The 70,499-nt window shown below is 52.7% G+C and overlaps 1 protein-coding gene and 1 long non-coding RNA gene across 4 annotated transcripts; one reads left to right on the top strand and one right to left on the bottom strand.

Annotated features, from left to right (window-relative positions):
- Positions 1 to 16,293: 16,293 nt before the first annotated feature.
- On the bottom strand, positions 16,294 to 51,882 carry CXXC5 (CXXC finger protein 5). 3 transcript variants are annotated; one of them, XM_053566437.1, is made up of 3 exons: positions 51,324 to 51,882; positions 18,819 to 19,884; positions 16,294 to 17,338 (listed from the first exon to the last, which is right to left on the bottom strand). In XM_053566437.1, exons 2-3 carry the CDS (start codon positions 19,725 to 19,727, stop codon positions 17,294 to 17,296), a joined length of 954 nt encoding a protein of 317 aa, XP_053422412.1. In that variant the 5' UTR covers positions 19,728 to 19,884; positions 51,324 to 51,882; the 3' UTR covers positions 16,294 to 17,293. The 3 variants fall into 3 exon arrangements, with proteins under 3 accessions (XP_053422412.1, XP_053422413.1, XP_053422414.1); XM_053566438.1 differs by lacking the exon at positions 51,324 to 51,882 and adding an exon at positions 51,162 to 51,271; XM_053566439.1 differs by lacking the exon at positions 51,324 to 51,882 and having other exon boundaries at positions 18,819 to 19,886.
- A 97-nt stretch (positions 51,883 to 51,979) lies between these two features.
- Positions 51,980 to 56,576, top strand: LOC128568687 (uncharacterized). Its single transcript, XR_008375194.1, has 3 exons — positions 51,980 to 52,118; positions 54,068 to 54,397; positions 55,528 to 56,576. It is a non-coding gene; the product is annotated as an uncharacterized LOC128568687 (long non-coding RNA).
- Positions 56,577 to 70,499: the final 13,923 nt, after the last annotated feature.

Raw genomic sequence — 70,499 nt, 5'->3', positions numbered from 1 at the left:
CCAAGCAGCAGGCATCAGCTTCATTTTTAATTATCTAATTTACATTTAATTTTCCCCAACAACGTGATGCAGTTTATTAATGTTTTACCTAAGAGCATCCATTCATGGGCAGAAAACATGTTTACAAAACTAATGGGCATTGCTTCTTTTTTTGGAGGTCCCTAGTTCAGAGTAGGGAACCCCAGCTGGGGTCCCAGACCCAGAGACCCATAGTTCTCTGCCTGGAATAATTAATGAACAAACATCGTAGAATTTGTTCAGTGCATGCCCCTTTTCTGTCAGCCTCCAGAAATAATTACTCTGCCAGATACTTTATGGAAAATCTCACTTAATCCTTGTACAAACCCTTATAAACAGGTACTATTAAATACCAGTTTTACAGGTAGAAAAACTGAGACCCCAAAAAATGAAGTGTCTTACCCAAGGTTACATAGCAACCAAAGGGAAGAGCTGGCAGGGCAGGGTGGCTCTTGCCTGTAATCCTAGCACTCTGGTAGGCGCAGATGGGTAGATTGCCTGAGTTTAGGAGTTCAAGACCAGCCTGAGTAAGAACCACACCCAGTCTTTAAAACTAGCCAGGTGTTGTGGCAAGTGCCTATTGTCCTAGCTACTTGGGAGGCTGAGGCAAGAGAATCAATTGAGCCCAAGAGTTTGAGGTTGCTGTGAGCTATGATGCCATAGAACTCTACTCAGGGCGACAGAGTGAGTCTTAGTCTCAAAAAAAAGGCCGGCGCCTGTGGTTCAGTGGGTAGGGCACTGGCCCCATATACCAAGGGTGGCAGGTTCAAACCCAAAGCCCCGGCCAAACTGCAACAAAAAAATAGCCAGGTGTTGTGGCGGGCACCTGTAGTCCCAGCTACTTGGGAGGCTGAGGCAAGAGAATCGCCTAAGCCCAAGAGCTGGAGGTGGCTGTGAACTGTGTGACACCACGGCACTCTATGGAGGGTGATAAAGTGAGACTCTTGTCTCTACAAAAAAAAAGGGGGGGTGGCACCCAGGGCTCAAAGGGGTAGGGCACTGGCCCCATATGCAGGAGGTGGCGGGTTCAAACCCAGCCCGGCCAAAAACTGAAAAAAAAAAAAAAAAAAGGTGGGGGAAGAGTTGACATTGCAAATTTGTGTGACATGAAACCTCCAGTCTGTGCAGGATTGGAAGGCCTTTAGAAAATTCAGACCTTGCAGCTCAATTTACCATTGCCAAAATGTGGAAACAGCCTAAATGCCCACCAACCCAGGAATGGATTAACAAGCTGTGGTATATGTATACCATGGAATACTATTCAGCCATTAAAAAAAATGGAGACTTTACATCTTTCGTATTAACCTGGATGGACGTGGAAGACATTATTCTTAGTAAAGCATCACAAAAATGGAGAAGCATGAATCCTATGTACTCAATCTTGATATGAGGACAATTAATGACAATTAAGGTTATGGGGGGAAAGCAGAAAGAGGGATGGAGGGAGGAGGGTGGGGCCTTAGTGTGTGTCACACTTTATGGGGGCAAGACATGATTGCAAGAGGGACTTTACCTAACAATTGCAATCAGTGTAACTGGCTTATTGTACCCTCAATGAATCCCCAACAATAAAAAAAAAAAAAAAGAAAAAGAAAATTCAGACCTGCCTGGTCCTGAATATACCAACTCCAAACTTTGAGACATTGGGTCTGTGGAAATGTGCCTTGTGGATCTTAAGATGACAGGGGATTGGGCGGCGCCTGTGGCTCAGTCGGTAAGGTGCCGGCCCCATATACCGAGGGTGGCGGGTTCAAACCCGGCCTCGGCTGAACTGCAACCAAAAAATAGCTGGGTGCTGTGGCGGGCGCCTGTAGTCCCAGCTACTCGGGAGGCTGAGGCAAGAGAATCGCTTAAGCCCAGGAGTTGGAGGTTGCTGTGAGCTGTGTGAGGCCACGGCACTCTACCAAGGGCCATAAAGTGAGACTCTGTCTCTACAAAAAAAAAAAAAAAAAGATGACATGGGATTTAGCAAGAGGCCTAGTAGGGAGAAGTGTGGGAACTAAGTGACTCAGGTCCTACAGCAGTGTACCCCCACTAGGCATCCTTAAGGCTGGGGTCTGGTTTTCTAGGCTTCTCAATGACCAGTGGCTCTGACTTCCATGATGAATATTTCTTAGCACCTGCATATGGTCCCAGAAATAGCAGGGGCCTTCCATCTTTCTCCCATCGGCCCCCAGATTAAACTGGGCCTCCTTTGCTGAGCAAAGATGATTCTGGTTTCCAGGAGGGAATAGGGAATAAACCCAAATTGAAATCCTAAGCCCAGGGCTGGTGGAAACTACATTTAGGATGGCCAGACGCAGTGTTCACCCCTGTAATCCTAGCACTCTGGGAGGCTGAGGCAGGAGGATTGATTGAGCTCAGGAGTTTGAGACCAGCCTGAGCAAGAGGGAGGCCCTGTCTTTACTAAAAGTAGAAAAATTAGCTGGCAATGGTGGCACATGTCTGTAGTCCCAGCTACTGGGGAGGCTAAGGGAGAAGGATTGTTTGAGCGCAGGAGTTTGAAGTTGCTGTCTGCTAGGCTGAGGCCATGGCACAGTAGCGCAAGTAACAGGGAAAGATTTCATCTCAAAAAAAAAAAAAATAGACTTGGGGCTAGGGCAGTGTGGATACTCACTTTGACCTTAGCTTCTGGGGAGCAGTGTAAACCCTCAATGCAGCTTCAGCCAGGACTGGGCAGACAAGCACTCAGGGCACTCACTCCAGCCTTGATCAGGCCCAGGTAAATGAGCAATATTGACATTCATTCCATGCCTTAGCTAAGCCTTAGCCAAATGGACATTGTAGACACTCACCTGAGCTTCAACCACTGCCTAGTTGAGAAACCCTCACCCTGGCCTTAGCCAGGCCTCTAAGCAGGCAGGCAGTGTGAAGACTTAACTTCAAGCCTCTGCCAGACCCCATGTAGAGGGCAGTATGGACTCCCCACTGCATTCTCAGTCACATTCACAGAACTGGGAAGTTCTTTGAGATATGATGCCACTAGTTCCCTGTTCCACTGGGGGAAAGGCAATAGATCTATTTTTCTACAAATGCCTGGAGGTCCCAGAAGCTAAATTGGCCATTACAGGGCAAGAGTGGGCCACCCTGGAACCCAAAGATTTGGATTAGCATCCCCTGGGTCACCTGCTCCAGCCTCTATGTACTTATCTAGAGAAAGAAGATGATACTGTATACACTTCAGGGGGTTGTCAGGACTTCTGCAGTAATTAAATGAGATGGGGTGTCCAAGACCTTGAACTACGGGCGCCCGCTACAACACCTGGTTATTTTTTTGTTGTTGTTGCCATTCTTTTTTTTTTTTTTTTTGTAGAGACAGAGTCTCACTTTACGGCCCTAGGTATCTTGTTTTAGCTAGCCGGGGCCGGGTTCAAACCTGCCAACCTCGGTGTATGTGGCCAGCACCCTACCCACTGAGCTACAGGCGCCACCTCCATGTAACTTCTTGACTATGAAAAAAAGGGGAAACCAAGGCCCAGAGAAGCCAAAGGACTACCCCAAGATCGCATGGCAAATTGGGGTTAAAGTGGAAGTGGAGGGCGGCGCCTGTAGCTCAGTGAGTAGGGCGCCGGCCCCATATGCCGAGGGTGGCAGGTTCAAACCCAGCCCCGGCCAAACTGCAACAACAAAAAAAATAGCTGAGCATTGTGGCGGGCGCCTGTAGTCCCAGCTGCTCGTGAGGCTGAGGCAAGAGAATCGCATAAGCCAAGAGTTAGAGGTTGCTGTGAGCTGTGTGACGCCACGGCACTCTACCCGAGGGCAGTACAGTGGGACTCTGTCTCTACAAAAAAAAATAAATAAATAAAGTGGAAGTGGAACCCAGATCTGGATCTCACGGAGGGCTGGGATTTCAGGAACCTCCACCGACCATAACACTGTATGTTTAATTGACACCTTGGTATATGGTCCTGGCTGGGCCTAGGATGTGTGTGTGTTATGTATGTGTTGCCAGGAGTGGGTGGGGGGGAGCAATGGACAGGGTGTTAGAGGAGCTGCTGCTGCTGCGTCCCTGGTATTTTTAGCTTCAAGAATGAGCTGAGCTCAGGGCTCTGAGCTCCCATCAGCAGGGAGGGAAATAGGAAGGCCCCCACCACCCCTCCCTACTACCAGCAGCCTGGAACAGGGTTGAGTGGGGGTGGGTCTGGAAAGCAGCAGGGACCCCAGGGACTGGGGACAGTTCGGTCCTGACCTCCAGCACTGCAGCCTACCCCATGTCCAGGTCATCCTTCCAATGCCCTCTTATAAGTTGGCAGGGACAGGTGCCCCCATCTGCCCCCAGCTTCCTTCAGCTTCCCCTGCTAGGAGCTCCAGGCAAGCTCTTGCCTGCACCAGGTCAGATCTGCAAGGTTCCCATGACAACCGATGACAGCAGCAGAGGCTGCTGGCCACAGGGTCAGGGGTGAGGGGAGTATGAGTAGAGGAGCAAGAGAAGGGAAGGGGCCCATCACAGGGTGGGAGATGGACTAGGTCCCCAAAATTGCAGCTCCCTGCTGAGCTTTAAACCCTGAGGAAAGGCCTGGAACCATGGCTGACTGATGCTGGAAGGTACTCCATTGCACTGATTAGGAAAGCTAGGCTCAGGAAAGGCTGGCTCTGTGGTCATGTGATCACAAAGCCAGCTTGGAGTAGGGCCTGGATAGAAATCCTATCCCCCTACCTCGGAGCTGAGGACTCTGCTGCTTCCAAGCTAGAATCTTAGAGGATAAGGGGTAGAACTGATGCTCCCTTATCCCTACCTTCAGGAAGTGATTGGGTCCTGAAGTCCTCTAACCAGCCTGGCCCTTCTGTGACTTAGATACAGCAATGAGTGGTCAAGGCCCCTAAACTGGCAGGTTACTTCCTGTCAAGCCTAGCTCTCCCCCATATGTTTTGGTTCCCTTGGAAGGAGACTCCCTACCTCAGCCCTAGGGGACTAGAATGGAGTTGGGAAGTTGCCCCACATAAAGAGGTTAACTCAAGGTTTCCTTACAGATTTTAGTCCCTCCAAAGGCTGCCCAGGTTCCAGAACCATCATTGGCTCTCACTTTCCCCAAGACAAAATATACTCATTTATCTTGGATCTTGAGATTGACCCTACAGTCCCTCCACCGTGGTCTTCTCACCACCCTAGTGGTCTCCAAGCCTCTTAGGTAAGCAGCATGGTCCTTCAAGGCTCAGCTTCATTCACACCTCCTCCAAGAAGCCTCCTTGGCACTTCCCATCTAATTTCTTGCTTACCAATGAGCACAAGGCTAGAGAGTTCTCAAAGGCCTTTCACACAGGATTTCTCATCTCGGTCTCACAGTGAATCTGAGAAGTGATGTTACTTGCTGATGAATAAACAAGGCCCACAGGGGAAAGACTCTTGTGGGTCATACAGCCTGTGAATGTCAACTTGGTGCCTGGCTCCAAGTCCCATTTTCTCTTGGCAGCCACCAGCCTGTGGCCCTGTACTTGGGACCCTTAAGCTCAGCCCTAAGAATTATTTTCCCATCCCCTCATGTATAACCCATGTCCTCATTCAACTCATCCACTTATTCAATCTTGTTGAGTGCCTGACATTTGCAGGGCAGACCAGCCCTTCCCTCCCAGAGCTCTCCTAGCAAGTTAGCAGGTGAGTTCATCCACTGTGATGCCACCAGGGCTATGATGGGGTCCCCTGGGGCAGGGGTATGTACAGAATAGAGTCCTCTCCAACCCACACTAACAGAGTGACCACAACTCAGACTCCTATAAGTTCCATCTACCTGGGGATAGAATGCCTGGCGTCACAGCTCACAGCAACCTCAAACTCTTGGGCTTAAGCAATTCTCCTGCCTCAGCCTCCCAAGTAGCTGGGACTACAGGTGCCCTCCACAACGCCCAGCTATTTTTTGTTGCAGTTGCCACTGCTATCTTTAGCTGGCTGGGGCCAGGTTTGAATTCATCACCCTCGGTATATGGGGCCAGTGCCCTACCCACTGAGCTACGGGCGCCGCCATGGGGAACTTTATACCCATGTCCAACATCAAATTCCACTTGCTGCAACTCCTCAAAGATTTTCTAAATGGGTAATTGGCTGAGAAAGTCCAGTGCTTAGGTCCCTGACCCCAGTACCTTACCAACCAGCAGCCTCACTCTCCATCTGTCCAGGACCTCTTCTCTCCAACCATCTCCTCAGGCCCGTGGGATATAGAGGGGGATCAGAACCACCCGATCCATCACACTCCTCTCTGAGCCCCCATATAAAGACTGCAGGCCCAGGGACTTCCTGCAGCAGGAAGCTTCTTTTCAGGAGCTTCTGAAAAGAGAACTTTTTGCTCCTCCCTGCTTCAAAAATGCCACACTCTTTGCTTCTACCGTGGGCCACTGTGGGCAGTGGCAGGTGGCGTGGCACTGCATGGAGCCAGCAAGCTGACCTCCAACTCAGCTCCCTGCTCAGGGACAGTGGACAGGTTGCCTACTGGGACACTCCAGGTTGTCAGGTCCTTGGGGAGGAGTTAGGGAAGGGGCAGCATTTCCTTCTCTCTGGTTTGGGGTGAGGGCTTTCTCTTCTCAGTACCTGCTGTCTTTCTACTTTTTAATTTAAATTAAAAAAGCTTTGGGGGGGGCGGCGCCTGTGGCTCAGTGAGTAGGGCGCCGGCCCCATATGCCGAGGGTGGCGGGTTCAAACCCAGCCCCGGCCAAACTGCAACAAAAAATAGCCGGGCGTTGTGGCGGGCGCCTGTAGTCCCAGCTGCTCGGGAGGCTGAGGCAGGAGAATCACGTAAGCCCAGGAGTTAGAGGTTGCTGTGAGCCGTGTGACGCCACAGCACTCTACCGAGGGCGGTACAGTGAGACTCTGTCTCTACAAAAAAAAAAAAAAAAGCTTTGGGGTCCTGGCAGGCCAGTGGAGCCATGGGAGGTAGTGGGGCCAGCAGAAACAGCAAGAGGTAGGTAGGCAGGCTAGGGTCAGAATCTCTCCACCCAGGATTGCTGAGCCAGACCAAGAACTGGGGAGAAGAGAACACAGAATTGCTGCTTGGCCCTCAGGGTACTCAAGAGAAAAGGAAGAGAAAATGAGAAAGGAACTCATTTTCAGCTCCCAAATTCTCCCATGAGTTGGGACTGGGGGCCATGAGGCTGCGGGAGGCAGGGTAGGCTCCTAACACGGACCCAACACCCCTACTAGGGGTTGGGGTGCTGTAGTGCTAGGCGCCCTCATGATGAGGTGGGCCGCGGGGCGATTAATCTTGTGAGGCCTACAACAGCCCCCCCCCCCCGACCATGGCCAACCCTGCCCATGCTGCCCTGGGAGTTAATCTTCGCTCTGGGGGACTTCTCAGCTGCTGTCACTGCTGCATTAATTCTGAGACAGAGGGAGGCAGGAAGGAGGGAACATAGTTGTGGAGTGGTGGATAGCCTCCTTGGGAGGGTTTTATGATCAGCAGCTGGTGAAGAGGGGTCCCAAAGGATGAGGCCTGGGTCCCCTTAAGGCCCCAGCCCTGGATGAAGGGTAGGGGCATCCCTACCATCCCCATCAGACCATCAGAGACCTTGCACCCCCAGTCTCTATAGCCCTCGTTGTTAACCAGAGAAGCCCCAAATGCAGTTTGCAGTTTTGACAGCAGATGTCTCTGCTATTATGATTTATCAAAATGCTTAAGGTAAATAATGCACACATATTTTAGGAAAGGAGGGATGACAGAAGGGAAGGGACTCAATGGGTGAGGAGGCATTGGGCCCTAAGGACTCAGAGTACCCTGCCTCTGTCCTCAGCCCTCAGTACTCAGGTCCAATGGTTGACCCCAGCCTGGCCCTGGGGAAGTGCAGCTGGGGTGACATCAAGCCTGCCCAGCTGCCAGCCCAGACCTGGCCCCCAGGAGGGCTGGGAGTGAGGCAGCCAGTGACTAGACCTGTCTTGCTGGGCCCCTGCCAGGCCTGGGAGGTGGCCACCTGGGGGAAGTGGCTGAGCCAGCCTCCCCCTCTGCCATGTTTCCATGGCTTCACTGCATCCCATCTCCTGAGGGCTCCATTGCCTTATCCACAGCAGCAGGCACTGCCTTTGCCCTCACCTCACAGCCACTCCTCTCTGCAGATACTACCCCCAGACCCCACTGCTGCAGAGTCAAAAGAAAGCCACAGAGCTGCCCCTTCCTAGGCAGGCCTCAGAGCTGGGAGCGGGACTGGGGACATGGAGGGAGGATGGGAGCCTTTGCAGATTTAGGCTGCACCCACCTTTGGTCCTCAAATACCCTGTCTATTCCAGGGGAGGAGACAGTGATTGTTGGCTACCCTCTTCCTCCCATCCTCACTCCCCACTGTGGTCTTTGTTTCCAGATCTTTCTGGGCTTAAAAATGTTTAGTTAAATAACTTTATTAGGTATTCGGATTTGAACAGCAATGTATGTTCACTGAAAAAAAAAAGTAAGGGCTGGGTGTGGTGGCTCATGCCTGTATTCCTAGCACTCTGGGAGGCTGAGGCAGGTGGATCACCTGAGCTCACCAGTTTGAGACCAGCCTAAAGACCCCGTCTCAAACAGAGCCTGGTGTTGTGATGGGCTCCTATAGTTCCAGCTACTCAGCTACTCAGGAGGCTGAGGCAAGAGAATTGCTTGAGCTCCATAGCTTTATGTTTCTGTGAGCTATGACGCTTGGGTACTCTACTGGAGACAAGAAAGTGAGACTCTGTCTCAAAAAAAAAGAAAGAAAAAAAAAGGCTTGGTGCCCGTAGCTCAGTGCTTAGGGTGCTGGCCACATACACCAGGCCTGACAGGTTCGAATCCCGCCTGGGCCTGCTAAACAACAATGACAACAACAACAACAACAACAAAAATAGCCAGGTACTGTGGCTGGCACCTGTGGTCCCAGCTACTTGGGAGGCTGAAGCAAGAGAATCACTTAAGCCCAAGAGTTGGAGGTTGCTGTGAGTTATGACGCCAGGGAACTCTATCTTTGAGACTCTGTCTCAAAAGAAAAAAAAAGGTGGCACCTGTGGCTCAGTGAGTAGGACGCCAACCCCATATACCAAGGGCGGCGGGTTCAAACCTGGCCCTGGCTGAACTGCAACAACAACAACAACAACGACAACAACAACAAAAAATAGCCGGGTGTTGTGGTGGGCGTCAGTAGTCCCAGCCACTCAGGAGGCTGATGCAAGAGAATCACCTAAGCCCAGGAGTTGGAGGTTGCTGTGAGCTGTGACACCAGAGCACTCTACCAAGGGTGATAACGTGAGACTCTGCCTCTACAAAAAAAAAGAAAGTGCGGATAGGTTTAAGGAAGTTAAGTAATACTCAACCCTAATCCCCACATCTGGGCATCATCACAGGCAGGGTATGGGGTGGGACAGGGGGGGTTTCCTTCCAGCCATAGCCTGAAGCATAGCCAGGTATTTTAGCTTCTGAAAGCAGAAGAACCTGGCTGTGTGACCTTGCATATGTTCCTCTACCTCTTTGAGCCTCAATTTTCTCATCTATCAAATGGGGATAACTGAACAAAGCCCTTTGCACAGGGTTGTTGTAAGCAATGGACTATCCCAATTCCTGGCACACGGGCCACCAGCTCTATGGCTCTAAACACAGGGTATGGAGCTTCCAGGGGGTGGGGAAAGGAAGCTCTTTATAATAAGTCTCCCTCAATGTGGACAGCACCCTAAGTAGGGTTGGAAATTCATGAGAAAAAAATGCCCAGAAAGAGGAGATAATGTATTTATTCAGCCCACAGATGTTTTCTACACCTTCCATGTGCTGGGTACTAATGCTGCCCTTACTGAGCTACAGCCCACAGCTCTGAAGTCAAACAGTGTCACCAAGAGTGATTAGTGCTATGACGCAGGGGCACAGGAGCACTTGACCCAGCCTGCAAGGAACAAGAAGGCTCCTGAGGGGATGCTATTTGAAGGGAGAGGAAGGTATCCATCAGGAAGGAGATAGCAACAGGAAACAGACCTGCATCTGATGGGGCATTGGGAGGCTGGTGTAGCTGCCACCTTAGGGCCCAGACCAGGCCCCATCAGCCCAACTGTTTTGCACCTACGCCTAGAGCCCTGGACGACCCAGCTTATCTCCCCTGGGCCAGCCCCATATTTACGCCCTGTTGCCTGGAATCTGAGGCAGCCCTTTTTCTCTGGCAGGAGTGGAATTTAATGCTGCTGAGAGATGGCAGGTTGACAGGCGGAGAGAGATGAAATTGTCCACACTGGCAGCCTGGCCAGCAGCCTCGGGGAACCCTCCTGCACCCCTACTATCCTGCTCAGCTATTGCCCACTTCATGTGGCAGGAAAAGCCCTCAAGTGGCATGTGGGCCTGTGGTGACAGGACTCCCTGTAGGGCTGTGTAACCCTAGGGGACAGCTGGGCCTCTCTGTGCCATTCTTGCAGGGTTTTGGACCAAGGTCTGTGTTATTACTATGCTGGTGGCTTCCTGTCCCTCCTTCAACCCTGGCTGTCATCAGCAGTGGCCTGTCAGCCCAGGGCTGTGGGTGGGCAGAGAGGGACTGGGTAGGCTATACAGTGGCTTCCATCCATCCATCTCCGGTACCTGGGTAGGGGTGGGAGCCACTGCTTAGTTAGGTCAGACCCAAATGGTCTTGCCTACAGCCAAGCTGTGTGGTCATCACTACTACCTTCTTTGTGGCAGCACAAAGACAGGCTGAACTTGAAAATGGAAGCTGGGGTCCCAAACCAGAATCTGCCTGCATACAAACAACCTCATGTCCCTGTTGGAGATGCTGTGGGTCTGTGAGGTGACCTTGTCACATTGCAAAGCACCCTGTCAAGTGCCCCACCCCACAATCCCTGGCTTCTTTCTTGGAACACAGACAGGCAAGGCATTTGGCCAAGGTCATCCAGCAAGGACACACACACACAACACACGAATACATACACAAATTTGGCTTTGACATTTGACATGGTGACCAAAAAATGAGCAAGCACCCATGTGTCCAGACTCCCAGGCTCTCTCTCCATTCTTTTGGAGGCAGCTGGTCCTTCTCCCAAGGCAACTAGGAGCCTGGGTTATAATCAGGGCCCTGCTGCCATTTTGCTCTTGGGCAAGTCACATATTCTCTGTCAGCTTCCATGCCTCATCTATAAAATGAGCAATAAGTCTTGTCCTGATGACTTTCTAGAGCTAAAGAAGTAAACTTATTGGACAAATTGAAACTGTCCTAGACTGATGACTAAGCATCCTTCTAGCCTTGGGCCAAAGTACTCATACAGAGAGCACAGCTCCTGGTCCACAATCACCCAGTACAGCCACAGGAGCTATCCTGATTCCTTCTTCCTGCACAGAAAGCTCACAGCAGAGCACCAACAGCCCTGTCTGAAGTCCTAAGTCAGGTCCAGGGTATAGGACAGGGGCCTCAGTCTGGGTGGAGTGTGTGTGTGTGGGGTAAGGGCAGCTAGAGACTAGGTCAGGCTAAGCCTGGCTGCTGTGGGGTTAGGGGGTACCTGCCAGGCATGGGGCAGGCAGGGATGGGGTGGGGGTGGGGGCTTTGGCGGCCTCTGAGAACAAAGAGGCTGGGGTTGCCAGGATATTCTGTGGAGCTGAAGCTGGTGGTGCTGGGGCTGGGAGAGGAGCCACAGTGGCTGTGGGAACTGTGCCTGCTGCCCCCACACCAGCTCCCTCATCTACACTGGGCCTCAGGGCCAGGAAAGGGCACAGGCTGGGGGTAAGAGGGGCTGCCAGAGCCCCTAGTCTCTCTCCAGACTTGCACAGCTGTCAGGCAGAGACCCAGGAAATGCTGTAGGCAAAGATGTATGTGGCAATGGTGTTAGCATCAGAGGCTCACAGGTGCACACTGACACAATGTCACGACCACACATCCAGGGTTAGCCAGGCCTTATAGGGTCACACAGATACATCACACACTCAGTACACAATCCCTGATGTCAGTCTCAGGGCCACATCCATGATGGTCACACAAATACAAGGACACACACATATAAAATCACTTAATTTTGCCACAGGGTTGCACAATGCCATACATCAGTATTGTATATACAATGTTACACTTTCGGTTGTACAACCTAGTATCACACTGGTTCTATTTTTTGTTTGTTTCTTTGTTTTGTTTTTTTTTTTCAAAGACTCTGTTTTTGAGACAGAGTCTCAAGCTGTGGCCTTGAATAGAGTGCCCTGGCATCATAGCTGACAACAACATCCAACTCTTGGGCTCAAGTGATCCTCTTGCCTCAGTTTTTCTATTTTTTGTAGAGACAGGGTCTCTCTTTTGCTCAGGCTGGTCTCAAACTCATGAGCTCAAGCTATCCACCTGCCTTGGCCTCCCAGAGCACTAGGATTACAGGCGTGAGCCACTGCGCCCGCCACACTGGTTCTATTATAGGATGGTACAATGTCTGTTATAGGATCACACAAGCAATGTCACAGAACATCATGCACTAAGCTGTGGCCACATAAGGTTTCAAATCACAATCTCCCACACACTGTCACAAACCCATTTTCATAATGTCACACCTGATGTCACGCATAGCCACATTGATGCACAAGGCCTCATGTGCTTGTCAGGGCGTTGAAGTATCTCTCTCTGACACAAATGTGCACGTGCACATACACACAAACTCATATTCAGGGGTCTGTGCAGGGGCTACATGGAGGCTAGACATGGGTTATAGCCCACTGTGTGCACCTAGCCTCTTGAACCCCCACCTTCCCACCCTCAGAGCTCTCCCTGAATGCCAGTTCACCCAGATGGGGAGACCAGGTGCCTGGGGTGAAGGTTCCCAACTGCTGCAGAGGAGTTGAAGGAGGGAACCTGGGCACACAACTGGGAGCCTGCCTCTATGACTTCTCTGTCAGATGGGAAAGCAGCAGGGATGAGCCCGCAACAGAAAGATATAGAGGTGCAAAATACAGGGAGATACAGAGAGATATGTAGAAACCCAGAGACGCAAAAAGAGGCTCAGGGATCCAGAAAGATGAAGAAACAAAAGACACACAGAGTCAGGGACCAGCAGAGACCATCAGGATAGAAATGCAGAAGCCAGGCACAGTGGCTCAGGCCTGTAATCCCAGCACTCTGGGAGGCCGAGGTAGGTGGACTGCCTGAGCTCGAGAGTTTGAGACCAGCCTGAGGTACAGTGAGACCCTATCGCTAAAATTAGCTGGGTGTTGTGGCAGGAACCTATAGTTTCAGCTACTTGGAAGGCTGAGGCAAGAGAATCGCTTGAGCCCAGGAATTTGAGGTTATGTGAGCCATGACACCATGGCATTTTACCCAGCATGACAGTGAGACTCTACCTCAAAAAATAAAAAATAAAAAGAGGCTCAGCGCCTGTAGCTCAGTGGCTAGGGCGCCAGCCATATACACGGGAGCTGGAGGGTTCGAATCTAGTCTGGGCCTGCCAAACAACAATGACAACTACAACCAAAAAATAGCCAGGCATTGTGGCGGGAGCCTGTAGTCCCAGCTACTCGGGAGGCTGAGGCAAGAGAATTGCTTAAGCCCAAGAGTTGGAGGTTGCTGTGAACTGTGATGTCACAGCACTCTACCGAGGGTGACATAGTGAGACTCTGTTTAAAAAAAAAAAAAAGCACAGGCTGATGCAGGGTGGGGCCAGGTGGGGGGAAAGGCTGGTGGCTGGGCCACTCTGTGGAGGTTGGGGGTTGAGGGTGGCTAGGGCTTCGTAGAGGATATATAGCTCAGGGAGAAAGTGGGGGGCATCTTGGTGAGATTTAGGTGAATAATAGTTTTATTTATTTATTTATTTATTTTTGACACAGAGCCTTAAGCTGCCGCTCTGGGTAGAGTGACTTGGCATCACAGCTCACAGCAACCTCCAACTCCTGGGCTCAAGTGATTCTCTTGCTTCCGCCTCCCAAGTAGCTGGAACTATAGGCACCCGCCACAACACCCGGCTATTTTTTGGTTGCAGCCATCATTGTTGTTTGGTAGGCCCAGGCTGGATGCGAACCCACCAGCTCAGGTGTATGTGGCTGGCTCCTTAGCCACTTGAGCCACAGGTGCTTGAGCCTGAATAATAGTTTTTTTGTTTGTTTTTTTTTTTTTTGTGGAGACAGAGTCTCACTGTACTGCCCTCAGGTAGAGTGCCGTGGCGTCACATGGCTCACAGCAACCTCTAACTCTTGGGCTTACGCGATTCTCTTGCCTCAGCCTCCTGAGTAGCTGGGACTACAGGCGCCCGCCACAACACCCAGCTATTTTTTTTTTTTTTTGTTGTTGCAGTTTGGCCGGGGCTGGGTTTGAACCCGCCACCTTCGGCATATGGGGCCGGCGCCCTACTCACTGAGCCACAGGCGCCGCCCCCTGAATAATAGTTTTAAAATAGCAACACCAGCTGCCATTGACTGAGTGCTTACTATGAGCCAGGCCCTTCCCTAGTGTGATCTCATTTCATCCTCAGGCAACTTTATGGGGGAGAGAATTACTATCCCCTTTCCCAGATGAGGTAACTGAGTCCTTGGGGGTGTTTTCAGCCTCACAGCTATCCCCAGCCTGGCTTCCTCCAAACACAGAGGGCTGGCCTACCATTTCCACAAAGCTGAGCATGAAGCTGGAAGAGGTAAAGGGCTTTGAGCTTTGGGTATCTTTGTTGTGGGGGTAGGCCCAAGAGACATGGCTGTGCTGTGGGTTGGCACATTAAAAAGTACAGGCTGGCTGAGTCACAGCACCCCCCCCCCTTGGGGCTGGCCCCAGAGCTGTCCACCCCACACCTGTAGGTGTGCCAATGAGGGCCGGCTGAGGCCATCTGCAGCCTGTGTGCTGCCAGCAGCAGGCGGGCGGGTGGGTGGGGGCAGGCAGGGGCCTCTTGCCCGGTGTTCCCTTCTGGCCAGGCTCCCCCCCAACACCCCCAGGGAGTACTCTTCCCCCTTGAGGTTGGGGAGGCTGCAGTCTCTGCCTTGTGTTGGGAGTGAGGGTACCCCCCAGCTGCAGCACCTCCCCCAACTCCCTGCTGGACGCCCCCCTTCGGCAGAGCCGCCTGGAGAGATCACAGGCAGCCACATGAAAGGGAATTTTTCCCAGGCAGAGATGAAGTTGAAAGCTGCCTTCCACCACCCCCAACCGCCCCCGCTGGGCCAGGCCAAGCTGCTGAGGCCCTGGTTCTGGAAGGGAGATTGTGACACCCGGGAAGGGGTTGGGGGGCACTGCCTCCCACCCCTACCCCCACTGCTTTCTCCTCCCAGGAACAATGGCAGAGATAGCCCATCTCTCCTACCTCATAGCTCACTTGGCTTCAGAAGTTGCTCCTTCCCTCACCTATCTGAAGCCAGGCCCTAACATTATCAGGAAGTCCTTCCTCAAGTCTACCCTTGGGCTTAGCCAGGCTCGAATTAGCTGGGTGAAAAGAAATGATCCCCCAGCGGACAGACAGGCCTCTTCCTTCAGACTGCCGCTGTGATGTATGGGGAGGAGAGGCAACTGCTACCCCAGCCCAGACCACATAGCTATGTGGTGGCTTCCCTAGACATCTGGCCCACGAGGTCACAAAAAACCTTGTACCAAAAATCCTCTGTGATCAGGGTAGTCAAAGGCAGGGATGCCCCCAGAACTCAGTCTAGCCGCCCTCAGACCTAAAGTGTGTCTGTGTATGTGTATATGTCTGTGTGTGCTGGGAATAGCCAGGCCCCCATAAACCTAGGCTAAAACTACTCCCTGGGGATCATCAGTGGTTAGAGGAGTACTAGATCCCTGCCAGGCAAGAATAAATAAATAAGGGCGGTGCCTGTGGCTCGGGGAGTAGGGTGATGGCACCATATACTGAGGGTGGTGGGTTCAAACCCAGCCTCAGCCAAACTGCAACAAAAGAAAAATAGCTGGGCGTTGTGGCGGGCGCCTGTAGTCCCAGCTACTCGGGGGGCTGAGGCAGGAGAATCGCCTAAGCCCAGGAGTTGGAGGTTGCTGTAAGCTATGATGTCACCACACTCTACTGAGGGTGACAAAGTGAGACTCTGTCTCTAAAAAAAAAAAAAAAAAAAGACCCTGAATAGGCAACCGACCCTCCACCCCATGTCCCCTACTGCTAGCAGCTTGGCACTGGTCAGGCCCTGATGAATTTAGGTAAATAGAGAAGGTAGCCTGAAGGTCCAGATTCTGAGGCATGGGATACAGCCATGCAGGTGAGGTGCTCCAGTACCAGCCACTTCCAGATTAAGAGCATTTCTTCATCTTGCCTGCAGGCTCACTGCTCCTACTCTCCCCCATTCTGGATCCAGAAGGCCTCTCTTCCCAAGAAATCTTCACTCTAAATGTCCCTGGGCCATCCTTCTTCCCTCAAGGTGATCCCAGACATCCCCTGCCCAGTAACAGCCCCCAAAGCCAGCTGCCCCAAACCAGAAAGCAAGAAGCCAGTGGTGCTTCGTGACACAAACATGCATTCCTTTTATTCACAAAACAGCCTGGTTTCCTAAAACAATACAAACAGCATGTTCATCAGCAGGAAGCTGGCCAAGGACAGGGGGGCCCAGGCCGCAGGGAGCCCTGTGGGCACCCACCCCCACTGGCAGGGAACCTTGCAAAAAGCCCTTTCTTCTGTCACCATCAGCCAGGCCAGAAAAAAAAAGGACTTATTTTCTCTAAGGGAAGTAGCCAGGATTGGAAATATCGACAGAGGGGCTCCCCAGATCTCAACGGATAAACAAACAGAACTTTCATTTTTCCAAAATCATTACTGTTGGGGTGGGGAAATCCCAGCCTGGGGGCTGTGGGTGCGGCATGGCTGGCCTGGGCCTGGGCCTGGGGGTGGGCACTCCCTCCCCCTCTGTGAGCTCCTCGCTGGCAGCTCTGCACGCGTGGATGGATACAGAGGGGCTTCTACACAGCGCCATCAACATTCTCTATAAATGTGAGTGGATTCTCCAGGCAAACTATGCACTATTTCATGGTCGGAAAGAATCAAAGGAAGTTTAAATGAGGGTGGAGTTAAACTGTGCTAAATTACAGTAGTGCTTATTAGTAACTAGATTCAAAAGGTTACAGAAAATTTACATTCTCTACACAAAAACTGCATCTCCTGCACAGACAACATCAACATCGACACAGGAAGGAAACTGATTGTCCATTCTTTGCCCAGGAAGTCTTGGTACTTTATAGATTCATCTTTACCTCCGTTTTTGTTGTTGTTCTTCCGAAAAAGCAGTTAAAATTTTTTCTTTTCTTTTTCTTTTTATACTAGGGACGTGGAGATGTTAAAACGACAACAAAAAATATATATATATAAAAACAGGAATGAAATCTGTGAGAGAATATTTTTGGTTCTAAAGACGGGTGCATCCGTTTGTCTTCGCCCAAATCCCTTGCTGGAGACCACACGAGCAGTGACATTGCACGGAGAGGGCAGCTTTGGATTCCGCCGCCGTCACTGAAACCACCGGAAGGCGGCTCCTGTCGGAAGCATCACCTTCTGGCGGGGGCAGGAGACAAAAACAAGGAGAGAGTTCAGTCAGGGTCCGGATGGGCCTGGTGCAAAGACGTCCCTGTAGATAGCCTCATGGTGGAGGGACAGGCACGGAGTAAAAGCAGCCACCGCGAGGCGCTCCTGCTGTCCCAGCCAGGCCAGAGAGGGAACCTGACCCGTTGGGTTGTTGCAGGGCCCAGAGTACCCTGAGGCCTCCTGAGCTGCTGTGCCCAGGAACCCTCCTTCCAGATAGGAAGACCCCTTCCTTGGCCCAAAGGCAACAAGAGCCAGGAGGCTGTGGTGCATCTGGGGGCTGTGTGCATGCTTCTGGCAAAGGAGCACATAAGCATGTGCACTGGATGTGAGTATGAGTGTGTGCCTCACGCTCTGCTAGACTGTAGTGTGCATGGAGCTGTGGTGGCTGGTATTTGGTGTGTTTATCAAGTGGCTGTGTCTGTAAATGTGTGTACTGGGTAGAGGTGTATGTGTCTACACTGGACCAAAGAGGGAGCCTATGTGTGCACACAGCAAAGCAGAAATATGAGGTTTGGGGCTGGAAAGGAGAAAGGCGGCCAGGAGGCCATGGCTAGGACACCACTGTTGTTTTTCAACCATTCTGGACATTCACATCAAGCCCACTTGTAGAAGGGGCAGGGACAGGGACAGAGACAACAGGTTGAAAAAATGCCTTTTTTACCCAGGCCTAGTATTCCAGCTGCATCTGAGGGCACAGGGATAGCCCTGCCACAATGCGGGAGAGAAAGCAGCATTGGGGGGGTGGCGCCTGTGGCTCAGCGGGTAGGGCGCCGGTCCCATATGCCAGAGGTGGCGGGTTCAAACCCAGCCCCGGCCAAATTAAAAAAAAAAAAAAAAAAGAAAGCAGCATTGGGAACTCCTCTGCCTTCTCTAAGCCAGTCATATAGTGGACAGCCCCTTGCCTATACTCCAGGGTCATGGCCACCCTGACTGTAGACTAAAAGAATCTGTCACCTAGGATTCTTCCAGGAGTCAGCTCCATTCTTGGATGGCCTTGGGGGAAAAACTGGGCTCTGGAGGGGCAAATGAAGAGCCTACCCTCAAGGCCACAGCGTCCATGGGACAGAACCCTTCAAATGGGATAGGGGAAAGCCCTGGAATCTTAGGTCATGGACTGGATGCTTTCATGTCAGAACATCAGAAACTTAGGACATGTATGGGAATCTCAATATCTGACCCAGAACCCAGGGCCAGGCTAGGAATGCTAGGCCCCTGCCTGGAATTTTACGCTTGCCTTGCAAATTATAGCTTCATGGGATCTCAGGATCTGGCTCTGACTTTTCAGGGCAGTGAAGTGGTGTCTCGAACAGAGTCCCCAGACCTCAGGGACTGGCTGGGCGTCCACTCAGACATTTGCCCAGGTAGGAAAGTTGGGGTTAGGGTTTAGGGGTGGGTTTGGACAGCCAGACAGATGCAAGAGCCCACACACCTCCCTCTATGGCGCCGTTACCTCCAGAGCAGCGGAAGGCTTCTTTTTGAGTTCCTCACATTTTCTGAATTTGCAAATCTGATGGCCAGTCTTTCGGTTCCTACAACTGCTGCACTGCTCGCAGTTGATGCGCCGCCGGCAGGGCGCACACATGCCACAGCGTTTCCGCTTCTTCTTGCCCGAGCTGATGGCGGAGGCCAGCTCTCCCTGCATGGGGTACTCGGCCAAACCGGCCATGTGCAGCGCACTCTCGGCCAGGAACACGCCTGCCGGGGTCATGATGAAGAGACCTGGGTTGATGGGGAAAGCGCCCAGATAGGGGAAGTCGGACTGGCCATTGAGGGCTTCAGCACCAGCCACGGCCTCCATGTCAGGCAGACCAGCGGCTGCTTCACTCATCAGCGGCAGGTGTTCCTGCACCACACGCTTCAGCATTTCTGTGGACTGCGCAAACTGCTGCAGCGTCAGCTGTCCCTCGGCTGCCAGCTCCGTGGCCCGCTCTGCCTTGCTCAGCAGGCTGGCCACAGCACCACTTTTGTGCTTTGAGGTAGGGTTGCTTTTGTCCACCACCATGGCTGCTGCCAGGTCATGCCCATTGGCCAACAGTGAGGCAGCGGCTGTAGCCGCAGCAGCCTTGTCAGCAGACTCCCCGCCCATCATGCTACCACCGCCACTGCCACCACTGCCACCAAAGGACGAGTAGTGGGAAAGTGGGCGGGAACGGCGCAGGCTCTTGTTGAGGGGTTCACTGATGATACCGCTCTTGTTTCGACGCTCAGGGGGTGGCGCATCATCGGCCACTGAAGCTGAGGCAGCCACCACTGCACTCTTGTCTGCTGTTCCTGCCTTTTGGCCACTGCCACCACTGCCATTGTTATTGCTGCTGCTGCCGCCACTGGTGTCCTGGGAGCCACCGCTGAGGCTCGACATGGTGGGGCCAAGGCCCGGATCCTGCTGCTGGGGGAGCTTGCCCACTGCTGGAGGTCCACAGACGAACACCTGGCTCTGCCACCTACAACAGAGACGCCTGGTGGGCCTCGCTGCTCAGGGCAGGCACATGGTTAACTGTCCACGTGGAAGGTCTTCACTGTCAGGACAAAAGGATACAAGGTCAGGGTGGCAGTGAACACGTCACCTCCTCCTTCAACATCACCACCACCACCACCACTGTCAACCATATTGTTGTCACAACCACAAGATTGACCGGGCATTTATTAAGTGCCAGACCCAGCCTGGTTAGGAGTTTTTTACTTACACTTTTTCAGCTAAGACTCACAAGAACCCCATGAAGTAGTGGCTGGTAATTCCCTAATTTATAAATAAGAAAAATGAGGTTTAGGAGAATTACTAGTTATGGGTACATAAGCCATCGAGTGGTACAGTGGAAGCTGAGCATCTTTCCACAGCCCACATCTGCTAGCAAGACCTGATGGAGGCAGGCAGTCCCTTCCTGTGCTTGAGTGGGAGAGAACCAGAGACACTTCCTGACCTTGGGGGAATATAGAGTCACCTCCACTTCTTCATCTTCTTTCCCCTGACACATCTTAGGAGAGGAATATTTGAAGGTAGAGACCAAAAAGTCTGGTTAGCTGCCCCTGGATCATTTAGAGATTTCTTTTTCTTTTTCTTTTTTAAATTGTTGGGGATTCATTAAGGGTACAAGAAACCAGGTTATACTGATTGCATTTGTTAGGTAAAGTCCCTCTTACAATCGTGTCTTGCCCCCAAAAGGTGTGGCACACACCAAGGCCCCACCCCTCTCAGAGATTTCTAATATACGTAGGACATCAGTTATCTCAAGGCTCTGACAGGTCCTGCAAGCAAAGAAACCTATTTGCCCTTTGTTTAACCCAGAGTTTGCCAATAGAGTACAGAACCCTTACTGCACACACCACTGGGCCAGAGGACAAGCCTCCCCCAGAAGTGGGAGGTCATGCTTGTGCAAAGACTTCCTCCTCCCCTCCTAAACCACAGCCATTATTATCTCAGACCCCATTCTTCTCTCTACTCAGGCTGCACTGTGGTGTTGTGGCCTGGGTCCCAGATTGGTGAGGGGGCAGAGCCTCACAAGAGTAGGGCCTGGGTGGAGGTTGCAGAGACCCAGAGCTGATGCGGGAAGCTGTAGATAGGAGGGGCCCTTGGCTGGGGCAGACTGGCACTACGAAAGCAGGTATGACCCTTGAAGGAATGGAGCCAAGCAGAGCCTGTTCTCTGGCTGCTTCCACATTTCTGGGTTCCCTCCCCAGTACAGGGCTTGCTCAGGCATCAAAGCAAAGGCATTAGAGCAGCCAGCCTCCTTGGCTGGAAGGAACAGGTCCAGATGGAGTGGGGTGGCAGTTTTCTCATTGGCTGTCCAGTGTCCTTTCCCTGTCTGCCTGCTGTGGCCCAGCACCCCCCAGGAGAGGGGTGGGAGGACAGGGCCCAGCCCCTTAGCAGCTGGCGGCTCAAGAAGGAGGCACACATCTGGTAGCCCCATCCCGCCCTGGGCTTGCAGACAGTACACACTGGATCTTTGTCCCCAGGCAACCCCACCATCCCCCAGTCACAGGACTCAGGCAATCCTGGGAGATCATCTAGTCTAACCCTCTACATTAATAAAGGGGGAAACTGAGGCCCCGAAAAAGGCAGGGCTCCCTGCCCCAGGACTGCTAAGGAGTGGCCACAAAGAGGACAAGTGTGGGAAAGGGAAAGCTCTGTCTCCAGGATGAGGCAACTGGCAGGCGTCTACAGCTACACTGTGTGGCCCTCACCTACTGGCACCAGACTGCCTATAGCTCCTTCCTAGCAAAGGCAAATGTTGGTGAAGAAGAGCCAGGCAAGCTGACAGATTCTACGCAGACACACCCAGGAGGGCCTGGCAAGAGTATCCAGACTGGGACTGGGGGGGAGGGTGTCAAGAGGTCAGAGGTATAGTAAGAGGAAGACCACATGTGCCCCAGGATATGTGTTCTCTCTCACCTCCAAGGCCAAGCCCAGGCTGGCTTTTCAGGCCCTGTCCTCATGGAATGGTGACCCCTTATCCAGCTCCTGCCAATCTGAGCTCAACTATCACACCCTGGACGACAACCCTGGCAGCCCCAGATACAAGGTGAGAGGAGAAGACAGGAGAAGGCAGGTGTCTGTGGGCTGAAGAGGTAGGGAGGGGAGCAGTCTGTGCCCCAGCCCCCGTGCATGTCCTCCGCCTCTGCGGCCTGCTGGCTGGTGGCAGAAATCGATAGCTGCATTAACGCTGCTCTTGCTCTGCTCCCTCCTCCCTCCTCCCAGCTTCAGGATCTGGCTCTGCTTGGGGGGGGTGGCAGGTCAATTAGAAGTCAGCTCCCTCCAACACAGCCAGCCTGCGTTTAGGGCAGGCGTTCTGCTGTGTTTCTCAGCTTTTGTCTCCATCCTGAGTCTCTCTTGGTAGGGACAAAACCTCGTGGTCTGTTCATCTCTGATCCTCTTTTGGAATTGCTCTGATCTTCCGCTTTTCTATTCTTCCTCAGGGACCACCTACTTCCAGCATCCCAGGTCCTGGGACATTGCTGGGCTTGGGACCAGAAGATGTGATATGTCACTAAACAGGTGCTGTAGGCAGAACACTATGGTTTGTCAGCTACAGAAGTTGAAGGGGAGCTATACAAGGGGTATTGGCCTGCAGGGACACCTGGTCCTCAAATCCAGAGTAGGCAAACATCAACATCTAGTACTCAAGGTTGTTCCAAATCTGCCCCTGTACCTGGCTGATCTTCTTCAGATCTTAGGAAAAATGATGCCCTGGTCCCAGTGGACCCCTGACCATAAGCCCCATGTGTCCTACCCATGGAAGGAAAGACTATAAATGGAACATTCTCCCCAGCCTTCTTTCTACTGCAGGGCACACAGCAAACCCCTTCCAGGCCAGGAAGGGCCTGGCAGTGCCCAGGCAGCAGGGGAGGAGCTGGGGCTGCGTTGAAGCGGAGCGGGAATGAGCGGGAGGGAAAGCTGGCGGGCAGGCGGGCGGCGGCGGGCGCATCCATCATCGGCCCTGCCAGGAACGCATCCAGCCCCCAAAAAGAAATACTGCGCCTGAGGAGGGACAACAAAGGGCTCCGTTTCATCAGCAATGCGGAGCCAGCGCCCCGCCGCCCCGCCAGGCGCGGTCAGCCCACAAAGGACCCCATTGTCCATGCAGGAGCCGGCCAGCCGGGAGCTGGGACCAGGGGCTGACGGGCGGGGACAGAGCCCAGGGGGCTAGGGGGCGGTCAGTCACGGAGAGCTGGGGGGCAGAAGAACAGAGACAGGTGGTGGGGATAAAGAATCCTGAGACAGAGAACTTGAGGGGTGGGTCAGAGAAAAGGAGACCTGGAAAGGAAAGGGCAAAGGGTCAAGGTTAGGGGACAGATATCATAGGGAGCAGGGTCTGAGAGGTGTGGAAACCGCCCTGGAGAGGGAGGCTCCTGACACAGGGCACAGGTACCAAGGGAAGGGCAGCTGGACAAGCCCATGGAGAGGGAGGCAGAGAAGGGAGAAGTAGGGGAGGCCAGATCAGACCCATCAGCTCTGCCAAAGGCCTGGAAAGAGTAAATGGGGGAGAAGGCTGGGGGGAGATGGGTTTTCGGCTTCCAGTGCCTCCTACAGGCCTGAGCTCATTGGTGGAGCTGGGTAGAGAGGGAGAGTCAAAGCTGGGACCACACTCCTCTCCTCACCCTAAGGCCTTGGCCAGCTTCAGAAGGCAAGGACCCTGCTCCTTCTAGCTGGCCCCCACTATAAAAGTTGACACTCAGGTAATCTTCAGTAACTAATCCTATCAACTAGCATTTACTGAGCGTCTACTGTGTCTCAGGTCCTGTTTTCTCATGCTTTACAAGTCATATCTACTGGAGATTGCCCTAGAACCCTAGGGAGACAACAACTATTAACAATTTGAGAGATGAAGAAATGTTTAGGCTCACAAAGGTTCAAGTTGTCAGCCTAAGTCAAACGGCTGGTGCCTGGTAGGGGTAGAACGTGAACCCAGAGCCCGTGTTAGTCACCCTGCTCAGTGACTACCTCTGCTCTTCCTGGCAATAGATAGACAGGCCCAAGGTAGGGTAACCCATCTACCCCTGAGGCTACTCCCACCCCCCTGGATCGTTACCATGCCTGTCACTTCTCCATGGTGGGGGGTAAGTTGTCACAGACCCCAGTGGAGTGCCCCCACCTGGGAGGCTTGGAGATGCCCAGGCAGGAACCTGGAATGCTAGGCCGGTGACATCATAATGCCAGCTGGCAATGAGGTCACCGGAGGTAGTGGCAGTGCCCTTACTCTACCCTCAGCCCTAAAAGAGCCTTACTTCACCCCAAGTAGGGTTGTCCTGAACCTTCGGGTCAGAAGGCATGGTAGAGGAGGGGATATCTGGTGTGGAGTGGTGCTATATTCATGTAGCCAGGTACACAGGTGGTCCCCAGATGGATGTTCTGCAAGTTCAGTTGCACACATCCCCCCCTTCTACCTATCCCAATAGCAGCCCTGTGCCCTGTGGTACTGGGGAGACAGCACAGGACACAGACCCAGACCTCAACGCTGCCTTCCAGGGGAGTGCACAGAAGCTGAGGCCACAGTCATGCAAATTAGTGTGAAATGAGCTGGAAGGGGACCCAGTGGGGCATCTGAGGTCTTCTTGGAGGAAGGGACTGCTAGGCTGAGAATTAAGGATAAGGAGTGATAACTAGAGGGGACACAAGCCTGAAACAGTTTCTAAGAAATGGAGGAAGTGGGTCTGAGGTATGGCTATGGGGTCAGCAGAGTCCTAATTGGGCAGGGTGTTGAGGCCAAGGGCAGGATTTTTAACAAACAGGTTTACTGAGGTGCAGTTTACATACTATGAACTCCTTCCACTTGATAGTATATAACTCAGTGATTTTTTTTAGTAAATGTACAGAGTTGTGCAAACCACTACCACCAAGGGCAAGTTTGACCAAGGCACCATCCTTCCTCTATTCCTTGCAGCTGTCCTGCCTGCCCAGGCTCCTGGAGAAGGCTGTATTTCAAGACTCCGAGGCACTGGCCCAGCAGAGATGACCATTTGTAGGCAGTTTTGCAGACCCACACACCCTGGTCCAATGCACGCTACCCCACGCTTCTATGCAGCTCTCGACATACCTCATGACCCCCACCCCCTACCTGGGTGGACTGGTCCCCTTGGCCACTGAGGGAGAGGCAGGCTGGCCAGTAGTGGCAGAAGAGCAGACCACGGGCTGCAGTGGTTAAACTGAACTGAGCAAGAAGGGGGATGTTCCATCTCTGATTTCCATGAATCAGCCTGGGGAGTTTCCAGAGGGAATAAAAAGCCCCACTCAGGCTGGGGGAAATGCAGATAGAGACCTTGGTCTTGGAGGCAGGGAGAAATGCAGCCCCAGATGGAGAGCACGGGCACACGCCTAGCTACGGATGAACACATACACTACACACTGAACACTGCTAGCAACTGCTAGCACCCAGCGGGTGGCCTGGGGTGAGACATGCCCTCAATACCACTAGGGTCACCCCAAGACTAACACTAAAGACCGACTGCCAAGAACTGAATGGGTTGGGGAAATGATATATTTCATATTTCCTCATATTTCCTCCCCTACCCCTCTTACAACCTTCCTTCTAGGGAAGGTACCACCTCCTTGGCCTATGAACTAAAATAACCTGGTGAGACACACTGGTGAATACTCCCTGTATGTGGGCCTCTGTTCTTTCTTTTTTTTGTAGAGACAGTCTCACTTTATGGCCCTCGGTAGAGTGCTGTGGCCTCACACAGCTCACAGCAACCTCCAACTCCTGGGCTTAAGCGATTCTCTTGCTTCAGCCTCCCAAGTAGCTGGGACTACAGGCGCCCGCCATAACGCCCGGCTATTTTTTGGTTGCAGTTTGGCTGCGGCTGGGTTTGAACCCGCCACCCTCGGTATATGGGGCCGGCGCCTTCCCGACTGAGCCACAGGAGCCGGCCTGTTCTTTCTTTCTTTTTTTTTTTTTTGTAGAGACAGAGTCTCACTGTACCACCCGGGTAGAGTGCCGTGGCGTCACACAGCTTACAGCAACCTCTAACTCTTGGGCTTACGCGATTCTCTTGCCTCAGCCTCCCAAGCAGCTGGGACTACAGGCGCCCGCCACAATGCCCAGCTATTTTTTTTTTGTTGTTGCAGTTTGACCGGGGCTGGGTTTGAACCCGCCACCCTCGGCATATGGGGCCGGCGCCCTACTCACTGAGCCACAGGCGCCGCCCGCTCTGTTCTTTCTTACAAAGCTTCCCAGAACAGCCCCTCGTGAACAGCAAATCTGAGGCTCTAGGTAAGCAGTCTGCTCTGATCTAGAGCTCCAGTGATACCTCTGATAAAGCAGGGCCTTCCTCTTAGGCACCCCCTTCAGGCCACTTTCCTTCCCTAGAAATTGAAGGATAATGAGAGCCCTTCTTCATTTTGTGACCTTGGCATATGGCCTCTAGGTTCCCCCCTTTCGTCACATGCGACCATGGGGATCACACCTAAGATGTGTGGAGCCCTTCCTATTTGCCAGATATTATACATGCTTCATCTCATGTGATCCTTGTACCCACCCTCTCAAGGAAGTACTGTTATCGCCCCATTTAGAACAGGCAATTTAGTAAGTGGTGTGTTGTACAGAAAATGATGCCCCACTCATTTGGGATCCCCTGGATCTTAAACTAAATGTTTCCCAAAGTGGTGATGTCTAAGCTGACACCAATCAGGGATCAGAGTCCACAGGTCCACCCTCCTGCTGAGCCTCACTGTGGGACAGGCCAGAGAAGGCCGGCTCAGAGATACTTGAGCCAAGAATCAATCACAGGGGCGCTGTCCTCCGGGGGATTCTGTGGGGTATGCTTGAAGACTGGTTAGGACACTGGAGTCCTAAGGTCTAGGTCTGTGTGGCTCCACCCTGTCCCTCCCTGACCGTTATCTCTGATCTAGCCCTTTCCCCACTGAGTCTCAGTTTCTCATCTGTAAAATGGAGAAGAATGTTTCTTGCTCCTCACCCCAAACTGCATGAATCACGATCTCAGTGTCTCATAGGGAAAGAGGCAGAGAAAACAGAAAAAAGGTTTCCAGACAGTGATCCCCATATCCCCCCAAATCTCAGGCAGAGGGCCCCAGAAGGCCTGAATTTGTTGATGTAATTTGCAGATAGAGAAAGCTGATTTGAAGATAAGGGTTTTGAGTGGATCACAGAGCTGAGACCAAGCCCCAGATAATACGAGGCCTATTTAGCAAGGAGCACCCAGTCCCTCCAGCTCTTATTTCCCCAGAGGACATGGTAAGAGCTGTTCCTAATAATAAGCACTCATTCTCTGCCAGTGCTATGTGGAGTTTACATGCCATTTTCATATTGGATTTTTCTAACCTTTATTATTATTCCCATTTTACAGATAAGGCAACTAAGGTCCAGGGAGGTAAAGTCTTCTGCCTAAATTCACAAGGTCAGTGTCAGAGCCAGGACTGTGATGCTCTCCAATACTACTAGCCAAGGGCTTGAGGCACATGGAGGCAGGATTTCAGCTGAAGGTTGAGGTCCAGTTCAGTATCAGCATGGTGGAACTCCTTAGGTTTCCCATAGTCCAGGAGGTGACTCTCAGTCTCTGGGCAAATCATATCAGTCTGCGGCTGTACCCCACCGCTCAGGAAAAGAGAAAGGAAGGGTCTGCGGGTGGGCTGGATGGGCCAAGCTAGGCCAGAGCTCCGGGCATTCCGGCGGCCTCCGCAGGAAGCAGAATAGGACGGAAACTGGCTCCTGCCTCCTCCCCCAGAATCCTGTGGGCAGCCCAGCCGGGTGCACAGAGGCCCTCTTTGTGCCTGCCCTAACCCCGCCACACGCGGCTGGCCCAGGGTTTTGAGTTTCCTGGGGGGTGGAGGCCCAGCCACTGCTAAGCTTCCAGCTACCTCCCCCTCTTGAGGGTAAGTCACAGCAGTCCACAGCTGGAAGAGGAAGTAAGTAGATGACCAGGGCTGCTCTAGAGACCCTGGGGGACCTGCAAAGATCCCCCAGTATTACATACCCTAATCAGGTGCTGGAGGTGGGAAGAAGGACCCAGGGGCAGAAACTGAGTGGTCACCCCCCTGAGTCTACCACCCCTGTCACCAGCTCAAGCCCATCAAGATACATCTGGAATCCCAAACCTCATCCTGGTGCTCTTAGGCCCAGGGTGGTGCACATCCTGAGGCTGTCCAGGTGGGTAGGGCAGTCCATCTGTTAAAACACCATTTCTCACATTTTAGGACTCCCTGGACACACAGCACTCACCGAGCAGAGCCCTCAAGCTCACCTCCCAGCACTGCAAGGGACAAGAGTTCCTGAGTGGTGTAACTGCTCAGGCAATACCAGGCACCTGGGAGTCAGGTTGGGGGTGGAGTGTATATCATGAAGACAGCACCATGTACAATTATATTTATGTGTGTCTACCCAGGAGGTATGTCAGACAAACATGCTGTAAGTATGTGTGCGTGTGTTCAATGGGTGGTAGCACTGAGATATACACGGGGCTTATATACTAGCACAGGGGGAGGTTTCCTCTGTGTACAGTAGAAGGGGATGCAATCCACACCTGTGAATGTACACAGCTACTCAAGTGTGTGTGTGTATAAATAGAGTGGTTTATGTGGTGCGTAAATGTTTGTGTGTGTCAACATATCTGTTGTATGAACACCAGTGTGTGTATGTGTGTGTACACCGTAATTTGTGTCAAAAGCCTTGGGAATTATGTGCTTTTGGGCCCTTACTGAAATGGGGATAGTGCAGACAGGAACTAGTGCCACGTGCTGGGGCCCCTATGGAAACAGGAAGCTGCCCACAGGTGCACCTGGGCTGTGGGGGGGGAGGGCGGGCTGGGCTCCACCCAAATTTAATTTGTCCCAGAGAAACCAACCCATAATTCCAATACTGGAGAATCTGTCCCAGACATGAAGGAGACACCTATCTTGTCTACTATTCAAGGTCCAAAAGCACTAGCCATTGTCATCTACCTGATTGCCTGGTCTGAGCGTGGAAAAACTGGAAAACAAAAGCCCCCAGACCCCAGGCCCTCCGTGCAGAGGCATGGGGGAGGCAGGCAAGAGGAGGGAGGCTGAGGGGGAGGGAGGTATCGCTGAAGACCCAGAACACAAAAATAATGAGGCAAGAGGGGCCATGGGGACCAGACGGCTGGTTCCGGAAACGCTATCTGACCTTGACAGATGTCACAGCTGGGCACCTGGAGAGGTGCCCAGTGCCACAGTGCTGCAGAACACCCCCCGCAGTACCTCCCCCAGGCCAGGGTCGATGAAGGCTCAGGCTGGCCCCAGCCACAGGCAGCCACCTCACCAGGCAGGAATCAAGAGACCTCAGAGCACATCCCAGTGGGTGGGGGGTGGTGGTGGAGGAGTCTGGAGGTAAGGGAATAGAGGCAGGGCCACTGCAGGGCATGGGGGGCAGCAATGAGGTATCCTATGGGTGTCCCAACCCTCAGGTACAGCTACGTGTGTGAGAAATACTCAGAACATTCCATTGTGCTTGTGAAGCTGTGTATGTGCAGGGAAGGGAAGCAAAGTCTGAGTGTGGGCGTGACAGAGACAAAGATTTTACTTGTGTGTGTCCTTGGGGGTCACACAAGGCTGGAAAAGACAAGCTAATGTCCCTGAAATGGGTGTAGCCACATCACTCAGGGGTGGGCTCTGATTACTCCTGCATTCCCTTCAAGAGCCACAGCTGTCCTGGCTGGTGCAAACCATGCTGGGGCTGGGGTGGAATGGGGGATAAAGAGAGCCACAAGTCCTGTCATTTGCAGATGGAGAGGCCCCCCAAGGCTCTTCCTGGTCTACTTTCTCTCCCACAGTGGCACTCGGACATGGGCACAGGGCTTTGTATCACCACCCTGGGGACATCAGCCAGGGGCTGGGGTGTGAGCTGCAAGAGGGGATGCTGGGCTGGAGGTGGATTAGCAATTCTGAGCACTGGCTGTATAATTAAAAAATCATTACAGCAGGCGGGCAGAGCTGAGTGTGAGCTCACGCTAAGGAGCGGGCGGGGACACTGCCATGGCGCTCCACCCCCCACCACTTCCCTGAGGAAAAAATCCCACCTGCTAATATAATTATGGAAAAACACAAGCACGGAAATTTGGTTTCAGCAAACAACGTGCCTGAGTGCCCAGGGCCTGCCTGGCCCTCAGCATAGCAAGCAGGCTGGTCACTGGCACCCAGGGCTCATGGCAGTGAAGCAGGCTCTGCTGGGTCTCGACTCTGATCTCCATCTCCTCAGCAGCCCCCAAGAGGAGGGTGAGAAAGGCACATAAATCCCAGCTCCCCAAATCCCAAATCTAGGAGAAAGCTGGCTGGTCCTAACAGTTTACAAATGGGGAAACTGAGGTTAAGGAATCTGCATATGGTCACCCTGTTGTGGCAAAACTAAGAGGAGCTGGATCTCCAGGCACAAATGTGACACCTTGAGGGAGATCAATACCCTCCTTTTCTCTGTACGACCCACAGCACCTTCCAGTCAGGTGAGGACCAGCCTCTCCCTCCCTAAGACCAAATAGGACTGTCTGAATCATGTACACCAGCGTACCCCAGAACCTAGCCAGCCCCGCAGTGGGGGAGGGGTGTGGCAACCTAGCCTCGCGCTTCTGGGACAGGGCGTCCTGGTCCTGGGCTCGCCTGGGTTAAGCCAGGCTAGGAGAGCTGGCTGGCTTGAGCAGGCTCCAGCCCCGCCCCGAGAAATGCGGCCAGCTCTGGGGCACAGGCCCCAGAACGGCTGTTCCTGCCGCCATCACCTCGGGCTTGGAGCGGGCAGTGGGCGGCGCAGGGAAGGAGCCGGGCCTAATTAGTCGGCCTGGGACCCGGACCGGCGCCGGGCGGCAGACGCGACGGCCAAAGCAGCGCAGGCACGTCCGCGTCCGGCAGGGAGCCGGGTGGCGCCCTGGGCCGCCGCGGGACAGGCGGCCCGGGAAGGCCAGGACCAAGGAGATTCAGCACTGAGAAGGCCTGCCTCCCTTCATTCCTCGGTGCCACCAGGCACAGCAATTAGAGGCTTTCAAAGTTTGTCCTTAATTGGTTTCATTTTTGCCTCATAAATGATTCATGGCCCCCCGAGGTCTGGGAGGCGGAGGGAGTGGCAGGGGAAATTTGGGGAGGCTTTCGCTTGGGGCCAGGACCCCTACCTGAGGCTGGGGATGGGAGCCGCAGCCCCAATCCAGTGGATGGATGAGAGTGGCTGGGAAGCCTTGGGCAGGTAGGACCCTGCAGCAAAAATTAAAACCTAGGCCTTTTCCTTGGAGCACTGACTAATTAGGATCTGCTACTTTTTTTCTGCAGACCAGAGCTCTGCGCCCAGGCCCAGAGCCATAGGAGCACTGCTGCTGCTGCTGGGACCCTGAGAACATAAATAATGGGATGATGCTTAACAGTGTCCATAGTAGTAATAACGATGGAGAACTCCAGCCACTAGAGCTAAGAACAATACATGGATGGTATCTTTTAACCACCACCCTCTTCTCCTTGGCACTACCAGCAGAAGCACTAGGATCTGTTTTACACATGAACAAACTGAAGCTCAAAGAGATTAAAGCCTGCCCTTTGACCCTGTCTGATGTCAGAACCACCAAAGATGTCAGGAGCATAGGGCTAAAGAATCAACACCAAGAACAGTGCCTACCAAGGAGTAAGAAACTACAAGGCCCAGGGAAGTCTAGGAATGGTCCTAAGGCCTGAAGGAAGGCCCCAGGAGGCATACACCTGAGCTCTGTCTGCCCCTCAACAGGCTGTGCGACCTTGGCTGAGCAAAGTCCTCACAGAGCCTTAACTGACCTATCTGTAAAACAGAAACACAGAAACCCCATGACCTCTCATTTTGTTGTAGTCCTATGCTAGGATACAGATAGGAGATGCCATGAACCACTCATTCGGAGGGAGCTCCCAGCCTAGGACACACACACCGAAGGGTTTAACAGAGTCTGCAGAGAACTCTTGAGTACTCAACAAAAGGGATAAAGTGCGAGGGAGCACTTCTTGGAGGAAGTGAGGTTAGCAAAAGAAGCATCTCCCCTCTGACCCCAGGCCCAGCTAACTGGATGCTCAGGGAGTCAGTGTGGCCCACTTCACCTGGGAGTCAAAAAGGGGTAGGGGTCAGATCTTGAAAAAATTTAGGACTACAGGCCATATCAGAGTGATGGGGATGCAAAGTGCCCAGCTTAGCCTGCCCATGCCTGTCACTTTTATTCGTAATAACTATGGGTTAGCCGGGCATTGTGGGGCACCTATAGTCCCAGCTACTTGGGAGGTTGAGGCAAGAGAATTGCTTAAGCCCAAGAGTTTGAGGTTGCTGTGGCTGGCGACATAGTAAGACTCTGTCTCAAAAAACAAAACAAAACAAAAACAAAAACAAAACAAAAAAAACTACTGGAGGTGAGGCATACAAAGTTAAACAAATCCCAGGTGCATGCTGGGTGGACCAATTCCCTCAGAGCAGGCCCCAGAAATCTGGGCTGCTGGCCATTTCCTCTTGGGTGCCTCCACCTGCATCCTTCAGCTCCTCTGTCACATGTACCATGTTCCCCTCCAAAACCCCACTGGCCCTCAGGCCCCAGCACCAGCACAGTCCCAGTAGGTTCCTTGCTCTCCCACCTACCCTGCCTCTACTGGGCAGTGAACTAGCCTATGCCAGGGTGGTTATGTGTCCCTGCACCTCACCGCACCTCACCTCACCACAGCATCTGAATGGTATGGATGATCATTTCCATGTCTGAGATAGGGAAAATGAGGCTCAGAGAAGCTAAGGGACCCCCAAAGCCACACAGCTCAGAACAGCCCATGTTCCTCACCTCACTGGCCCCCTATGGGACAGTGTCCCTGACCTGTCCCACGCCTGGCCACCTCTTGCCCCATCCCAGATCCTTCCCCTGTCTGGACAAAGTCCGCTTGAAAACCTTTACTCCTGGCGCCTGTGGCTCAGTGAGCAGGGCGCCGGCCCCATATATCAAGGGTGGCGGGTTCAAACCTGGCCCCGGCCAAACTGCAACAAAAAAATAGCCGGGCTTTGTGGCAGGCGCCTGTAGTCCGAGCTGCTCGGGAGGCTGAGGCAGTAGAATCGCCTAAGCCCAGGAGTTGGAGGTTACTGTGAGCTGTGTGACGCCACGGCACTCTACTGAGGGCGATAAAGTGAAACTCTGTCTCTACAAAAAAAAAAAGAAAACCTTTACTCCTCTAACTAGGACTTGGTCTGCCTGAGGCTTGTGGTCAGGAGCCCTGCAGGAAGCCCAAGAGGTAGTGGGGGTCTCTATGTACCCTGGGACCTCTGGGGCATGAGCCCCTGCCTCATCCCAGCTAGGTCTTCCTAAGGATTGGATGGGGTGGTGGGAGCCGCCTCTATACGTATACACAGGGTACCGCGAACGTCAGAGGTGAATGGGTAAGGCGGCAAAATGGGGTCAGAAGTGGGATTGGCTATGTTCTGCAGCCTCCTCCTTTGAGAACAGTCGACTTTAAAGTCCCCTATCATTCATAGTTGGGAGGAGGCTGTCCATTGGTTGGATTCTAACAACTGTGCCACCCATCCTTTGGGAAGAAGATCAAGCTTTATATCCCCTGCTCCACCCTGTTGGAGGATACAGGTGAATAACCTAGGCAAGTTGCACCCTCTCTGAACCTCAGTTGCTTCATCTGCACAATGGACTCAATAATGTCCCTTGAGCCCTTTAGAAAAGCCTTCGAGAATAGGTTTAGAGAGGTTTTCCTTGAAAAAAGAGGTTTGGAAGAAATGGACAAAACATTCAGTTGGTATATTTTGGCTGGGGACACTCGAGACAGTGGGATCAGTACACCGTAAAAGGTTGACAATGGCTTGTTGAACATACAAAGTGGCTGAGTTCTAAGGACACTGAGTTTATCCTCAGCAGGTCTCGTCAACAAACCCTCCTCAGGTGCCCACTGTGAGCAAGGACACCAGTATGCCCTCACTGTCTAACTACCTGTCCCAGGGATACTCAGCCAGGTCACTGTTGTCGCTCTTCCCAGCCTACCCAGGAAACTGCGTGTCTCCAGCGGGTCAGCACTTACGTCAGCAAGATCAGCCGGGCGTGGAGCCTGCCACCTCCGGAACCTCCAATTAATTAACTTTTTAAAATTAATTTCCCAAGCAAAATTCCATAATTACATCTGTCTCCATCATCCCAAGCTGCGTTCTGCCACGAGATGAGTTATGGGGTGAGGGGTGACCATACTAGCCCTGGGACCAGGTCGGAGAGGCCACTGGAGGTTAGGTATCACCATGGCAGGGTGTTTGCCTAGTGTTCTTATGGGTGTTACCTGGGAAAAGAGGGGGCTGAGCCAGAGTGCCCCAGTCAGGAAATGGAGTTTCAGGGAGACCCATCGCCTGCCCAGCTCATCCTGCTGCCCCTAAACCACATAAAGGTCTTGGCATGGCCCAGCAGCAGCACAGGCACCGGGAGGCTGAGGAGGCCATGGCTGCAGCGTTCTAATTTCCCAAAGGGGCTGAGATTAATTAGCTCACACACAGGCGCAGAGAGGGAGAGAAGAGTGGGAGTAGGAGCGGGCAGCATCAGACAAGAAACTGGCTGGCGCTCCCCCCTGCCTGCCTGCCCGCCCAGCAGGCAGTCAGGCGGCCTTGACAGCCTGGGTGCTCTGAAGGTCAGTGGCCAAGCTGGCTGAGCCAGCAGACTGGCACCGTCTCCTTCCCAGAATCCTCAATACAATGGCTGGGGGAAACAGTGATCAGGAGGACAGTCTGGGGGGAGGAGGCCTCACTGTCACCACCATCTATCAAGTCTGTACTATAGGTGCTCTGTCTATGCCACCTTGTTTTTTATCCTTATGGCAGCCAAAGAAAGTAGGCACCCTGGTTCTCCCATTTCAAAGATGAGAATGCCATGGCTTAGAGCTGAGTGAGGGCAGTGAATGGTCCAGGTCACCCATGTTGTGGACAGTGGAGGTAAGCCTGAAATTGAGGTTAGCCCAAATCTAGAGCCCACTGTGCTCAGTCACAGGGCTCATAGAATGTGTCTGTGGGGAATAAGCTCACCCTTGCCTCAGACAATCACAGCAGACCCTAATAATCATTTCACAGATGAAGAAACTGAGACCAGAAAGGGGAAGTGATCTGAGTCTGGGATCAACCTTCAGCAAAATCAGTCTGACTCAGTCACCTTTAGTAAATCCTGACCCATGGTCACACAGTAGATGAGGGGGGTGTCACTGTGGCTGTCCCTCTGTACCAAAGAGGAAATGCCAGTTCAAGGTCACTTTCTCAACTAATCCCTACAGGGCTCCCCAGAAAGGGGAAAGGAACCCCAAGAAAGGAGGGGGCTGAAGTAGGTGTGTGACCCTGACCAAGCCCATAGGTGGCTCTCACAAGCCCAACAATGGAGTTTCCCAGAACTTGCCTGCAGGGGAATCTCAGAAACCCCAAGGGGCTCAATCTTCTCCCCAGGGGATCCACTGCCCCCTCAATCCCCCAGTGAATCACTTCCCCTGCAGCAGCTAAGGCCAATAGGGGCTCATCCTTCTTCCCTAAGGAGGGTGACAGTTCCTAAGGAGTTAACAGTTCCAAGGCCTTTGGCTTCAAACCTGGGAAGTACCTTAAGATAGCACAGGGCCCTAGCACAGGTAATGGGGCTGGGCATGAGGGCTGGCCCCATCAGGAACATTATTCATCCTGTGTGATAATGGGGGCTGGGGGAAGCCCCTCCCTTCAGAAGCACAGGTTCAAGTGCCTGGATTCAAATGGGCTTTGGAGACAAAGTTCCTATCCCAGTTCTGCAGTCTTCAGCCTAGGTAACCACAGAGAAGCTGCTCAACCTTGCTAAGTCCATGTCCCTAGCCTGTGAAATGCAGACGATGACAGCCCACCCTCTTCAGGGACCTGGAAAGGACATATGTGAGGCTCTCAATGCAGGGCCAGCATACACTATGTGCTGAACAAATCATAGTTTATTTTATTTTCACTGTCATTGTTTGCCAACATGAGAGTGAATGTCAAGGACAGCTCAGGCCAGGGGTGTTGAGGGACCTGGGTCATGGCCCTAGTTCTGCCCTGTTTGCCTTTGAACTCTGAGCCAATCCTTCATGCCTCAGTTTCCCTAGCCCCAAATACATCCTGTTGCCCTGTGACCTGTAGGACCATGGGGAGATGAACATATGATAGGAGTCTGAAGGTTACAAGGAAGGTAAGCACGCAGCTGGCCAGAATTACACCTCCTCTCTAGCCACAGGAAGAGCCAATCTACACTTCCAGCCAGTCCCAAGCTCTGTCTGCTCATTGCTAGCACTTCGTAGATCTCCCATAGCCCCAAAAGCCCTACCACACAGGCATGTGCATTCACCACCTGCAAAGGCTCCACTGGCCATCTGGAAGTCCCTTTTCAAGTCTAACTTGTTGCAGCCTTGCTGTGTGAATGTTGGAGTGGGGAACAGAGAAAGCCTTGGAACTATAGTTGGTTCTTTGTATTTCCTCTCATATGTGAAGCCTCCAAGAATTCCCACCCAAGGACCTAGGTCCAACCCATCCCCATCCCTTCCCCCACCGTGGCTCCCAGATAAGCCTCTTCACTCCTTGACCTCATCATTCCTGTCTGAGAGCAGCCCTAGAGAAGGTGAAATCCAAGCCATTCTATTTAAGGAGCCCTTATTATAGGGTACCACCCCCAGAAAAATGCTGCCTTGGGGGAGCAAAGACGGGGGGCGGGAGGGGTGTGCAGTGGGCTAGCCTCACCTGGACACAGGTATGATATAGTTAAGAACTGGTGAGCACATAACCCCCCATCTGCTGCAGGTCCTACAGCTCTGAGACAGATGAGGGTCACACTCACTATTTTATACATGACAAAAGATCAGAGAGGTGGGCAGATGGGCCCATGATTACAAAGCAAGATAATCTTTTTTTTTTTTGAGACAGAGTCTCCCTTTGTCGCCCCCTGGGGTAGAGTACAGTGGTGTCACAGCCCACGGTAACCTCAAACTCTTGGGCTCAAGTGATTCTCTTGCCTCAGCCTCCTGAGTAGCTGGGACTACAGGCGCCCACCACAACACCTGGCTATTTTTAGAAATGAGGTCTCACTCTGGCTCAGGCTGGTCTCAAACCTGTGAGCTCAGGCAATCCACCCACCTCCGCTGCCCAGTGTGCTGGAGCCACCACCCCAGCCTGCAAGATAATCTTAAAACCAGGTTTGGAGCCAGGGCTGGCCCAGCTCCTTTGAGTTCCTCACTCAGGGGATATCCAGTCTTTTTGGCCACTGCTGCTTATTTTCCTCAGGATGCCAGGGCCGCTCTCTCCTCCTTGACCACTGTCCAGACCTTTATGGAAGACTCGTATGGCCAGGAGGTAGAAGCCTACCTGGTCCTCAGTCCTTATAGCTACTTATCCCATGACCATTACTAGGATATCACTATCTTGTGGGCCTAGAATGATCTGTAATCTGATTGTTGGGTGACTGTCCAAAGCCCTTCATGACCATGAGGCCATCCCCAACAGACTCAGTTCTCCTCTGAAAATGATATTTTTTTTTTTTTTTTTTTTGTAGAGACAGAGTCTCACTGTACCGCCCTCGGGTAGAGTGCCGTGGCGTCACACGGCTCACAGCAACCTCCAACTCCTGGGCTTAAGCAATTCTCTTGCCTCAGCCTCCCGAGTAGCTGGGACAGGCGCCCGCCACAACGCCCGGCTATTTTTTGGTTGCAGTTTGGCCGGGGCTGGGTTTGAACCCGCCACCCTCGGCATATGGGGCCGGCGCCCTACTCACTGAGCCACAGGCGCCGCCCCGAAAATGATATTTTTTTTTTCCTGCAGTTTTTAGCACATGGAAAACAGGCTTACCCCTAGTTCTGCCCAGTCCAGGGAGAGCAGTCCCCAATCCCAATGGAAGGGAGAGGCTTAGAAGCTCCCTGAGAACAGTGGCCCACTCAGCGGCCATGCCCTTTTTGTACTCAAGCCAGCTCCATACCCATTTTGCAGGGCTGTAGAATAAGAATCAGAGCTATGAACAAATTTTAAGTGGGGGAGGGCACTGGATAATGAGCGCCTGGGGTACTAGGGTGACAGAGAGAAGTAGATACCAGATGAGCAGGAAGAGCAGGCAGATAGACTCCTGGGCACAATCCACTGTGAGGACCCCTCCTGTGCCTGCAGTTAGTGGTCTCATTCCTCCCCCAATCTCTAGCACCTCCACCTCCCAAGCCCCCTGTGTGCCTGGGAAAATCGATTTTCCACAGCATTCAGTCTCCAGCCTTTCCTTTCCCCAGTTCCTCTGCATCCCTACCCTTCTACCCCAACCTACTCTGCCTGGGCCAGAGTTCCCTCTGTTGCAGGGCAGCATCTGATTCTTGGGCCTCTTACCCCAGAGAGGACCAAGTCCACCTGGGGATAGGGGAAAATGGTCTCCATCTCCCCACCCCCACCTTACAGAACTCAATTAACTAACATGGCTGAGGGTTAAGCTTCTTTTGTGTGAGTCTAAATGGGGGGCATATGGGTAAACAGAACCGTAAACACATCAGGTGAGCCCCTGTGTGCACAGATGTGAAGCAGCCTATGCTGTACTCTTGGCCTCACTCTATGGCAGCAATTCTCAACCTGTGGGTTGTGACCCACAGGAACTGATGAGGTGATGAGGTTGGAGGTCTTTGTGTAAGGGGATAAGGGCTGAGGACCTTAGTGCTGCAGGGAACTACGGCAACCCTTGCCATATAAAAAGGGTTGCAGCATTAGGAAAGTTGAGAATCACTGCTCTATGGGATCATCTTGGCGTAAGCTGCAGTGTGAGGTTCATGTCTGAGCCTGTGACAGGATGGAGCAGACATACAACTGCCTTACCAGGGCCCATTGGGTACGTGCAGGTAGGCTCCTCCCAAGGAGGGAGGACACACCTGTAAGTCCACTTGCCAAGGTACATGGCAGCAAGTGTGAATGCAACAGTGAGTGTACTTCTGGAGTGCCCAAATGGAAGCTGTGCGTGCACAGTGCATATGACCAAGCCTGCACCATACATGTCAGCTAGGTGTGCTACATCATGTGGAACTATGTGTGCTGTGAGTGACTGTGTCTGTCCTGAGTGTATGCCCCAGGGTGTGCTGTGTGTGAGGTGCGTGAGCGTGTGCTCTGCCTGCCAGGCCACAGGGCCTCGTGGGACTGCTAGGGATGGGGTGACTCATGTCTCTTAAGCTAATCCCGCGCCCGCCCAGTTCACCCTGCTCTGCTGGGCTCATGGCTGCCAGCGCAAGAGGTGGGGGGTGGAGGGTAGGCGCAGGCAGACGCAGCAGGAGACTGGCTTGATAAATAACCTGCTGCTTCCCCAAGCCTGGAGAAGGTGAAACTGCATTGTGGAGAGGAAAGTGAGGTGGGGAGGCATCCCTGGCCCCCAGGCTCTGACTGCCCTGGCCTCTGCAGCCCAGGCTGCAGCTCCGGTTCCTGTTTCATCGAAACCTGAGCTGGGAAAAGCCTATCGGGTCATCTTGCTTGTCCCGCCGGCTGCCAGGCCCAGGCAAGCTGCCCCTCAGGGGACAAGCCTGCAGCCTGGCCGCCCAGCCAGTGGGTAGATGGGTGGGGGTAGGATATTTCTGTCCAGACTAACTGCAAGTCCAGGCCCCTATCTGTGTACTCCCCCAACAACAGCTGCTCCCAGAGACCCATGGCTCTGCAGGACTAAATATAGCCCCCCACCCTAGCAAACCCCCAATGTTCACTAATTTCTAGAGACCCTACACATGTGAGGGTAGAGGGAAGATTGGGGAGCCCACTATATAACTTTGGGCTGGTGTATTCCCCTCTCTGAGATCTCAGCTATGAAAAATCAAGGATTACTCACTTTTGGGCCCTACCCTGACTAACATGCTACTGGAGAGACCACAAAGGTGATGAGGTTGGGGTCTTTGCGTAAGGGGATAAGTAAGGGCTGAGGACCTATCCTCACAGCATCTCATAAACATGGCCACTTCCATCCTGCCTGTTCCTTGCCCAGGCCGGGCAATACCAGGCTCCTCCAATCTGCCCTGGACGACCCTGGCCAGGAAACAAGTGCCAGGATTAGTGGGGGTGGAGGGGGCAGGAACATGACAGCTGCTATTTCCTGGAGGCCACGGTCGGCACAACTAGGATTCCTGCCCGGTTTCACACTCCACCAGAGCCTCTCCCAGGCTCCAGTCCCTCAAAAGGATATCCCCTTCCCCTGTGTCGGCACCATTATCAGACTAGCCAGGGTCAGTCCCACTCCTTTCACTGCATTGGCAAAGCCAGGAAGAAGGCACCTGGGTTCAGCCTGCCTCTAAGACTGGAGAAAGGTGGTCTCTTCAAGGTTCAACAGGCCAGGAGGCAGCCCCAGCTCCCCCCTCCCTGCATGCCCACCCGGCTGCTTCCCCCAGCCCCACATGCACCAAATTCCCCACATGCCTGTCTGTCTCTGACAGCTCGAGCAAATACTTGGCTGCGCGGGCACCCGCTGTTCTGAGCCCCATTTCGCCTCCTCCCTGCCTTCCCCAGGGGCTCTGCAGACTCAGCCAGGAATGGGAGGGGGCAGAGCCAAGAAGCTCAGTGGGCAGTGGCGAGGGGCGGGGGGGGGCGGGGGGAGCAAGGACAGGAGAGACCAGCCTCAATTCAGAAGTACACCCCCAGCCCTCGGGACCTGGAAGGCCACTGCAAGCCAGCCCAGGAGGGGTAGCAGCTGCTACATTCCCACTGCCCCCACCACCCCGGAACCCCATGAGGACCTTCCGGAGGCCTCCCACTTGCCTCAGCCTATGAAACAGCATCTGCCACCCCCACAGTAGCAACTCAGGACAGGGTGGAGGGCAACCCGAGGCCCCTGGGGAAAGCTATGAAATCTGGACGTTGGCCCAGCCCCTCCTAGCAGTACCCCCACAAGCCCAGACTGCAAGCATGAGGGGTGCATTCCAGCCCTCCCGCCATGTGAGGGGCACACCCACCCAGCTGCCGGGCCTGGGATGTCTCCAGTTGGACTAGCTGGGGGGGCCTTATTTGCCCCCTACACTGCCCTCCTTCCTCCTTGCCTTGTCTCCCTCCAAGGAGACCAGTGGAGGAAACACTTCCTGACAAAAGCTGGGATTTTCCGCTGGACAGTGTGCCTTACTGGCCAGCTCCTTACCTCTCCTCACCTCATTCCTTCTCCTAGAGTCACTCCTTTGACCAAATCATACCTCACCCCATGTCTGCAGTCAAGGATTCCTCCCCTCCCTGGCTGATCTGCCACTAACTCCAGCATCCAGCACATGTCCAGGCACAGTAGAGATATTGAATGAATGACCTCCTGGGCTGACACCCTCCATTTTGCAGATTGGTATGCTGAGGTCAGGAAAGAGCCCAAAGAGCTAAGCCTCCCATCCTGTGGTCTTCCTGAAAGGTACTCTGACTGCAGGTCCCTTTTCTTCCATCGATTGTTTGCCTCCCACCACACTTCTTGCCCCCAGTTTAGCCCTCCCAGGCTTGCAGAGGCATTGGGACAACCCAAACAGAATCTCTCAGTGTTCTGAGTTCAAATGCTCAGCTGGCTATTTTGGACTACTCTCCAACTCTCCCACAGCCTAACAGTGGTCTTCAAAAGAATCCCAATTGTACTGTCTCTGTGACACTAGACTGTGGGATAAAGCCTCCTCTCCCCATTGCACAGATGGGGCTGCTGAGGCCCCCAGGGGATGGGGAGCTGCAGGCAGCCATGAGTCAGAGGGGGAGCTGGGAAGCCGCCCGGCCCTGCCGGCTGTTGCTGGAAGCAACAGCCAGCATTTCCTTCTCATGCTGGTGCCTCGGGAAGCGTGGGCAGCAGGAGGGCGGGCACTGCCGTGAGGACCCCTCCTGTGCCTGCAGGCCAGCCACATCCCCTTGCTGCCTGACTGGGCCCATAGCCCACTCTCTACACTGGCCAGATCTCCAGAGAGAAGCAGACCGGAGGCAGAAGTGGGATTTCTATCCCACATATGGGCTTATGTCACTTGAGGGCATCAGGCTGGGCTTGTATCACCAGAGGGTAACAGGCTCTATGACTTCAGGGAAGCCCCTCCCCCTACCATCAAACAAGATTTAAACATGACCCTTTATGCTCCCTTGGTTCTATGATGACTCTGGAATCCCAACACAAGAAGACTGACTTAAGAATTCCTCCATTCTAAGCATTCTATTATTCTAGATTCCTATGACAAAAATTCTAGGCCACCAAGATCTGACATCCTGCAAAGAAAGGGGGCTATACCCACCTCCCCCATTTAGCTTTGGGGGAGGCCAGCAGGTAGGAGGGGCTGTATCTCTCTCATTAAGGTCAACAGAAACTGAAAAGAAACTGTGGTGTGGGGAAGTGCTGGTCTAGTCCCAGGGGAGAGGCCACCTCTTCCTGGCACACACTAACACTGCAGATGTCAGGAAGTCAGTCCGTACCACAATTAAGAGTGGGTGGCTGAGGGTTTGTGCGCCTGCACCCCCATCCTGAGGCTCAGAGGGAGGGCGGTGTCAGGTCAGGACTGGTCTCTCTGCTTCTCAGGTTCCAAGCCAAGCTCCACGCTTCATCCTCCTGTCTTCACCACCCACTGCTTCCTCCAACCCACCACAATCTCCTTACCTCCCAGGGCAGTCCCAGCCCAGGCCAGCTGGCAGCCAGCCAGGGCAAAGGCTCTCAAGCCCATTTGACAGATGGAAAAACTGTGTTTTATGGGGGAAGAAATGACTTGCCCTGCTGGCTCAGCCTATTGGTCTCTGGCCACATCTTTCAGCCCTACCCCTTATTTCCCAGAATCCTCCATAAGACCGGGTCTCTACACACCAGTCTGTCCAGCAGCATATCCCTTATTCCAGAGTCCCTTAAGAGTGTTAATTCCCTAGGGCGGCGCCTGTGGCTCAGCGGGTAGGGTGCCGGCCCCATATGCTGAGGGTGGCGGGTTCAAACCCAGCCCCGGCCAAACTGCAACAAAAAAATAGCCGGGCGTTGTGGCGGGCACCTGTAGTCCCAGCTACTCGGGAGGCTGAGGCAAGAGAATCGCCTAAGCCCAAGGATTTGGAGGTTGCTGTGAGCTGTGTGACGCCACGGCACTCTACCGAGGGCGATAAGGTGAGACTCTAGTCTCTACAAAAAAAAAAAAGAGTGTTAATTCCCACAGCCAGTCATCCATTAATTCATTCTTTTCTCCATCCATGAAGCTATAAACCACATCACCCCACCACGTCAAGCCCATTGCCTGGGTTATGGGTCCTCAAGAAAGAAAGAGAGCAAGCTCTGTGTGTTCAGCAAGCATTTAGGGAGTCTTTTCTGTGAGCCAGGCAGAACACAAAGTGCAGGAAACACCACATACAGACCAACCATGGCTGTCCTCATAGAGTTCACAACCTATTAAGGGCTCTGCCAGGACCCAATCCCACTAGTCAGTGACAAGTCACAAACTCCTCAAGCCTTAGTTTTCTTATCTGTGTATGGGGACACTAATACCCAACTCAATGGGCTACTATGGGGATTAAAGGAGACAAAAGCCAGAAAGCTGATAACATAGTGCCTGCACCAAGTTTAGGATAGGCTCCCCATTAACAATGCCATTGTTACAACCTATTATAATAATAGTAATAATAGTTAGGGGCAGCAATGATTACAGCAGCAGCTCAAGCTCTTCATTACTTGATGCCAGGTTCTGGGGGTGCAGGTACGAATCACTGCCATATCCTATTGCAAAGCTGGCGAGGAGCAGGCTCAAAAATCCCCTATAAACATCTGATGAATGAGGGAATCAATGACAGGAGGCATGGCCCTGCCTCCAAGAAAGGTGCAATCCTGCATATTTTTGTAGGTAAGGGAGTCTTTCTGCACACATGTGTGCAAACACTTGGGTGCATACACGTGTATCCATGTGAGGAACTGAGGGGGAGGGTGGCATCCAGTAATGCAGGGAACGCAGCTGCGCAAGTCACTCACCCCCCTGCTCCAACCCCAGCCTTGCCAGTGACTGCAACAGAGCTGAGGGGATTGTGGCAAGAGTGGGGGCCACACCCGTGGAGAGAAGCCTGGAAAGATGCTTTGCATAGTTACGGCCACCAGATTACAGGCCTAGGCTAGGCCCCCGGGTGCGAGTATAGGGGCTGCTAGGTGTTGCCCACACAAACCAGGCCCCCAGTGCCCACCCCATATACCCGTACCAGTATAGCACACAAGTGTTCCTGCTGGCAGGCTGGGCAAGTCCAAGGAGGTCAGAAGAGGTCATGGGCGAGGGAGAACGGTGGGCCGAAGGGCTATGTGGGGTCTGCCAGGCAAGGGAGGGCGGGTACAGGGCTCCCCGGGGGCCACCAGGCAGGCCTGGGTCTGCCTTGCTGGGGCCATCAGCTGGAGGGGAGTAAATATAGCGAGGAACGTCCCAGCCACATTCCTGGGAGGCCAGCAAGGCCAGCCTGCCCGCTGCTCTAAGCACAGCTCAGCAGCCAGGGCCCAGAGCTGCCACTGCCCTCTTCCCAAACAAACAGAAAAATAAATAAAACCAGCTCTCACGGCCAGCACAGCTAGGGGCAGGGGGGGCAGGAAGGGGTGGACCGGGGCAGGGGGCTTGATAGGCAGGCAAACCAGTTGCCTCGGTTTCTGTTCCACTGGGAAAGAGGTGGCCAACAAAAGAGTTAAATGGAGGAAAAGGGCAGAGAGATGGTCAGAGATGGGGAGAAAGTCCCTATGAGAAAGGAAGTGGAGGTGTAGGGGAGGCAGGTGAGGACGGGAAGGGAAAATGTGTGTGGGAGTGGGCACAGTTGGCAGTCAGCACAGTCACCCCCTGGGTCAGTAATTTAGTCACAAGGATGCCCTTTCTCAAGCATAAGGATACTGAGGCTGGCCCCCAAAGGCCAGAGGGGCAGCCTAAAGCGCCATGAAATATTAAAGAGCTAGGCCAGTGAGTGACAGAGGTCATAAGTAGGAGACTAGCCAGGGAGTGATTGGGGACCCTGAGGCAGGGGGTTTCCCCACCTTTGGCCTGTCTCTCCACCATCTCCATCTTGGGTCTCCCCGGATCCTGTCCTGCTGGCTTCTTTCTGTCTTTCCGATGGGGAAGGAGAGGACAGGCTGAGGGTGAAGAGGGGCTGTGGGGATTAGCGATGGGAGGGAGACCTCTTCCCTCTGGCAGATCTGAGCACAGTCAGCCTTCCAAAGCTGCCAGCCACCCTAGCAAGAAAGCCAGGAAGCTTGTCAGCACGCTGCTGCTACAGTAACCTCCTGGGGAAGAAGGGGGAAGATATTCAGCTTCTCCTTCCCAAGAAAAAGTCAGCCACTTTCCACAGAGACCTGCAGGAGGGAAGGCTGGCCTCACAGCTCAGCTGAGCCAGCAGGTCGTCCCCTAGCCCTCCCACCCCACCCTGGCCCCATTATCAGCCTCATGACCTTGGCCAGTCCCCTTATTCCTAAACCTGTGTCTTCACCAGCCCCACCCCACCACAGGCTTGGTATAAGGAAAGAAAGAAGGCAAATAACATGCTGAAAACCTGCTGGGGCCAAGCATCTGCATTCATTATCCCAGATAATCCTCTCATGTGCCCTATGAGGTCAGCCCTATTACCAGACCCATTTTACAGATGGGGAAGAGCAACACAGAGAGGCAAAATGATGTGCCCAAGGTCACATACCTGGTTATTAGCAGAATGCAGACAGAAATGCTAAGTGTAAGCCACGTGTTCTTTTCTTCATTGGGGGATATGAAGTCCTTGTCACAATAAAAGCCGACTTTTATTGATTTCTGACTGTGGGTTAGCCCCCATGCTGGGCACTGGGCAATCATCCCTGTGTCCATCTGAAAATGGTCTTGTAAGGCAGGTATTCTCATTGTTCCATTTCAGAGATAAGGAAATCCCAGGTTTGTAGAGATAACACAACTTGCTAAAATGCCATACATCCAGCTAGCTAAGTGGTAACTTGGCCAGGATTTGGAACCAAGTCTGATGGACTCCAGAGTCACTGCTCATACACACTTGTCTGGGTAAGGTCAGAGAGGGGGTTAGGAGGATCCAGTAGGCATGGAGCTCAGTGATTTGATTTCCTCCTAGAATGGATACCATGAAAAAACAAGGTCACAAGTGCTATGCTAGGGGTGGCCAGCACTGCTCTGGGAGCAGGAGGTTGGCAGAGCCTGTAGGGGCCCTGGGTCAGGGTACAGCCTATGGGCCTAGCTAGTGTGATGTCCCTGGTTTACCCAAAGCCCTGGTACCAGGTTACAAAGCCCCCTCCCCCAACATGAGGATACTCAGACTGGCCCCCAAAAGGCCAGTGAAGCCCTGTCTTCTTGGTCCCCAATGTTCTAACTTGTGCTCCAGGGCCAATGTGCTGGGAACTAATCACCCGTCCAGAACCCCCAGTGCTGTGGAAGGGGGGCAGGGTCCCTTCCATTCCTCCCAGGCCCTGTGAGCCCAGAGGGAGGCCAGCATCAGAGGCAGGAAATGAAGAAGAATTTGCGATCTAATTGAGCTGGTGGGGGATTAGGCAGCAGAATGCAATTACAGGGGCTGGAGCAGGGCCAGGGGCACTGACACCCCGAGATGTGACCTGGCATAGGTGACTGGGCCCAGCTAGTCTCCGGGCCAGAAACGCCCGACTTGGGATGGGGTGGGGAAGATGCGTATAGACAAGGGCTAAAACCTCAGCATACAGAAGATCGCAGGGTTCCAGCTCCACATGATACCCAAAAGCAAGAAGTTTTCTTGGGAATTCTCCCCTGGAAAACAGCCTTGTGGGCTCTCATACGGAGACTAGGCAGACAGGCACACATGCTCTCACAGCCTCTGTTCATGAACATACATGCATATCTTCACACTCCCAGGTAAACCCTGCATAACCATGTTCTCCTGTGTTGGGGCAGCATTCCCAAATGGCAGACACATAGCTCTGGCCCCTTGCTGCCACTGGCTCCACCAAAGTGGGGATAGCCCCCCCCCCCAGAACTCGTGACCTTAAAATCCTTTTATTCCTATAATCACAGGCTGCCATCGCTGTGGATACACGCTGTCACCCTGGCCCCAGCCTGTCTCCCTCTGCAGCTTCCAAAACTCCCGGCAGGCAGGCAGACAAGGAAGCTGGCCAGTTACTGCTGGGGGCAGGGGCAGGAGTGGGGGGGAATAGGAGTTGGGGGTCAGGTAGGAGAGTCAATTCTCTATATATGCTACACACACTCAGGGCCTCAAACAACCAGAGAGACTCAGAAAGATAGGCTGGCTGACAGAAATATAGCAAGAGAATGGGACACATAGCTACCAGCCACCAAAGACAGACCACTACCCACACAGCTCAGACATGCACATTCCCACATTCACACACACATTCACAATTCAGATATGCACTGCTAGGGAGTCAGACACTCCCAGATTTATAAGCACATACAAAACATGGGCGGCGCCTGTGGCTCAGTCGGTAAGGCGCCGGCCCCACATGCCCAGGGTGACGGGTTCAAACCCGGCCCCGGCCAAACTGCAACCAAAAAATGGCCGGGCGTTGTGGCGGGCGCCTGTAGTCCCAGCTACTCGGGAGGCTGAGGCAAGAGAATCGCTTAAGCCCAGGAGTTGGAGGTTGCTGTGAGCTGTGTGAGGCCACGGCACTCTACCGAGGGCCATAAAGTGAGACTCTGTCTCTACAAAAAAAAAAAAAAAAAACAACAACACATATACACAAAAATAACAAACTCTCCAAAATTCTATGTGCACAACTCAGCAAATACATACATTCCCAGATTCAAAGGGACATACCCAACTTTCAGCTAACACAATCTCAGATTCACAAATACACATGTATACATACAATGAAGATCCACACACTTCCAGATCCACAGATACATGCCCTGATTCATAAACCCATGTATGCTCAGCCTCCCACACCCTAAGACAGACAGACATTTAACACAGAGATTCACAGACATAGATACACAACTTACAGACACACATGTCCTGAGTCATACATAAGCACACACATCATGCAGATTCCAACATGAGACCAACAGACCAGTGCCCACACAGCCTCATCTCTGTCAGCTGACACTGCCTCTGGCTTTAAGGGGGTAGGCAGATGGTTGGAGATTCCTGGGTCTTTGAGGGGGCAGTCCTTTCTCACTGCCCAAAGCCTGGGAGGGTAGGCTCAGCATTGCAGGGAGGTAAGGGGGGGGGGTAAGAGAAAGCAGAAAATACTTTAGTGGGATATTCTTGTTGGGCAGTGGCGCGTGAGTAACAGGGGAGGCTTTTTGTGGTCTGGTGAGTTCCAGCTATGAGTGAGAGTTTAACTATTAATACACTTAATCAAGGACACTTCACACACACATACCCAACCACACATACAGGGCTAGGGCAGGACCAGGTGGTGGGGATAAGTAGACAGCACCCCAGAAAAAAAGAGAAAGCCCCAATCAGGGCCCAGGGGGCGGGGAAAGGGGAGGAGCTTCAACGGGCAGGCCTCTAGAACAGAGTGATTCATTTCTGCACCCTCAGAAGGGTGGGGTTTGATACACAGCAGGTGGTCAACGAATAAATGAATTACATATAAAGAGTGGGCAATAATAACTAATAACAAGCCATCCTTGGTCAATTAAGGCATGCTCCAGAGCACCACGACTGGGGAGTTAATTTTGACTAAATGATCAACCCACTAGACAGGGAGCTCTGGGAAAGCAGGTCTGGGTCTGGCTCACCCGTATTGCCCCCATTCCTCCACCTACCCTGCACCCAGGAAAGAAGCAGATGACCTCAGTCCAGTCCACACCCCTCTCCCCTTCCTAGGGAGCCCCTCATCTCTATGCTATCGTTCCATAAAATAACTGTGTGGGACCCTAAAGAAAGTAGGGTACTTAATTCCCAGAGACTTGGATTTTTTTTTAACCAGACGCAACTCTATTCCCATACTCTCAACAGGCCTGTTTCACATTTGCCAAATGGGAAGGAAGATAGCAAAGAGCTGGAAAGAGGCAGCAAGAGTTTAGGGTCACAGGGGGAACCCGTGTGCTTTGGATGCAGAATCCTACCCTCCCCTTCCCCCTCCCAGTCCAGCCCAGCCTAGCTCGGCCCGGCCCAGCCCAGCCCAGCCGGGTGGACATTCCAGACCTCACGTGATAAAGACGAGGCCACTGGCCCTCGGGTAAGTCAACAGGCTCTGTCGCGGGAGAGATAGGAGGCCCAGGCCAGGGTCACCTGCTGAGCCGGGAAAACAGCCGGCCCAAATATACACATAAATAAGGCATCAAACGACAGCCAGCCAACTAAGGGTTTGTCTTTGCAGAGGCTCACCTTGGAAAGGGAAGTGGCATGGAAAGGGAGGCCAAAACTTCCCTAGGGGCTTCCCCAGGAGAGACTCAGCTCCTGCCAGGACTGGGGTTGGGGTGGGGGGTGTGTTCTGGTGTTCTACCAGGCTCCCCAGTGTTGACTAAGAACTTAGAGGCCAACCTCCTTCAGCTGTTTCCACCTCTTCCCAGAGCAAAAATCAAACCATCACCCCCCCCCTCCTCCCCAAAGAGAGAGGACAATTTCCGTTCTGGGAGGGGGGTGACAGCTGCAGAGCGGGCCACTCCCAACTCCTACCTCCCCCCAAGCTTCAGCTCGACTCTCAGCTAGGGAAACTGTTAAATCAACACTAGGCAATTTAGGGGTAGGTAGTGCCCGCGTGAGTCTCTCCGCAGGGCTATCAAAATCGGATTTGGAGAGTGGCTTCGGGTCCCAGTTCCTTGGTTTCCAGTGGCGGTTGTAACCCACCGTACGGGCGTCTTTCGGGAAAGGAATCAGGCCAAGCTTAGGCCAGTGGCCCCCTCCCCCCAAACATCTCATTTAAATGCTTCCAATCGCAAGGACAGGCACCCGTAACCCCCACGGGCTTGGGTAGCAGAGGTGGCGCCGGGCGTTCAAATCGCGCTCCAAACAAGTCCGCGGCAACCGTGCTCGCAGCCCCCGCCAGGCGGCCCCAGCGGAAAACTTGAAAGGGACTCTGTTTGCCAGCGGCCCTGGGGCGGCTCCGGCGGGGGCGAGGGCAGACCGATCATACTCGCCCCCCTCTCCAGCGCTTCCTGAGCAAAGACGGGGCGGGGAACGGGGGCGGGGGCTGGCCCACCACAAATCCAAGCGCTCCGAGCAGCGCCCGCTGCGCATGGAAAGGCGGGGATCAGGAGACTGGTCCGCCAGCCACCCCTACAGCTCCCCCATCTGAAGACGCGACTCGGACCACCCAGATTCCGGGGGGCAAAGTAGAATGTGACTGCTACATCTTCAGACTCCTGTCACAGGAGACTTCAGGAAGAGAGTCTTATCGAATAAGTCAATACAGAAGCCCCCAAATTTACTGGTGTCTCATTGCAGCCCGTCGCACGAGCCCAACTCTGCGCTCCCATTCCTATTCCCAGGGAATAAAAAAGAACAAAAAGAGATCTTGCTCCCTCATTGGGCACTTCAAATCTTCTGACAGATTCTGGAGGTGCCCCCCCATTTAAAAACTGGGGTCGCTTACTTCTGTTGATCCTACAAATAAACAAAGCCAGGCGCACCTCGCCGGAAAGCAGCCCATTCTGGGCCAGGACAACTTCCCCTGGTCAGAAAATTAACACATTCCTTTCGCAGCGGCTCAACCCCTCACTCAGATCCCGGGAAGCGAAGGGGGTGGGGGTCGGGCCGAACTTCAGGGTTAAATTTGGGGCCAGAGCAGCATGGCTGGCAGGCGCCTGGGACGCCCGCCTTCCACAGTTCCGCAGCTAGAGAAACACCCCCATTTTCCTTCCCTGGCTTTGCACGCTGTTTGGCCCACGCGGGGCTCAAGAGACAGCCCATAAGACTCCCAAAGGTTGGGGAGGGAAGAAGAGAGAGACCGCAGGGCACCGTGGTGGTGGGGGTGACACTTTGACGGAAAAAAAAAAAAAGGTCAAACTTGATCAGCCCGCCAGGCACCCTGAGGGCAGCGGGGGCGAGGAGCCGAAGGGGAAATGCAGAAGTGGCCACCGACGATCTTCCTAGAGGTGGGGGAGGCTGAGCCACGCGTGGTCATGGGTGCTCAGAGCAGTTACCGTCGCCCCTAACTCAGGGCTGCTAGTGGGATGGGGGGGCAGTGCGCTCCGGAGATCTCCAAGCAGCCGCCCCCGCAGGCGGAGCGTCATCCCAACGCTGAAAGGTGAGGACCCCAAGAGTCCGCCGCCCCAACGCCAGCGAGCTCCAGTAACGGGGGCGGTACCCCACAGGGAGAGCCCCAGCCCCTCTCCGTGGAGCCCAACTCGCAGTCCTCGGCCCTAAAACCCCTCTTTTTGTCTGAACTCAGCGATCTGCGACCGAGTATACTGCGGCTTGGGGAGAATTGAGTACAGCAGCAGCCACCGAGCGATCACCAGTGCTACGTCTCCCAAGCTCCGGGGCTCTACGGCTCAGGCTGAGGGTGCCCCCCACACCTACCCAACACCGACCCCTCCTTCCCAGTCTCTGCCTCTCCGCACCTGAACTTTGGGGAACCCGCGCCGCCAAACTTTCCGCCGACTCGCACCGAACTCCGGCCCTGGCCGCGCACCGAACCCCGGGGGAGGAGAGGGAGGGCGGAGGGGAAGGGGAGGGGGCCGGACTCCGGGGGGGTCGAGGGAGGGCCGTGGCCCGACACCTACCAGCTCTCCGAGTCGTCCAAGCCGCCACCGCAGCCGTTGCCGCGAGGCCGAGGGGGAGGGGCGGGGCGGGGAGCTGCGCTCAGCTCTGGGCACCGCCACCACGGTGCGCTCTGCTCCAGCCGCCAGCCGCGCTCGGGTCCGGAGCTGGAGTCGCGCCGCCGCGGCTGGCCCGAGGCGGGGAGGGGGGGGAGCCTGCAGCACCTGCCCCTCCTCCCCCTCCCCGCGGCCCAAATTAAAAAACAACAAAAAGCAACTAATCACCCCCAAGACGAGTGCGGCGCAGCGGGCGGAGGGCTCGGCGTGCGGCGCCCGGACTCAGCGGGCGGCGCGCATGGTTGGGCGCGGGCTGGGCAAGATTGGGACGGAGGGCCGGGTTTCGGGGGGTAAGGCTCAGTCGCTCTTCTCGTTCGGCTCGGGCGCCTGCTCTTGCCGCCACCGCCGCCAATGCCGCCGCCTCTACATCCCAGCTCAGGCTCCGCCGCCTCTGCCGCCGCCACCGCGCGCCCGCCCGGGCAGGAGCTCTGAACGCTGCCCGGGGGCTGCCGGCAAAACCCGGACCGGACTAGACGCTCCCTCCTCCTCCCCCCCTTCACCTCGGCTCCCCTCCCTCCTCCCGCCGCCTCCCTCACAGCGCAGATCTGGCCACTTGGACGCCGCAAGCTCTGAGACCAGAGCCGCAGCCGCTGCGCCTCCAGCTCCCTAGGCCCTGAGGAGAGCCTCCCAGACTCAGCTCCCTTGCGCGCCCACTCTTTAGCTTTTTTCCACAACTTTACAAAAGAAGACCTCCCTCCTTTGGTAAGGGGTGACTGGGCTTTAAGACGCACCTTCTGGGAAAATCTGCCGGCTCTTCGGCGAGGCAAGAACCTTCGAGGGAGGGTTTCGCTGCGCCACCAGCTCAGGTGCGCGGCTGAGGGGATTCCTAACTGAGGGCTCTTGGAGTTAGACGCCTGTTCAAATACCCCACCCTTGCCAAGCTCACTGAGAACTAGGTCTCCAGGAGAAAAGGGAAAGGTCTGCAGGAGATTCCTGTTCCCATTTCACAGATGAGGAAACAGATTGAAGAAAGGGTTTTTTTTTTTTTTGTACGCAGGCGCCAGCCTAAACTCCAAGCAACTTGTACATTGTGGTGCCCTGAGACCATGAATTAGCAACTCGAGAGTCTGAGACAGTGCAGCCCTCAATAGATATTGGCTGAAAGAGAAAAAAACTCAGCCTCGCCAGAATAGGCGCCCATTGAGGACAGATTTGGGCCGCACAACCTGGCTTTCTGTTAGTGCCTCCTCCGTCTGCCCAACTTGGGTAGTTCCGATGACTGCAAATATCTTCTTCACCACCCCCAGGGATCCACAAAGCGAGCCCCAGACTCATATAATCTCAAACTACATATAATCATTAAGTGGAAGTTTTCTTCAATTATCTGGAATTCGTAGGGGCCAGTTTATGTAGCAAGGCAGATTCTCCTCATTGAGGCAGAGAAAACGCACCCTCAGACATGACCCAGTGGAGGAAGAGGACAGGAGCAGGGCGTTTGGGGAAGTCTTAAGGTTAAACATTACTGCCTGAGATTGGGGCCCAGATAACAGGGAGTTAACTATGGCAACCTCCAGCCACAAGCCCGGCTTGGGTGAAAGAAACAAAACCCTTCTCTCTCACCTCTGCTTCCTGTCCGCTGCTCCTCTGCGTGGCCAAGCTATTTCAGAGGCAGGCCTGAGAGCTATGTGCCTGGGTCCCCTGGGAACAGCAGCTGGCACCCACCCTCCAACCCTTCTAAAAGTGGCTTTGGGGCCTTGACCCAGCCAGATGGGGGACTGTCAAAGAGCAGAGCTCAACCAGAATGTGTTACCTCTCTCCCATTCCTGACCTCTGAGGCCTCAGGAAGTGACCCCTCCCTAAACATCATGGACACCCCCTCCCAGCCAGTTCTTGCAGGACTGCGGACAAGTGTCCTCTTTTATTGTGCCAAGGAATGGTTCCCTTCAGGAGATGTTTACCCTCTCCTCCACTCCAGCAGCCTTTTCCATTTCCATACCCCCAAACAAACACACAAAATGAGTAAAAGCAAGGTACTTGCTATGGAAACGGTGAACCCTCCACATTATCACCCCTAAACAGCTTAAAGATAGACATTTTGGGCCATATCCTAAGTGTCAGGCACTGTGTTAGGCTCTGACCATGTAAAGAAAAAGGAAGCAAATTTTACGTCTTGATGCTCCAAGATCTCCAAGCACTTACCTTCTCCTGCCATTTCTGGGGAAGCTGAGGCACAGACTATGAGGGACAACCTATTCTGGAACTCAGCAGCAGGCCTCAGAGGATTAGGACCCAAGAAGTGAAACTATACCCTGGCCCAAAGCTCAGTGGCAAGGGCTGGTGGGTTTGAACCCCGCCCCGGCCTGCCAAACAACAACAACTACAGCAAAAAAATAGCTGGGTATTTGTGGTTGGCACCTGTAGTCCTAGTTACTTGGAAGGCTGAGGCTAAAGAATTATTTAAGCCCAAGAGTTTGAGGTTGCTCTGAGCTAAGATGCCAAGGCACTCTACTGAGGGCAACATAATGAGACTCTGTCTCAAAAAAAAAAAGGAAAAGAAAAGAAACTGTATCCTGCAAAGCCCCTGAAGCTGAGGGTCAGTGCAAATCAGGTCATATACGTACCCCAAAGTTTTACACTGGGATCCATGCAGAGGACGGGTAATAGCTTCACTTTAGGGACTTGTTGACTATTAATTATCCCCTTTTTTTTAGATCTCGTCCCCCATCTCCATCCCCATCCCCCTATCCAGGAGGGCAAAGGCCAAGGAGCTGCAGGCTACAATGGAGGAAAGCCAGGTGATCTCCACAGTGATGGCTTCTTCAGGGGAACCAGTGATGCTACATGTATGGCCCAGTTTAGAAGGCAGATCATGAAGTCTTCCCCTTCTAGAAATTAAGAACGGGGTGGAGACCCAGATCCTTACATATCCAGCCCAGGTGGCAATCAGAAAAGAAAGGGGTATAACTCTTCACATGGAAAATGCAACATGGACAGAAAATGTCACGTGCAAGCCATCCACACAGAACGCTCCACTGCAGATGGTAAGTGAAAAAGTAGGGGATATCCAGGAAGGATACCTTTCCCTACCCTTGTGCCATTTCCCAAGGAGAAGGAACATCATCACTGGTTTACTATTCTCTCTCCCTTTTCCTTACCTCCAAAAAGGAATATTTTAGTCTCACATTGTTTATTCAACTTTCTGCTGAGTTTCCAACCCATCCATCAGTCAACCTTCACCTCAGGAAGCAAGTTCCTTAAGTTTCCAACTGTTGGAAAGAGGGCTCCTGTATCCACCTGTCTTGTTTCCATGTCCCACCTGGATTGTGCTCTCCTGGATCCTGTGATAACATCTATGGTTGGTATTTGTGAAACTCGTAGCCTGAGCAGGGTATTGTGCTGAACAGTTCAAGTATATTATGTCATTTCATCCTTATAACAGGTCCAGTAGTATTATTGTTCCTATTTTTCAGATGATGAAACTGAAGTGAGATTAGCACCAAAGTTGTTCTCTAACCCCTGAAGAGACTTGCTGTTCTAGCGAGGCCTCTCATATACAGATCTGACCTGGGGCTCACCTGGCTTACATCCTGTAGTGGCTCCTCAGAGACCACAGAACTCTGCCCAAACCCCTTCCCCCACTCAGCCTGGGTTTCCAAACTGGCCCTTTTCTTCCCTACAACCCCAGGCCCTGCTGACCAACACCACCTAATGTTGGCAGTTTCCTCAGACACCACAAGACCCCTTCAGATTTCCAGGGCTTTCATAGACTGTTCCTTCTGCCTAGAAGGGTTTTAATCAAGCTCATCTTATGAACTGTTCTTTGAAGTCCAAGAGCATCTACCACCAACACTCTGCCACTCCCAGCCTGAGTTTGAGCCATACCTACAGGACCACCACTAGCCTTTGTGCAAATTATAAAAAGATATACCCTTTTGGTAGATATAAGAAACCACAAAAGTTACAAACTCCCTTTCAGCTTTCGTAGCTATCTTTGCTAGGTGCCTTTTTCTAGCACATGCACAGAACTACACACTGTGGGCTGACTTTGGGCCTCTCATCTGTTCCCTCTTATGGACATAGTGACCACACTACATAGACATGGCTTTTATTTGCTTATCTTACTACTCATCCCTTCACTACCACCATGAAAAGTCTTTTTTTTTTTTTTCAGTTTTGGCCAGGGCCGGGCTTGAACCCGCCACCCCTGGTATATGGGTCTGGCGCCCTACTCCTGGAGCCACAGGTGCCACCCAACCATCATGAAAATTCTTTGAGGGTAAGGAAGCGTCTCCTACCTGTCCTGTACCTGAAGCTTGGATTCTAAGGATGAACCAGTAATAAAAATTGCAGCCAAGCTCGGTGCCTGTAGCTCAAGCAGCTAAGGCGCCAACCACATACATCAGAGCTGGCGGGTTCGAATCCAGCCCAGCCCCGAAACAATGACAACTATAACCAAAAAATAGCCGGGCGTTGTGGCAGGCACCTGTAGTCCCAGCTACTTGGGAGGCTGAGGCAAGAGAATTGCTTAAACCCAGAAATTGGAGGTTGCTGTAAGCCATGATGCCACAGCACTCTACCCAGGGCAAGAGCTTGAGACTCTGTCTCAAAAAATAAATAAATAAAAATTGCAGCCAGGTGAGGTGGCGCATGCCTGTAATCCCAGCACTTGGGAGGCTGAGGCAGGTGGATTGCCTGAGTTCATAGGTTCTGTGGATTGCCTGAGTTCACAGGTTTGAGATCAGCCTAAGCCAGAGTGAGACCTCATCTCTAAAAAATAGCCGGGCATTGTGGTGGGCGCCTATAGTCCCAGCTACTTGGGAGGCTGAGGCAAGAGAATCACTTAAGCATAACAGTTTGAGGTTGCTGTGAGTTGTGATGGCACAGCACTCTACCAAGGGCAACCCAGTGAGACTCTGTCTCAAAAAAAGAAAAAAAGAAAAGAAAAGAAAAAAAGCAGCCAGCATCTTTCTGACCACTTACTATATGTCAGGCACTGTACTAACTGCTTTCTGTGCTTGTGCTTATTTAATCCTCAGACTCAGAAACCAGCTCAAGGTTACAAGGTAGCAAAATCAGGATTTTAATTCATGCCTTGTTTGAGGCATTTTTCATGACTGCCATTTACCTGCTAATGTCCATCATTGATTAAACATCCAGTGATTAGAAATGGCCACATGGGGGTGGTGCCTGTGGCTCAGTCGGTAAGGTGCCGGCCCTATATACTGAGGCCCTGGCCCCGGCCAAACTGCAACCAAAAAATGGCCGGGCGTTGTGGCGGGCTCCTATAGTCCCAGCTACTCGGGAGGCTGAGGCAAGAGAATCGCTTAAGCCCAGGAGTTGGAGGTTGCTGTGAGCTGTGTGAGGCCACGGCAGTCTACTGAGGGCCATAAAGTGAGACTCTGTCTCTACAAAAAAAAAAAGAAATGGCCACATGGAGGGGCAGTGCATGTGCCTCAAAGGAATAGGGCGCCGGCCCCACATGCTGGAGGTGGCGGGTTCAAACCCAGCCCCAGCCAAAAAAAAAAAAATAGCCACATGGAAAGAAGTATAGAAGTCAGGATCTCCAATAAAGATAGCCAATCCAGAACTGGGCTTCTTGTCTACCCCTTTGGGCTCAGGTTCTCTCATTTGTATCACAAAGGATGGGAATAATGCCTGGTGCAGTCCTGCACATCTATATTACCAGCCACTCAGGAGACTGAGGTGGGACGATCTTTTGAAGCCAGGAGTTCAAGACCAGCTTGAGCAACATAGTGACATCTCATCTCTTTGGGTACATGTGAAACTTAGTGAATGCAGAATATGATTGTCTTAACACAATAACTAAGAAAATGCCAGGAATGCTATGTTAACCAGTGTGATGAAAATGTGTCGAACTGTTTATAAAACCAGTGTATGGTGCCCCATGATCGCATTACTGTACACAGCTATGATCTAATGCTAATAAAAAAAAAATTAGCTGGCCATGGTAGTGCCCCCCTCTAGTCCTAGCTACTCAGGAGGCTGAGGTGGGAGGATCTCTTTGAGCCCAGTAGTTCGGTAAGCTATGATTGTACCACTTGCAGTCCAAACTGGGTAACATAGCCAGATTCCATATCAAAAAATAAAAATAGGCTGGGCCTGGTGGCTCACTCCTGTAATCCTAGAACTCTGGGAGGCCAAGACAGATGGATTACTTGAGCTCAGGAGTCTGAGATCAGCCTGAGCAAGAGTGAGACCCCATTTCTACTAAAAATAGAAAAATTAGCCAAGAATGATGGCATGTGCCTGTAGTTCCAGCTACTTGAGAGGCTAAGGCAGGAGGATCATTTGAGCACACGAGTTTGAGGTTGCTATGAGCTATGATGATGTCACAGCACTCCAGCACCAGTGAGACTCTGTCTCGAATAAATAAATAAAATAAAAGGATGGGAGTGGGCGGCACCTGTGGCTCAGTTGGTAAAGCGCCGGCCCCATATACCAAGGGTGGCAGGTTCAAACCCGGCCCCAGCCGAACTGCAACAAAAAAATAGCCTGGCGTTGTGGCGGGCGCCTGTAGTTCCAGCTACTCGGGAGGCTGAGGCAAGAGAATCATTTAAGCCCAGGAGTTGGAGGTTGCTGTGAGCTGTGTGATGCCACAGCACTCTACTGAGGGCTATAAAGTGAGACTCTGTCTCTACAAAAAAACAAACAAACAAAAAAAGGATGGGAGCAAGAGCACAGGATAGTCTTCAATGGGGTGATCATACTGGATTGTGACCTTAGCCAAAATGCCAGGGCAGGCCTGGAGGTGCAGACATGGGGTAGAGAGGCAGAGGAACTTAATTATAGCAGACTATAGATCCAGGCCTTTGGAGCCTCAGACCTTACACACTGACCACTGGACTTAGGCTCCCCCACCCCAATCCCCATTACTTCTGAAGGGGCAAGAGAGCTGTGAAATGAAAATTCAAAAAAGCCAATTCTGTTTCTCAAATGACCCATGTTTGCCCACTCCTGATAAGTCAGTTTGGTGGCCAATACCTAGCCTTGACCTGTGTCAATGCAGCAAGTGGGGAGGACCGAAAGGAATTCTAGCCCCAGAACAAAATGACTCTGGGGACAGAGGCTGGGACAGAACAGAAACCAGGCCCACATTTCCCTTCACCCAGGCATAACTATACACATGCCAGATAACCAGATACAGCCCCATTCTCTGCTTTGCACTGAGAATTCAGACTGTATGTGGAGGGAGTGGAGAGGGGGACAGTTTGGGGGGCATCATGGTCTAGGTACAACCATGGTTCAATTCAGTCCTATGGTAGTGGGGCTGAATACTCCTGAGGCCAAAGCTGTGGCTGCAGGGCTCTGGGGGCTAGGAAGAAGTAGGAGCAAACATTGCCAAGGGGAAGAGAGATAACTGAATGGGGGCTTCAGGGAGGGGAGGGCACAGAGTCCCAAACCTGGAGGCACTAGAACTGGAGGAGGCATGCCCTTGGCACAAGAAGCTAGCCTGGCCAGAAAGTGGCCTAGTCGAAGTCTGCAGGCTAGGGTGGGGTGGTATGGGGGAGGCTTACTAGAGAAGGGGTGGGGCTCAGCCTCCCTTCACAAATCTGGCTCCAGAGGGTAGAGAGCAAGGTCGTAAATGCTCCTCATGCTGAGATTTCTGAAGACCGTCCACCCTCTCTCTTCAGACTCAGGGGCCCCCAAGGCCTCCTCTACCAACTCCTACTTTGCCTTCTCTTTCAGACTCCAGAGAATGGGGTGCTTAGACAGTGCTTGGGGGTGGACCTGGGATGAACTACTCTTTGAACTGGAGGGACTGGTTTTGTGTCTAGCCGCCTGGGCAGTCACGGGTTGTGGCCAGGCCTGGGAAGAGAGAGGCCTCAGGAAGGGGCCCCTTGTAAATTGTTAACTCCTAGAACCAGCCATTGCTGGGTCCCCTGGGCTCCACCCCAAGTCATGACTCTGGCCCTGAAAGTGCCCATCCCCAGGGCAGAAGTCAAAGGTTAGAGGTCAGAGCCAGAAGTCCCAGCACCTGGGCTAGTCCTTCCCCCAACTAACAGGAGGGAGGGGTGGGAGATAGAGTTTCTGTGGGGAAGTTGCTTCCTTCCTAATCCTGAGAGCTTCTCACCCTAGTGTGCCCTCCAGCCTCCAGACCTTCCTCTCAGGGAAGAGTCTAGGCATTTTGGGTGGGCCTCCTGGGGCAACCCTTTGGCAAGTCCCAACCCCACCAGTCCCTCGTTCTCCTGAGGAGATAATTATGCCAGTCCCACCCTCTGTACATCAAGGGGCCTAGATAATGAACAGGAGTGAGGAAAAGAACTAAATAGTGTTTAGAATTGGGACAGGACCCTCAGCATCATTCGAACTCTGCTTCCTAGTGCTAGGGTCCCTAGGAGAAACATAAAACACGTCAGCGGCGCCTGTAGCTCAGTAGGTAGGGTGCCTGCCACATACACCGAGGCTGGCAGGTTCGAACCCAGCCCTGGCCAGCTAAAAGAACAATGACAACAGCAACAACAAAAAAAATAGCCAGGCGTTTGTGGTGGGTGCCTATAGTCACAGCTACGCGGGAGGCTGAGGCAAGAGAATTGCTTGAGCCCAAGAGTTTGAGGTTGCTGTGAGCTGTGATGTTATGGCACTCTACCCAGGGTGATAGCTTGAGACTCTGTCTTTAAAAAAACAAACAAACAGGGGCGGCGCCTGTGGCTCAAAGGAGTAGGGCGACCGCCCCATATGCCAGAGGTGGCAGGTTCAAATCCAGCCCAGGCCAAAAACCGCAAAAACAAACAAACAAACAAACAAACAAAAAAAAAAACACAGCAGTAAATTGTTAAGTAAACACTTTACCAGCTTGGTAAGTAATCTATTTAGCAATTGCATCCCCATTTTGCAAATAAGGAAACGCTAAAGCAGCTATACAGGAACAGGGTCAGGATTTGGATTAGGGCCAGCATTTGGATCAGTTTTTTACTATCAAGCTGAACCCCCTCAAATTCCTAAGTTACAGGTTGGAGAACACACCCTAATGGCAGAATGGGCTGAACAACCTCTGCCCCCTAGTGTAAAACTGTTGAGTGTATGTGGGCAAGACACTATCAATGCTCCCCACCTCTCTGACTCCCTCACCCAAGACAGCTGTCTTCCCCAGGTCACACACTCCCAGATAAGCACCTGGGTTATCACAGGAGAGGTTCGACTGCTGTCCCCTACTCACCTTTCCCCCTCCCCCAGAAGAATTTTCCAGACAGGCTAATGAGGGGGGGATTGATGGTGCAACCACCCTTTTCACTAGGGAGGCATCTCAGAAGCTGAGAAGAAAAAACAACAACTTTTAATCGAGATTGCAGATTCAGAAAAGATTCATAAGAGAAATGATTCCCCAAGGAAATATAAAAAGTTACTTACGGCATTGCTAAATTGGGCATGCTTCAATCAGGGGCTGTTGAGAAATCATTAAGATATACAAGATGATGTTTTAGATGTATGTGAGCTCTGTCAGGAGGGCTGGCTATTGCTGCAGCTAGAGAGAAGGGATCTGGCCCTAAGCTGGCATGGCCTCAAGTATCACTCATCCCCTCCACCGCCAACCTACGGCTGGGAAAGGGGAACCTAGAGGGGAAAGTTGGGGAGAATCTTTCCTGCCAGGCCCCAGGGGCCACTGCCCAGAGGCTTCTACTCAGGGACCCAGAGACTATAACAAGGGAGAGTGGAACGGGAGAGACTGGTTAGATAGTACTTTTTCCCTCTTTCAAATGGCATAATGGGATTGGCAGACCTATAACTACTCACTTCTCTTGAAAAACTAAACAGGATACTTTCTCTTCATATCCCGAGCCCTTTCCTTATTCTTTGGTTTGGCCTGAAGTGGGCACCCTACTCAAACATGGGAGAATCATTAGAATGCTCTCTCAGACCCCTGCTTGAAGTCTTTGCTGGGGGTGGGGGTAGTGCAGGTCAGGTCATTTTGTTTGGTCACTCCCTCTAGGGAACGCAGGAAGAATGAACCACTCTGGGGAAAAATTCTAGGATGACCAGTTGCTTTTCTTTTTCTTTAATCTTTTTATTTTATTTTAAATCACTTGCTTTTGAGGATATTCTCCCCTCCCCATTGAAGTCAACTTCATTTTCTCAGGTAGAAGGGTTACCTGAATCTAACTCTTCTCTCTGGCTGCAGCCTATGGGGGCCTTTCTGCCCCTTGCTTTCCTTAGGCCTAGGGACCTTTAGGTTGAGTCTGGGACATCAGTGAAGCATGAAGGGACAGGGTCAGTACTGTATACTGAACTCTTTCCCCTTCTGCACTTCTGGAGGCCAGAACTCTTGGGGACCAAGACTGGGATAAGGCCTTATCCATCTCCATGCTCTGTTCAGGGCCTAGTCCTAGCTGATGCTAAATAAACATTTACTGAAGAGGAGGGTGAGACAAAGGAAGAAGACCTACAGGCCAAGGCCTGGTCAGGGGGCTATAGTGGCTATAGCTGGACTCCTTGCCTTAGACCCATCTGTCTGGGTAGCCCCCTCCTTCACTGCCAAATCATCTGGGAAGGCAAGAAACTGGAGCTGGAGGGTGGTTGCCATGCTGCTTTGTGGGTGACCTGAACCTGATCCTAGCCAGGCTGAGGCACTATTTTAAATCCCAGTTCCAAGCTGCTGCCATAGCCCTCCAGAACCATCTCTCATTACAAAGGCACTGCCCACCTCCCAGGGATTCCCTCCTAGCTCTGGGACACCCCTGGGCTGGTGCTGAGTTTAATGTCTTGCTGCAGTCTGACAAATGACATCAATGCCCCTCTTCATCCCCTCATAGGGACCTGTTCATTGACCCATATTCTGACTAAGATTTCCCCCACGGATGAGTTTATCTTCCCTATGAATGAGGTCACACTCTGGCCTGAAAGCCTGAAATGTTGGGCCCGCTTTCTGCTAGGGCTAGAGCATATAGCCCAGTACAGGGCTGATGCTATAGGTAGCAATGAAATAGGTTAGACAGATGTAGGAACTTCCCAGTAGTGAAACTGTTTACTAGGACACTTTCCCTCCCCTGCCTGCCTAGGCAAGAAGGAGAAAATGACTCCAGAGAGACAACCCCTCCCCAAGAGCTGTGAGGAGGGAGGGGATCACCATGTGGCTGGAGGGTGAGGCACAGGAAGAAGGGGTTGGGGATTCTTTACCATATAGCCAGCCCATAGTGCCTTTCTCCCTCCCACCTTCCTGGAGGGGGCAGTCATCATTTCAGTGCTCAGGTGGCCCAGCTGTCAGCTGGCTGGGCCTGTTGGATCTGTGTCCACAATCTTCCTACTCAGCAGTCACCCCTACTGGCTCTGAGGCCTGCCAGCCCCACTCCCAGCCCAGCACCTGGCCCAGAGGGTGGCAGCACAGACATTGCCAGGGTACCAAGGGAAGGCAGGAGGCTGATCATCCGTATTAGTGACCCCATCTCAAGCTGGATGGACAGAAGTCTGCCTACACAGCCCAAGTGCCCCCAACCACGCCTGGTTCCCTGCCCCCATGACTCGTAGTCTCAGCAATGAGGTGTTGGCACCAAGCCTGGCGCAGCTGAGCAGTGACGCCAGCAGCCCTGCCATCTCAGGCAAGCATAGTTTGCTCTAGCCTCACAGTTGGGGCCACTGGTGGGGGTTGGGGGGCATCTCCCACCCTTCTGGGCCCGAGATAGCAGGGGATAGAGCTATTTTGGAAGATCTCTCTTCCACATTATTGCACATCTTTGGTATTCCTGAGGTCCTAGCTATCCCCTCTTTGGGGGCTAATCCTTAGGTTAAATCAATGGTTCTGAACTAGAGAACCTACCGGGGACATTTGGCAATGTCTGGAGACATTTTTGGTTGTCACAACTGCTGCTACTAATATCTAATGGGTAGAGAGCAGGGATGTTGCTAAATATCCTACAATGTACAGGACAAAGAATTAAATGCCCCCAAATGTCAATAGTGGTGAGGCTGAGAAACCTGAAGATAAACCCTGAGAGGAACTTCCCTGACTAATCTGGGAAGGCAGCAAGAGGCATTTCCATCTCCCACACATATAGGGTACAATGCTCATCATCTCCCACCTCTACAGGTAGAGAAGGCCCTTTTGCCCCTCTGACTTCAAAGGCCCCTTGTGGCCTTAGGACCATGATAAGGTAGCTGCCTACCTGCTCATCTTCCCATAAAACAGCCTCTGTGCTTATTAGAAAAAATGTCCATGATGGAAGACCTGGCAAAGTTCCTTATCTGTATGTGGAGGGGGGGCTCACTAGTCCCACCACTAGGCAAACTCTAAAGAGCCCTCCCCTTATGAGGATTCTGCCCCTAATGCCCCTCCAGGCCCATACCCAAAGGGCTTGCCCAGGCTTGGGACTGGCTAGAAGCTCTGGGGATCCTCCTCACCCCCTCCCATTTCTGTTTAGGAGTCAGTCATGATGGCTCTGTTCCTGTCTCTGGTTTCCTAGGGAGCTCTGCTGAAGCAGCCTGGCCTCCGTGAGTCCATCTGTCAGGGAGGCTGTTCCGCCCCATCGATTGCTGTTCCCATGGGGCTATGTTGCTTGAGGGACCCAATGTGGACGCTGGATAAGAGGTGGGAGTGTGTGTGTCGGGGGGTGTCAGCTTGGCAACAGGCAGAGCCAACAGGGGCTGACAGTGCAGAGAGAAGGCACAAAGCTAGACAAGCATGAGAAATGCAGAGGGCCAGGGGCAGTGAGGCAGGAGGGTGGCTGGAATGACCTCTGAAGCTGGCTCACATTCTCAGGATTCAGTTTTGCCTTTGGACATACCAAGTTCCCACTTGCAAAACAATAGCAGACATTTATTGAGCAGGAATGGTGAGCCCAGCATTGGGCTGGGGGTGCTTTGCACATCTCTGTTTTCACTTGAGGATCATATCTCTTCAAAGCAGGTGCTTTTATTATCTTCTAACAGGAGAGGAAGAAGCTCAGAGAGGTCGCAGCACTTGTCAGTAGCCACCACAGAAGAATTGCAGCTAAACTTGGAGGCAGGTCAGCCTGGCCCATGGCTGTGCCCCAGCCCCAGACAGGACAGAGCCAAGCTCCAGGGGGAGGAGGCAGTCTCGCCCTGCCAGAGGCCCAGCCTGTCCTCCCCTCGGAGCCACCTCCTCCCTTGGGCTGCGTGACATCTGCCCTGCTTCCCGGCCCCAGACAGCTGCCCAGAGCCACGTCAGCACTTCCACCAGAGTCTGGAAACTGGTTCCGGCCCTTGCGTGAGGGGGGATGAGGGGGACTGCGGGTTCCCGACAGGATGGCTCTGGTAGAGGATGACCCACTCAGCTCAGCAGATGGGTCAGCATGACCTTGGGCTCTGCTTCTGTGAACCTCAGTTTCCCCTGCTCCAATTAGTGTGGGGAGTTTGGGAGAGCCGCTCAGAAGAGACGGCTGTAGAATCCTGGGTGGACAAGAAGCAAATATTCCTACACAGCCACAGTTCCAGGGACATCCAGTCAGCCTGCGACCCCCACCGTCCTCCACTCAGGGTCAAGTGGTTATTTGGTGGGGCTAGGGAGGTGTCTTTGCCAGGGCCCAGTCCCCCACCCCCACCAGAGCACACCGGCCGGCTGGGACAGGAGATAACCGGCGCCTCCCGGAAAATCATTAGCATCTGTTTGGGCCGGCAAAGTTGGCCAGCCGGCGCCTCCGCCCTCCGGAAACGGCCCTGCGCCCCTACCCTTGTGAAAAGGCGCACGGACAGAGCTGGGGCTGGGGTTTCCAACCCCAGCTCCAACTCGTGTGGCAACTAAGTTCAGCCACCCCGGGAGGAGTATCCTGGGTTACAGAGGCACAGGGTACGCAAGCGGACAGGGGTCCGGCTGTGCCGTCGGGGGCTTCCTCCCGCAGTGTAGGTGGTGCAGTCCGCGCTCCGGGCGATCCAGGCCGGCTCTTGGCAGCGCCCGTGCTGGCAGCAGCCCAGGGAGTGTGTGGAAATGACACCGCCAGGGCGGCGGAGATCCCCCCTCCTGACATTGGCTGGAAAGTAGAGCAGCTCGTCAGGGACAATCAATGGCGATCGATCGCCTAGCAGCGCGGCGGACAGCGCGGGGGAGGGGCAGCAGGGCCGGCAGGGGTGGGGGCACCCTCGGCCGAGGTCAGACGACACACAGACCCGAAAAGGGGCTCAGCAGCTAGGTGGGTGTTGGGGGGGTGTCACATGGACACACAGTTTGTACAGGGAACCACTCTGGGCTGCCACACCACAAAGGAAGCACACTCACCACACTGGAGTTACACAACAGTCTGACACAAGTCAGGACACAACAGGGTCAAACATTTGGTTTGACATCTCTGGTCAGAGACACATAACCATACAATATACAGTAACGCTATCACACAACCTCTTCAAGTCATACACCAAAACAGGGCCTCACACCACCACAACAAATGACCCTATACTAGACATCCATAACATTACCAGCACACAAAATGAGCCATACATTCCCCTAGCTGGTTTCGACCACACAACAGTGGTCAGTTATATATTCTGGCTGCACAACAAAGTCACACAAAACAGAAAAGTCACATAGTCATATCATACATCATTACTACCTCAAACAACATTGTCAAATTGGCTTTTGCACTATGCAATAACACAATAGCATCAGGGCCAGGCACTGCTACAAACTGCACTCCAGTAAAGAAGAGAAGGATAAAGTTGTTTCACACCCCCAACCCTGTGGCACAGGCCAATCAGCATCAACTCTCAGGGTTCTGACAGCTTTAAATGAGCTAATGGCAGGTGAGGTGCTTAGCACAAGACCAGGCACATGATAAGCACTCAGTACATAGGGGGTCTTGGGTCATTATTAATGGTTATACACACACTAGGAAGTGCTATCTATATGATGGCTGTAACTACTCTCCAGGGGCCCAATTTGCCCCAGCTATAAAACTAGTTCTGCCATTACATATACCTGGGAAACACAACTCAAGGGTCACACAGTTCACATTGCTGCATTCACCCACATACAGCAGTATTCTCACCTCCCCAATATACAACCACACCCATCCCAGGATCCCTCCCAAAAGGGGCAGCAGGCTGTAGACATATTGCTGAAACCACCCCCAATCTCTCACCAGATGCAACTCAACTAGTGCATAGCTACTGGCCTAATTTCCTGCCACTCTCACAAAGTTGTAGGATGACACAAAGCACCTCCCTCCTGTGTCACCCACCCACACAGGGTCCCAGAGCCTCCCAAATAAGCTTCTAGTCAGTCTTTCTCTCCATGCCTCCATTACCCCCTCGAGAAATTGAGGCATTGGCTTCAAAGTTCCCAGAAAGGCTATTCCATTCCAAATCCAAAGCAGGAAACAGGGCTGGCCCCAGATCTCAGCAATCTTCCCCACCCCCATTCCCAGCAGTGCATGTGTATGGGAGCAGGGCCAAGATTCGTCAGTCCTTCAGCACACCCTTATAGGCCAATGCAGGGCCAGCTGGGCTGTAGCCTTCACTTCCTCCAGTTTAGGCCTGGGCCCACCCAGGGGCTTCCAGGAATCTCTTGTAGCCAGGGAGCACCCCCTAAAGGTCCTGCCTAGAATGACTCCTAACATTCCTCTGTTTTACCTGGCTGTGTGACCTAGGGTAAGACAAGTGGGCCTATGATCTAGGATGGGGAGAGCCAGGATGCTCAGACTGTAGGGGATGCTATACTCACAAAATCCTTCCCCCTTCCCCTTCCACAGCACACCGCCTCCTAGATGGACAGAGGCAAATCCTCCTACCAGGCTTTTTTTATTCACCAGGAGGGTCAGCTGGGTTCTCCTTTTGTCCCACAAGAAAAGCAGAGGGACAGAAAGACAGTGGACAAGGAAACATACGCCGGCCAGGTATATCTATTCATTTACCTACCCACCCTATTTATGGGTACAGAGCCTTGCCAAGTAAGTACATAAGCCAAGGGCCCCAAAAGAGCTCAGATGGTCTGCCCCAGGTCCCTGGTTGTCCCAGGAGCTGGCTTGGCCCTGCTCAAAGAGGGGCAGACCTCTGAATCTTTGGCCCCTCAAACAAGAATTCAAGATATCCCACTGTCCATGCTTACTTCCCTGAATACATAAGCACGCATAGCCAGAACCTTTTAATTTCATAAGACCATTTTCTACCAAGCATTGTCTATGGGCCAGGCTGGGGGCAAGTGCCCATTTTCTATGCAAAAATCAAAGGAAAACACAGAAAATTTGTTGCTCAGGATTATATAACTGAAAAGCCATTGGCCTGTGATTCAAACACAGACCTGAATCCTGTTCTTCTTAGGCTCACACCCATATGCATAAACACTAAGGAATGTTCAAGCTCACAGTTCCCTCATACTCTCACAGGCTCTTGAATACATGTGCACGCACACACACAGGCTGGCCTAAGCTCTCCACGCCTGGGGCCTGTCAGCCACATTCTCCATGGCTCCTTTCCTCCAACAGGGACAGGGGCAGACAGAGAATCTACATTCCCAGGTTTCCACCCTGACCCTGACACCCCCCTAAGAGCACACATTCCTCCTGCTACAGCCAGATAACCAGCCCCAGGGGGAGGCCTGGAGGAGAATAAGAATTCTGGGGGCGAGGCTGCCTAAGCTCCAGCTCTCTTGCCTGGGTCTGGCATACTAGTCAGCAGCTTTCCCTGCAGGTAGCCCCCACCCTTTAGCCAAGCTAGACCCTAAGGCTCTCCTCCTTATTCCAGAAACTTTAGGTTCACAGGTTCCTTTGATATAAAATCTCTTACATGGTTAGGTATTAGAACAGGATTTGGGGAGCCCTCAAAACACGCTCCCTTGAAAGTCTATTAGTGAGCAAAAGCCTGAGTTCTAGCACCAATAGCCCCTAGACTGCTTTCCCTCTGTGGAGGTAATAGTGATTAATTCTCACAGCCCTGCTTGGGGTGCAGCCACTTGGTGGGCTCAGCAAATCTGGAGATATTTGCATACCCAGATGGCCAAACCTAGAATTTCAAAGATTTCCCCATGAAGAGGCAGCTGGCTTCCGGGTGGTTGCCCTGGAGGATCACAGCTGTTGGGCTGGAAGACAAGGGAACCTAGGGGCCCCAAACAAGGATAGATAGAGACAAACAAAAGTTCCCAGGCCTTATCACCAACCCCTAGTTCTAATTTTCTGGTCCTCATCCTCAGGATCTTCATCTTCAGGGTCTAAGGAGCCATGTTCTGGATGCCCAGGATAGGTAGGACAGGCAAGTGATACTGGGCTAGTTGTGTGGGAACACAAGGACTGGTCCCTTTGGGAAAAGGTAAAAATGGGAACCAGAGAACTATCAGATATATGGGATCCCTTTGCTCACATGAAACAACAGACAGATCTCTGCCCCCATGTAACCCGTAGCCAGGTAACAAAGGCCCTGGCTTGGACCCTAGTTAACCTGTTCACACACAGGGATATAGTCACAATAGCAATAGGGAGTTCAGAGGGGAGCTGCAGCTTGACATTTCTGGTAGGCCTTGGACGGAAATACAAGCCACTAAAGTGTTTCCTCACTGCAAGGCTGAGAACTTGACTGAACTAGCACTGGTTCATCTGGTTCTAAACAAAGCTGAACCCAAAAGAGGCCAAGGAGGCCTCCCTACCCCAACAAAAGCTCCTCTCAGGTTCTGTCCGTAAAGATTCACTAACCACACACAACCCCATGGCTGTTATAACTGTGGGTCACCACTGCCCTCTGCTGGCCATTCAGGCATAAGCATCCACTCAGACACCAAGACCATCCCACTCACCACCCAGGCAAGCAAAAACCTCACTCATCTCCAACTGTTAGTACTGAAACATAACCCCATCCATCACCTGATTCAGAGCGCTGACAAAGGATAGGATGTTGGGAACATAATCTATCAGGGGAGAAATCACAAAAGAATTCTGTTCCCTCCTAATACAAACCTCAAATTTCAGAAGGAAGTGCAGCTTTTTCTATGCAGCAGAGGGTGAATCCACCCTCATGCAAACCTATCTCAGTTATGCAGCAGAACTGCCCACTCCTTCTCTTATATCTTTGCCTTGTTTCCTCTAAAGGGGGGCTAAGTAGATTTGAAACCATCCTTCCAAAAAACTCAACTTCTCTGACAGGTCTGGGAAAGCCTTGATTCCCCTTGTTCCTGTCACAAGGCCAGCTCCCCGGTGTGCATCATCCTACATACAGGTAGCCACACCTTCAAAGATGGCAATGCTATTGGCTAGGGGGACTAAACCAATTACCCCATATTTGCTGAGAAAGCTCCAGGTAGCTTGCCATGCAGGTAGCCTAGAGCTTTTGTCAATTACCTCAAACGTTTCTTTTACCCGCTGAAATGGTGTTAAGTGTGGAACCTAAATGTCAGATTGTTTGTGGGTTGTCTCTAGAAATCTCCAAGTCAGAGGACTCAGAATGGAGCTTTGGAGCTTCCAAAGCAATCATTTTCTAGGGAGAACTTCAAATCTTGGAAAGCTGGCAATTTGGGGAGTAGCTGGTGTTTTTTGTTTGAGACAGAATCTTGCTCTGTTGCCTAGGCTAGAGTACTGTGGTATCAGCCTAGCTCACAGAAACCTCTAATTCTGTGATGATTCAAGAGATCCTCCTGCTTCAGCCTTCTGCGTAGCTGGGACTATAGGCACCCACTACAATGCCTGGTTTATTTCTATTTTTAGTAGAGACAGGGTTTTAGTCTTGCTCAGGCTGGTCTCGAACTCCTAACATTAAGGGATCCTTCTGCCTTTGACCTCCCAGAGTGCTAGAATTATAGATGTGAGCCACGGGGCTTAAGTAACTCACTTGCTCTCGTTTTCTAGATGCTGTACAGTTTAGGCAAAGGAAATACCTTTTTTTTTTTTTTTTTGAGACAGTCTTAAGCTGTTGCCCTGGGTAGAGTGCCATGCTGTCACAGCTCACAGCAACCTCAAACTCTTAGGCTTAAGTGATTCTCTTGCCTCAGCCTCCCAAGTAGCTGGGACTACAGGCACTCTCCACGATGCCTGGCTGTTTTTTTTTTGTTGTTGCAGTTGTCATTGTTGTTTTAGCTGGCCCGGGCCAGGTTTGAACCCCCCAGTCTAGGGGTATATGAGCAGTGCCCTACCCACTGAGCTACGGGCACTACCAGAAATATTTTTTAAGATTTAATATTTTTGGCTCAGTGGCCGTAGCACAGTGCTTACAGTGTTTAGCCACAAACATTGAGTTGGCGGGTTTGAACCCAGCCTGGGCCAG

Source organism: Nycticebus coucang, chromosome 17 (assembly GCF_027406575.1).
Source record: "Nycticebus coucang isolate mNycCou1 chromosome 17, mNycCou1.pri, whole genome shotgun sequence".
Classification (NCBI taxonomy): Eukaryota; Metazoa; Chordata; class Mammalia; order Primates; family Lorisidae; genus Nycticebus; species Nycticebus coucang.
This window is presented reverse-complemented; position numbering and strand designations above follow the sequence as displayed.

What these genes read in the sequence shown, in the direction of transcription:
- CXXC5 (XM_053566437.1), bottom strand. Translation starts at nt 19,727, where the DNA reads ATGTCGAGCCTCAGCGGTGGCTCCCAGGACACCAGTGGCGGCAGCAGC. An exon ending in AGCCTTCCGCTGCTCTGGAG is followed by an intron (nt 17,339 to 18,818) that starts GTAACGGCGCCA and finishes TGCCCCCGCCAG; the next exon opens with AAGGTGATGCTTCCGACAGG.